Here is a 70,090-nt window from a genome sequence, read left to right on the forward strand (position 1 = left end):
TGTCACGCAATGTGTCAAGTTCATTCTACCCATTATTTAATAGTCCACGTTCCAGAATACTAAACTGAGGCTCAGAAAGGGTGATTTGCCAAAGGTCTCAAAGCTAGTAAACGAATGAAAGGATCAGGATTTGAACCTGGGTCCTCTGCCTCCAGAGCCCACACTGTGGCGTGGAGGGTATGAAGTCATCACAGCTCTTCCGAGTGGTGAATCAAGTGAAATGTATGCCTGGGAGTAAAATAGGACTTTTCATGGCAAAAACCGCAATTACTTTTGCACTAAACTTAATAGCAGTCAAAAGCTCTCTGCATCCGGTTAGGTTTAGGCCAAAGTGAACTCTGCGAACCACCGCAGCTCCATCTCCAGGCCTGCCCCGGTGAGCTTCACAACGTGCAGAGGGCAGGGGCAGAGCAGAGGGTGCATGCTCGCGGAGAATGCGAGGCACTCTCTCACCTACGGCCAGCAGGGCTCCCACAATCGCAGACCGTTATCCCCAGAGGTCAGCCCCTGGGAGAGCCAAGGAGGGGCGCAGCTCCACGTGCCCAACAGCCCCCTGCCCACTTCCTGAGCCAGGGAAGTCGGTCCTCCTTCTGAGAAGGCGAAGACCCACCTCCTACGGAGAGATGAAGAGCGGTTTCTACGAACAGCCCCGGCTCCGGGCAATGTGGGACCATCACGACCATCGCAGATGTGTCACACTGGCTAAGGTCGCAAACAGTCTGAACCACCGATAGCGCTGAGACACAGTGGTGTCCAAGAGATACTCCTGAGGGAGAAGAAATTACAGGTCCCTCAGGACGTTCCGCAGGGCGCAGTCCCATTTGTATCAAAGAAGGGTGGCCACAGGCAGAGGAGGCCCCCAGCAGAGGCCAACTTGGTCATCGCGAAGCCTCCGCCCGCCGAGCTCTGGGGGAACAGCGCCCCCTTGTGGCCAGAGCGCTGTCACTGCACCCCGCCCCTCCGGATCGCACGTGGCTGGAGGGCCGAGGCCCCCTTGGAGGGCGGCTGCTTCATCTCACCGACCCCTGGTAAGGACGCTAAGAAATGGTGGTGCTCTGAAAGAAGCCTCTTCGGCTGTTTCGTTGATCCCATCGCAAAAGAACAGAGGTTCAAATCCTGCTATCACCATGTTGCCTCTTCACCAGGATTAGCCACAGCACAAGCTACTGAGAAGCCGCTTGGCCCAAAATCCTGACCCCAAGAGGATTGTGTCCTGTGCGTTTCAGAAACAATCTCTGCCCAAGGAGAACCTGCAGTGTAGGATGAGAAAACAATGACAGAGAGTAGATGGAGAAAAAGATATAAGTAGTTACGAATCCACAATGTAGGGTTAGGCATAAATTACTAGAACCAATACGAACTGATTTGTTACTTACATCTTAGTTCTTTCCAAAAGCGATCGTCAGTTACAATATGAAAATGCAGAGGATGCCAAATCATTTAGGGACAGGGAGAGCACGAGGCTTGCAGAAGGAAGGCCAGAATTCCATCCCCGGTCCTCTCACTTCACACGTGGTGTGACTCTTTACCGCCCTTTTACCTGGAGTTTTGGGGGCACCAAACTCTAGGTGAAAACCTTTCTATGACATCAAGTGAAACCTCTTGGTATGATACTCAAGATTAATATTAAAACTGACATGAACCATCCTCCAGGAACTCACAACCAAGTGGGGTAAGTCAGGAGGCCAGATGTTTATGGAATTATCTCTAGAACAAGAATGACTAGAAAAGATTTAAGACCTGGGCGATGAGATAATCTGTACAACAAACCCCTGTGACACAGGTTTACTTGTGTGACAAACCTGCACTTGTACCCCTGAAATTAAAAGTTAAAAAAAAAGAAGGTAAATGAGAACAGAGCCCTTTAAAATCTGAATATGATTTTTTAAATATTAAATACTTTGAGAATTTTACTTAGATTTTTCACTTAATCCAAGCACATTTTTCTCCAGACAGTAGCACATAAAACATCATAGTAAAATAGATGAAAGAAAAGTGACAGTTCTCTAGAAGAGAAACATTATAAAGAAAATTTGGGCCAGGTGCGGTGGCTCACACCTGTAATCCCAGCACTTTGGGAGGCCAAGGTGGGCAGATCACCTTAGGTCAGGAGTTCTGAGCCTAGTGGCTCACACCTGTAATCCCAGCACTTTGGAGGTTGAGGTGGGCAGATCACAAGGTCTTAAACTCCTGTTTAAGACCAGCCTGACCAACATGGTGAAATCCTGTCTCTACTGAAAATACAAAAGTTAGCCAGGCATGGTGGTACCCACCTGTAATCCCAGCTACTTGGGAGGCTGAGGCAGGAGAATCACTTGAACCCGGGAAGTGGAGGTTGCAGTGAGTCAAGATTGTGCCACTGTACTCCAGCCTGGGTGACAGAGCACGACTCTGTGAAGACAAAAAATAAAAAAGGAAGAAGGGAAGAAGGAAGGAAGGAGGGAGGGAGGGAAGAAGGAAGGGAGGGAGGGAAGGAAGGAGGGAGGGAGAGAAAAAAAGAAAGAGCAAGCTAAAGAAAACACTAAAGAAACTACTGATTTTGACTCGGTAGGAATTGGGTTAGGTGTCTCGGAACAGATGAACTATGATCTAGGGAAAAATTGTTTCCCAGCAAAGAAGAAGCCATGCATAGTCCCTCAGAAGAATGGATGCCAAACTAGTGTGGCAAGAACATAAAATACACAGAGGGGAGAGGGAGGGAATTGAAGGAAAGTATGGAAAAATAATTAAGTCCAAACACCCCTCCTGTTTTATATGACTTTTATTCTATAGATAGTCAGAAATCATAGAAAGCTTTTGAACAAAATTAGCACATGCTCAGGCATGTGCCAAAGCACAGAACAATGATTCTCTTACAGAGTCACTTGAGTGCAGGGGCAAATGCGCCAGCAAAATGACAAAGTAAATCAACAATGTAAGATTCATGTGTTACTCAGGGTTCCCAGAGACACACAACCAACAGGATACATACATAGATACATAAGAGATTGATTATGGGAATTGGCTCATGTGATTGTGGAAGCGGAGAGATCCCTCAATACGCCCTCTCCAAGCAGGAGAACAAATCTAGAAGGTGCTGAATCCAACTCTTAAACGAGGAGAGGTCTTCAGGAGAGAGTAGTCAACAGACCTGGGGAACAGTCAATATATATGAACGTGGGAAGAAAAGCGGAGGAATTCAAGGAAAGGGGAGGACCCTGGGCATTTTCTACTACAATTGGGAACTGCAACAAATTAAAGATCTGCTTTGGAAGGCCAACACAGGCGGATTGCTTTGAGCTCACGAGTTCAAGATCAGCCCGGGCAACATGTCGAAACTCCATCTCTACAAAAAACACAAAAATTAGTTGGGTGTAATGGTGTGCACCTGTAGTCGCAGCTACTGGGGAGGCTGGGTTGGGAGAATGGCTTGAACCCAGGAGGCGGAGGTTACAGTGAGCCGAGATCATGCCACTGTGCTCCAGCCTGGGCGACAGAGCCAAACCTCGTCTCAAAAAACAAAAAAATTAAAGATCTGATAAGGCAGGTAATGAAAAAAGAAAAGAAACATTGCACGCTTACAAAGAACCAGGTGAAAATAAAGTCTTTAACAAAGAATAAAAACGAACAAAAACTCCAGGGGCGGGGAAACACTACGCCAAACAAGAAATATCAGCCCCGGGCAGGACCTGGATCTGCAGTGAACACGGTTCACATAGTCCAATAGTGTGGATGCCAGTTACTCATCTCTGACTTCTAGAGTCAGTCTACCACCAAAGCACACGGAGTTCCATATTCACGGAGGAAAGAGATAAAGGGGAAAGAAATGCAGAGAAGGATATGGCACCAATATCCTGATCTTACAAAGTGGGAAGGCAAGAGATACTGTTTCTAGTTGATAGAGCTAGAAATTAAGAGTAAGTTTACTACTTACATTTATGATGCTAAAACTCAGTTTAAAAGAATAAAGCAGAGGGCAAGGAGCAGTGCCTCACACCTGTTATCCCAGCAGTTTGGGAGACTGAGGCGGGTGGATCACCTGAGGTCAGGAGTTTGAGACCAGCCTGGCCCACATGGTGAAACTCTGTCTCTATTAAAAATACAAAAATCAGTGGGGCATGGTGGCACACACCTGTAACTCCAGTTTCTCGGGAGGCTGAGGCAAGAGAATTGCCTGAACCCAGGAGGTGGAGGTTGCAGTGAGCTGAGATCGTGCCATTGTGCTCCAGCCTGGGTGACAGACTGAGATTCTGTGTCAAAAAAAAAAAAAAAAGAATAAAGCAGAAAAGGAGAACCTGTAAATGAGCCAAATCTGAATCTAGCCGAGCAAGAAGTCAGTCAGTAATGACTAATGTTAAGTCAGGGAGTTGCGCTGTTTACATTTATTAGTAAGAGACGTGGTGCAGCTTTTCCCTGGTGTGATTCTGTCCTGCGCGGCTGTTCCCTTGAGCAGTGGCCATTTATCTCCGTCCGCCTTCTCTCCCACCTACGTGCCTGCTGCCACCCGATGGAAGATTCGATGGACATGGACATGAGCCCCCCCAGGCCCCAGGACTATCTTTTCGGTCGTGAACTAAAGGCCGACAAAGAAGATGGCTTTAAGGTGGACAACCATGAAAATGAGCACCAGTTTTCTCTAAGAACGGTCAGCTTAGGGGCTGGTGCACAGGATCAATTGCACACTGCTGAAGCAGAGGCAATGAATTACGGAGGCAGTCCGATTAAAGTAACACTGGCAACTTTGAAAATGTCGGTGCAGACAATGGTTTCCTTGGGGGCTTTGAAACAACACCACCAGTGGTCCTATGGCTGAAATGTGGTTCGGGGCCAGTGATATTACAGCACTTAGTAGCTGTGAAGGAAGATGCAGAGTCAGAAGATGAAGAGGAGGAGGATGTGAAACTCTTAAGTATATCTGGAAAGCGATCTGCCTGCCCCTGGAGGTGGCAGCAAGTTTCCACAGAAAAAAGTAGAACTTGCTGCTGCTGAAGATGATGATGAAGATGATGATGATGATGAAGACGATGACGATCCTGATGATTTTGATGATGAGGAAACTGAAAAAAAGCGCCAGTGAAGAAATCTATATGAGAGACTCCAGCCATAAATGCACAAAAGTCAAATCAGAATGGAAAAGACTCGAAACCATCATCAACACCAAGATCAAAAGGACAAAGAGTCCTTCAAAAAAACAGGAAAAAAATCCTAAAACATTAAAAGGACCTAGATCTGTAGAAGACATTAAAGCAAAAATTCAATAAGTATGGGAAAAGGTGGTTCTCTTCCCAAAGCGGAAGCCAACTTTATTAATTATGCCAGGAGTTACTTCTGGATGACTGACCAGGAAGCTATTCAAGATCTCTGGCAGTGAAGGAAGTCTCTAAGAAAACAGTTTAGGCCGGGCGCCATGGCTCACGCCTGTTAACCCAGCACTTTGGGAGGCCGAAGTAGGCAGATCACCCGAGGCCAGGAGTTCAAGACCAGCTTGGCTAACATGGTGAACCCTCATCTCTTCTAAAAATACAAACAATTAGCTGGGCATGGTGGCAGGCACCTGTAGTCCCAGCTACTCAAGGCAGGAGAATCGCTTGAACCCGGGAGCCATTGGTTGCAGTGAGCCAAGATCGCGCCATTGCCCTCTAGCCTGAGCATTAAGAGCAAAACTCCATCTCAAAAAAAAGAAAGAAAGAAAGTAGTTTAAGCAATTTATTTAAAATTTTCCCTCTTACTTCATTTCTGCAACAGCTGCTATCTGGCTGTCCTTTTTATAATGCAGAGTGAGAACTTTCCCTGTGTTTGATAAACGTTGTCCAGGTTCCATGGCCAAGAATGTGTTGACCAAAATGCCTGTTTCATTTTTAAAGATGGAACCCCACCCTTTGCTTGGTTCGAAGTGTGTATGGAATGTTATGATACGACACAGTAGTAGCGGTGGTCAGACATGGAAATGGTGGAGACAAAAATACAAATGTGAAATAAACTCAGTATTTTAATGAAGTGAAAAAAGAGAGATGTGGTGCAATCTCCCAGAAGATACAACCAAACAGTTGTAAAGCGGCTGCCCCGGGTGGTAATCTGAGAGTTGGGAGGTGGAGAACAGGGGGTTGTGGAGCAGGGAGAAGAGGACTATACCTTTCATTTTAAATTATTTTGTGCCATTTCATTTTTACACTATATGCAATGGAATAAAATAGTGCTTTTCCTCTCTCCTGCATTTCTCTTCATATCGTGACTCTCCTTCCAATGAGACTTCCAGACTTCAGTTTTGTTTTGTTTCTTTAGAAGGGGGTCTCACTGTCACCCAGGTTGGAGTGCAGTGGTGTGACTGCAGCTCACTGCAACCTCTGCCTCCCAGGCTCAAGCAATCCTCCCACACAGCCTCCTGAATAGCTGGAATTACAGGCATGCACCTTCATATCTGGCCAATTTTTTGTATTTTTGGTAGAGATGGGGTTTTGCCATGTTGCCCAAGCTGGTCTTAAACTTCTGAGCTCAGGAAATCCACCTGCCTCAGCTTCCCAAAGTGCTGGGATTACAGGTGTGAACCACTATGCCCAGCCATTGATTTTGAGTTTAAAAGAGAGAGCCCAGATATAAATCAAAATATGTATAGGAATCCAAATTCCAGCACCCATACATGTACCATCCTCATGCAATGGGAAAAGTTCCTAATCCCCCTCTCAGGGAGAGCAACAGCGGGAGGGGCTCGCTTCTTCCATGCCTGCTGCTCAAACCTCCATGGGGAGCATGCAGATGGGCAGGTTGTGGGGCTCCCACCCCAAGGCAGCGTCTAGGGGTGAATGCTTCCAGCTCCTGAAGCCCCGGTGGGCGTGAGTTATAGGGTGCTTTCTCAGTCTTGCCTTCCGCAGGCAGCTTGTGTGAATCAGCTCTATTAGACCTCTGCCTTATCACAAGGACAGGGGGCTTTCTGTATCCTGAGGTTCTTGCCTTGGAGTACCAGAAGAATCGGATCACACCTGGGCTTGGAGAATGAGTGCAAGGTTTTTTACTGAGCAGTAGGTCTCGTCGAGGTGGATGGGGAGACCAGAAGGGGGATGGAGTGGGAGGGTGGTTTCTCCCCAGAGCCGGGCCGCCCCTAGCCAGGCTCTCTTGGGACTACCTCAGCCAAACTCCGCATTGCTCCTCTGGTCGATGGCCTGCCAGCATCTGCTGGTGCCTGTCAGTGCGCTCTTCTACCACTCCGTTCCTTTCAATGTCCAGCCACTGGTGCTCCTGCCCCCTAGGGTCTTCGGGTTTTTATAAGCACAGGATGGAGGCGTGGTGGGCCGGGGCGGTCTTGCAAAATGCAACATTTGGGCCTGAAGGCAGGAGTGCCTGTCCTCACCTAGGTCCATGGGCACAGGCCCGGGGGTGGAGCCCTAGCCAGGGACCATGCCTTTCTCTACCCGGCACTTCCCTGCCCCTATCCCATATCACTAAGTGAATTACAACTCTCTGGTCAGCGGGGAGGAGAAGAAAGTTAGAAAGAAGGGCTAGTGCACAAAATGTTTATGTGGGCCTCCTAAAAACAGCCTCGTGCCCTATTGCTGAACAAATTCGAGGGTCCTAGATCTCCTAAATAAGTTCAGGGATCTCAGAGTTGAAAGGTATGTGTCCTGCTTCTTGTTTGAAAGCCCTGGAAGACAGCAAGCTCAAGCCACTTTGACACATTCTAGAATTCAGAGGGAGCCTCACAGATTCCCATCCTGCCCCCAGTGGGGTCGGCCAAAAGCCTCTTCCTCATGTAGCTGAGACTGGCAGGGATGGGAAGTTGGTAGGGAGTAAGAAAGTAGTAAAGGCAGCCTGCTGGTTCCCCAGTGGACCTTCAGAAAATGTTAGTTGTGGCCAGGTGTAGTGGCTCACACCTGTAATCCCAGCACTTTGGGAGGCCAAGGTGGGCAAATCACTTGAGGTCAAGAGTTTGAGACCAGCCTGGCCAAGATGTGGAAACCCCATCTCTACTAAAAATACAAAAATTATCTGGTTGTGGTGGTGTATGCCTGTAATCCCAGATACTCAGGTGGCTGAGGTAGGAGAATCATGCCTGAACCTCAGGAGGTAGAGACTGCAGTGAGCCAAGATGGCGCCACTGTACTCCAGCCTGGGCAACCAAGCAAGACTCTGTCTCAAAAAGAAAAAAAGAAGTAAGAAAATGTTAGCTCCTTCTTTCTTTTCTTCTTCTCTTCCTCCTCTGCTCCCCGCCACCCCCATTCCTTCTTCCTCAATCTCTCTCACGCCTCCTTCATTTCTGACTCAGACCCTCCCTGCCCAGTCCCTCTTTTTCTGGTCCCACCTCCTCTCCCATCTCTGGCATTCCACACCCCAAGCCCCCTCCTCCTAGATCACCCAGTGCCACTGTGGTTAGAATCACCTCCTTGGGGCTCTAGTCAACCTCCCTAGTCAACCTCACAGAAATGGGTTACCCCTCCCTTCTAAACTCCTCTAAAATGATAGTAAACAATCTTAGAAAGAATACTACCCACAAAGACAGGAAGAATGAGAAAGATGACAATGGAAGGTAAAAGAGGTCACTTTGGAAGATGAATAACAAATGGCAGATTAAAGGAAGTGATCATCTACTTGAGAGGTGAATCCATTTGTTCTGGAGAATCCTTCAGAGACTCAGTGCTTAGACACACAGGAACATCAAAGGTGGGGAGGCAGGCATGGCAGATGTTCCCAGTTGTCTACCCAATATCCTGTCACCCTTCCTTCTTGCCAAGAGATCTTGATTTTATCCAAGGCCATAATGTGTCCTGCTAAAATAAAAACTTACTCCCCAGACTTTCTTGCCACTAAAGGGAAGAAAGCTAGAGAGCTTTCCTGAATTAAAGGAGCAAAGGGGAGCTGGTGAGGGCCTTCTCACCTCTGCCCTTCCCCATTCCTCCTGCCCCGATAGTGATCAAAGTGCCTAGGAATGCCATGCGTGTGAAAGCCACGTGCCGAGAGCAGCAGAAGGGAAAGAGAAGGAGATGGGACGTCTGTGTCACTTTGGAGCTGCTGCACCAGCCTGGGCAACAACCACTAGATTTGTTGTTGTTGTTGTTGTTGTTGATGTTGTTGTTGTTGTTGTCGTTGTTGTTTTCAAATCAACAGTTATCTGATTAAACCCCTGTGGTCAAGTTTTGTCAGGGACAGTTGAACACAATCCTTATTCCATAAAACTGTTGTTGATGGAACATTGTCTGCAGAGGAGTTAGCCAGATTCCTTCTCCTAGCCCAGAGTCAGACAAAAAGATGCTTCCTCCTTCCTCCTCAAAGACCAGAAGTAAGTAAGTTAGTTAGTTAGTTAGTTAGAGACGGAGTTTCGCTCTTGTTGCTCAGGCTGGAGTGCAATGGTGCAATCTTAACTCACCACAGCCTCCACCTCCCAAATTCAAGCAATTTTCCTGCCTCAGCCTCGCAGATAGCTGGGATTACAGGCATGCACCACCATACCCAGCTGATTTTGTGTTTTTAGTAGAGATGGGGTTTCTCCATGTTGGTCAGGCTGGTCTCAAACTCCTGACCTCAGCTAATCTGCCCACCTCAGCCTCCCAAAATGCTGGGATTACAGGCGTGAGCCACTGCACCCAGCTCAGAAGTTTATTTTCTAGAGAATTTATCTAAGAGACTTGGGATTAGGACAAGAATATGAAGCCCATCGGAGGAGTGGACAAAGACATGAAGCTGAGATGGAAAGATCAAATGGAAACCATTCTAACCCCTTGGGCCACCAGTCACCTTTCCCAGCCTCGGCCAGGAATCAACCTGGACTCCATGAGAAATATGAAGGCCAGCTTGGAGAACAGCCTGAGGGAGGTGGAGGCCCACTACACCCTGCATATGGAGCAGCTCAAGGGGATCCTGCTGCACCTGGAGTCAGAGTGGGCACAGACCCGGGCAGAGGGGCAATGCCAGGCCCAAGAGTACCAGGCCCTGCTGAACATCAAGGTCAAGCTAGAGGCTGAGATCACCACCTACCCTCGACTGCTGGAAGATGGTGAGGACTTCAATCTTGGTTATCCCCTGGATGGCAGCAACTCCATGCAAACCATCCAAAAGAACACCACCCACCAGATAGTTGATGGCAAGGTGGTGTCTGAGACCAAAGACACCAAAGTTCTGAGACATTAAGCCAGCAGAAGCAGGCGACCCTTTGGGGAGCAGGAGGCCAATAAAAAGTTCAGAGGTCAAAAGCAAAAGGAGGCAGGAGAGACAGAGTCAGAGAAGTAAATGGTGATGATGGTGGCAGAGAGAGAAGAGACGTAGCAGCAGAAACAGAGGCCAGAGAGAGAGAGTTGAAGATGCTTGGCTGCTGGCTTTGGCAATGGAAGATGAGGCCATGAGCCAAGGACACAGGCAGCTTGTAGAAGCAGGTAAAGATATGGATTCTCTTCTGGAGCTTCCTGAAGGAACTCAGCCCCTGCAGACCCAGTTTGAATTGCTGACCACCAGAACTGTCGGATGATGTGTGTTGTTTGAAGCCAATAAATGTGTGAGAATCACTCACAATAAGTCACTAGAAGGGGAATGACTGATCCTTAGTGAGGTTCTGAGGGGAAGGCTTTGCAGAAGGGGTTAATTTAAACTGGGCCTTAAGGCAGGAAAGGAAGGTAAACCAGGAGCAAAGGGAATTCCCAAGAGTGGTAAAACATGTTATTAGTTGTGGGTTAACAAGAAGGGAAGGGATTCTCCTATCCACGGAAATCAATCAGTTTGCCTGGATCTGTCCCTGCTTGTGCCTATTGCCCAGTATAATTTTTTTTTTTTGGTGTTTTTTTGTTTTGTTTTGTTTTTTTGAGAAAGTTTTGCTCTGGTTCCCCAGGCTGGACTGCAATGGTGCGACATCAGCTCACCACAACCTCTGCCTCCCAGGTTCAAGCGACTCTCCTGCCTCAGCCTCCCGATTCGCTAGGGTTACAGGCATGCGGCACCATGCTGTGCTAATTTTGTATTTTTAGTAGAGATGGGGTTTCTCCATGTTGGTCAGGCTGGTCTGAAACTCCTGATCTCAGGTATCTGCCCAACTCGGCCTCCCAAAGTGCTGGGTTTACAGGCATGAGCCACCGCGCTTGGCCCGTCCCAGTATAATTTTTTAGTGTGCTTCCTTTCACACTCAAGTATGCTGGTTGGGACAACAAACGCTATGGCCATCCTCCCACTCTACATCTTTGCCCATGCAGTCTCCCCCAGGAAAGTGCCTCCTCTGCCTTCTTCTCGTCTCCCAATTCAGATCCTTTCTTTCCTGCCCACCACATTCAAGACCTTTCTATTCCAAGTCATCTGTGTCAAATCACTGGTCACAAGTTCCTTTCCATTCTCTGAAATCCCCTAAGACTCAAATAACTTATGCCACAAAAGCTCACCTTTGACTGTGTTGCTGTTTTTAAGCAGAGTTTTCTTACACTGGATAGCAAATATTTACATTTGTGGCCACCGACTTCTTTTCAGCACTGTCCCTACACTTCAGTAATATTTCTACATTATAAATCCTACCTTCTCACAGTAGAAGCCCCAAAATTTGCATTCTCACCTTAACGGCATTACTTCCTTGCAACTAAGATGGGGCGTGTAGCTGGGTTTCACCTGGGATTCAGAGGTGAGCAATGGGAATAAATGATATAGGGGACCGATCTTCCAGGAAGCAGAGTAGCATAGATGCCTCACAGTCCGGGGAAGCAAGGGTGGAGCATCAGGCAGCTAATCCCAAGGAAAGATGCCCAGCAAAAGTGCCCAGTGAAGGCGGTGACAGTATGCTCTCTAGAGACTAGAGCAAGCCCATGGCATGGCTGTGGATTATTGCTGTCTGCGTGGATTTAAAGCCATTTAGAAATTCTATGGGCTTCTTAATATTCTCTATAAATCCTTTTGCATTTCAATCTAGCCAGATAGTTTTGTTGTTTGCAACCAGAAACACAGACTGACAGATGCGACTGGTCTTGTCAAGACAGTTAGTTGATAAACTCCCTACTGGCAGTTTGGATTCTTAAGAGCTTTTTATATTCCTCTAAGCACCTTCCCAGCACAGGCCATACAGACTCTGCTGTCTCAAATATGACGGGTGGAATTAGGGAAAGCATAATCAGAGGAGAGGGTGGGGTTGTGGGGCCCACAGTGAGCCAGGCTGCTTACCAGGCACAGAACAAAACAGTCCAATGGAAGATGCCCACCACACCCCGGCTGAATTCCAGTGAGTCAAGGTAGGTGGCAAGCAAGCAATGGAGACAAACGTCAGCAGTACAGCTTGGCCCTGATGCTCTGATGTCCATGACTAGAGACGGCCAGTCCCTCCTCCAGGGTCCTTTCAGCACAAATACAAGTGTCACTCAAGCAGACACTTGTATTTCTGGAATGTGGAAATAAATGGAAACCACCCAAATAGGAACAAGCAAAGGCTATTTATTTAGAGCTTGCCATTGCAAGGGAGTCACTCATATCACTTGTCTTAGGCAGAGATTCAGGGGCAGGCAGGAGAGTGGAAAGCTTTCATAATGGCAAAAAGGGAAGGCTCAGGTTATGCTCTGTTTGGAGGCAGTTTCATTGGGGAAGCCGGATGGACTAACAAAAAGCATCATCCTATGTGACCAGTTAGAGGAGAAGATTTAGCTTTCTCTAATTGAGACTAAGTTGGAAGCAAGGACAAAAATTAGGGAAGCTGGCACTTATTGACCAAGTCCTAACCATTTAGAATGCATTGCTGATGGCCAGGCGCGGTGGCTTACACCTGTAATCCCAGCACTTTGGGAGGCTAAGGCGGGTGAATCACGAGGTCAGGAGTTCAAGACCAGCCTGGCCAATATGGTGAAACCCTGTCTCTACTAAAAATACAAAAAATTAGCTGGGCATTGTGGCAGCCACCTGTCATCCCAGCTACTCGGGAGGCTGAGGCAGGAGAATCCAGGAAGCAGAGGTTGCAGTGAGCTGAGATTGTGCCACTGCATTGCAGTCCGGGTGACAGTGTGAGACTCCATCTCAAAAAAATAAATAAGTAAAATAAAATAAAATTTTTTAAAACTCAAAAAAAAAAAAAAGAGAGCCAGGCACAGTGGCTGATGCCTGTAATACCAGCACTTTGGGAGCCCAAAATGGGTGGATCACTTGAGGTCAGGAGTTCGAGACCAGCTTGGTCAACATGGTAAAACCCATCTCTACTAAAAATACAAAAATTAGCTAGGCATGGTGTTGGACAAGTGTAATCCCAACTACCCAGGAGGCTGAGGCAGGAGAATCACCTGAACCCAGGAGTTGGAGGTTGCAGTGAGCCAAGATCGCACCATTGCACTCCAGCCTGGGCAGCAGGAGTGAAAATCTGTCTCAAAAAAAAAAAAAAAATAGAATGCATTGCTGTTAAGGTTGTGGTTTGGTGTCCTGGACCACCTGCTACAAGGGTTCTGGTTCAGAGTTTATTTTTGCATAAGTTCTGGCCATTGTCCCTTTGTACATGTGGGTATCTCAGGAATGAATCAACCCCTGTGCCATCAGTACCTTCAGTGCATGGAGTGGGTTGGGGAAAGGTGGCATTTGTTGAACAAAGTGAAAGCCTATCTTTGACATTGGCTCATCCAGCCAATAAACAATTTAGAGCAAATTAATAAAAACAAAATAATTTTGCTGTGAGCCTAAACTGCCCTAAAAAATAAGAATAACATCATAATTCAAAAAGGTACTTTCGTAATAAGAGTAAGGTATCTTTCAGGTCATAGCGCTAACCCAGTTGTCTTCCTGGGTACAAATGTAAACGCCTTACATCCACCTCGACTTCTGGAAGGACGAAACAGGAATCTAGGACAGCCATGGGTGAATACGGTTTTGTCCAGTCACCAGGGGTGGCAAGCCTTTAGGGAACACACAGAGGGCAAGGAGGAGCTGAAGTATCTACGAAAAATAAGGACTCTTCGTAAGCGCTTACGCTGTAATAATCCCAGCACTTTGGGAGGCCGAGGTGAAAAGATTGCTTGAGCTCCGGAGTTCAAGACCAGATAAAGAAACCCCATCTCAAAAATAAATAAATAAAATAAGGACTTCTGCGGGTGATGAAGTTTAAACCTGGGGGTTTTCAGATTCTCCGGGCACCCGAAGTAAAGGTATAGAATCAGACCAGGTGGACATTTCTACAGTTTATCTTTCTGTTCTTCGCAAATGGTTGAGGGAAGAGACACTTCAAGGGGAGGGATTTTATCTCAAAATAATAACTAGCGAGTCTGCTAAACATCTCTGGCAAAGGAAGGATTTTAGGGCTCACAGCGTTGCTTTTCAATTTGTAATTACAAAACCGTGGCACGCCACTTCCCGCTTCTCGCCACCAACCCAACCACCCCGCCCCCAGCCTTGTCCGGAGAAGGAGGGTCCCCACCTGCCTCTAGGAAGCTCGCGCGAGCCAGGAGCTGAGACTGCGATGAGCTGTGAGACCGGTGCGCGCCGGCCGGGCGTCGGGGCTTTACGGTAACTGGGCCGTGCGGCGGCGCTGCCTTCGTGCGCCTGCGCAGAGCCGTTGCGGCCCGAGCGCTTGCAGGTTGAGCGGTTTCTAGCCGGCTCCGCTGAGCGGCCGGCGGCTCGACCCAGCCTGTGGCCTCGGCGTCCGCCTCCCGCGGTGCCCTCGGTAACTCGGCGGCCCTCCTGGAGCAGGCGCCCAAGACGTGGGAGGGCGAACGAAATAAACGAAAATAGAGATTTTCCGGAAGGCGAAATACACATCCTCCCTCTGCGCCTGAGCTTGGAGGCGGGCGGCGGTGGGCGCGGGGCACCGTCCCCGGGGAAACTGAGGCTCCGGCAGGTCCGGGCCGGGGGCGGAGAGGAATGTGGGAGGGCGCGGGGCGCCCTTTGCTCTTCGTACCAAGCTCGACCGAGCCGCCCCTTCCCACCCCCCGCTGTCAACCAGGCCTCCCAAAATAGAGACTGGGCGCTGTCCCCACAGGATCTCCGAGGACCTTGTCCCCGCGGCTTCCTTGGGCTGGCTTTGGACGACGCTTTCGCCTTCCTAGTGCCTGGGATCCGCCGACATGAATCCCATCGTGGTGGTCCACGGCGGCGGGGCCGGCCCCATCTCCAAGGATCGGAGGGAGCGAGTGCGCCAGGGTGTCGTCAGAGCCGCCACCGTGGGCTACTGCATCCTCCGGGAGGGCGGGAGCGCCGTGGACGCCGTGGAAGGAGCTGTGGTTGCCCTGGAGGACGATCCTGAGTTCAACGCAGGTAAATATGCCTTTCAGCTAGCAAATAATGTGAGTCAAGTCAAGCTCCTCCTTCAGAATAAATAGAACCTATGTACAGTGTCAGGGAATCTAATGAGCTTTAGAGTAAAACTAAATATGTAAAAAAAAAAAAGAAATAAGACGTCAGTCAATAAATATAAAATGTACATTGGTTCCCTCTGGAAAGGTAGGACTACTGTGGGGGGCGGTTCCAGGTCATAGGTAGATTCAAAGATTTCTGACAGACAGTTGGTTTAAAGCTTTGTGTAAAGACCTAGACTCCACAGAAGGGAATGTCTGGATTATATAAGGACTTGTGGCTGCAGATGGAATTACTAGAAAGCGGTTGAGCACGGTGGCTCACGCCTGTAATCCCCGCACTTTGGGAGGCCAAGGCGAGCAGATCACCTGAGGTTAGGCGTTTGAGGCCAGCCTGGCTGGAACCTGTAATCCCAGGTACTCGGAAGGCCAAGGCAGGAGAAGCACTTGAACCTGGGAGGCAGAGGTTGCAGTGAGCCGAGATCAAGCCACTGCACTCCAGCCTAGACAACAGAGCAAGACTCCATCTCAAAAGAAAAATTAAAAATAGAAGGGAATGTCTGTGGTTAAAATAAGGGGTGGGGAGATCACGACTCCCCTCCCCCTATGCAGAGGAACTCCCCATGTAGCAGGCTATTAAGAAAATAAATTGTAAATGTTTCTTATCAAAGTTGATTCTCTCCTGAATCAGGAAAAGAGCCTAGAAAAGGATAGCTTTGCAGGACTATTTCACAGTATGGCAAAGAAACATAATTTGGGCTAAAATAGTTCACTTTCAGGCCTTACTTTGTGTCATGTCATGTCATACTGGAGTCCTGCTGGAATTTGGTATCTTATTGCTACAATCAAAGTCAGTTTTGTCAGTCTTAAGTTCTGTTTTAATGTTAATGCTGGTCAGCTGGGCCTGAATTCCAAAAGGAAGGAGGGAATAATGAGGAGGCATATTTTACCTCCCCCTGACAAGTTTCCAAAGGTTTCAGGTTAACTTTGGAATGCAGAGTATATTCTTTTGTGTTTCTCTTCTTTCACTCAGTCCACCCTTTTTTAGAATATTAATCATTATAGCATGTATCAGGCAGTGGTCTAAGAAATTTACTTGATTTATTTAATCTGAACATTAAATGAGTTGATCATTTAACTCAAGTTGGTTAACTTGAGTTAGTTCAACTCAAGTTGGTTAAACTAACTCAACTTAACTCATAATGAACATTAAATGATTGAGTTAGGCAAAATTATTATCCTCATATCTTAAGGCACAAAAAGATTAACTTGCTGGAAGACATTCATCTCTTTTTTTTTTTTAAATGGAAAACCTGACATCTAGGCTAGGGATTAAAATATTTCTTGGAATTATACCACCCACCCAACATCTGTGAGGGAAAAGAATTTCAGGAAATCTTAATCTTTGTTCTGTCCCCTTTACAAAGCACTCTGTAACACTCTTTAAATTGTGTAAGTCTACCTGAGACCGGCACACAGTGGCTCATGCCTGTAGTCCCAGCACTTTGGAAAGCTGAGGTGAGCGGATGGCTTGAGCTCAGGAATTCAATGCCATCCTGAGCAACATGGCAAAACCCCACCTCCAAAGAAAATATAAAAAACAGTGTGGTGGCACGAGCCTGTAGCCCCAGCTTCTCAGGAGGCTGAGGTGGGAAGATTGCTTAAGCCCAGGAGATCAAGGCTGCAATGAGCCAAGACTGTGCCACTGCACTCCAGCCTGGGCGACAGAGTGAGACCCTGTCTCTAAAAATAAAAATAAGTAAATCTGAATTTAAAATGAGACCTCTAACAGTATGCTTACATGGCTCAATTTGTGGAACCAGAATTTACCAGATAGGGACTGACTTTGCCAGCAGAGGGAGCAGCCAGCTCTTTCTGTGGGTGACTTGTTAAACCATTGCCTCTTAGCACTCAGAACCCCCTGGGCTGACAAACCCTCACTTATTTACACAGGACCTTTATTTGAAATGGGTCATTTTGGTTTCCCGTCTCTTATTCTAACAATTCCTCATCTGCATGAATTGGGAAGTACGGATTAGGGAATTGGAGCAGCTAGTTCTCATTTTTTTTGCTCTCTATCCAGAGGCCTTCCTTCTCAATGTCTCCCCTCTCATCTTTCAAATGTCTGCTATTCAGCACATTGAGGAAGAAAAGAGTAGAGCTGAAAAGAAGGAAAAAAAGGATTCTGAGGGGAAAGGTGGGACTTTGAACAGCATACTGCGAACCTTTCCGTACAGGCAAACAATATTCCCAGCAGTCTCTGCCATAATCCTCTAGAATAAATAACTGTTTGGGAACTTCATACACAAAGCTGATCCCAGTAGGTATTGAGTTCAGTGGCAATAATTAGCATTCATGACACAACTTGCCTGAACATTTGTAAAAAACATTATGTTTACATTCTATTCCTGTTTCGATATGGATTTTACTTTATGTTTAAAGCTAGTTTCATAATAGTTTATTAAAAAGTGGTTGATTTTTAGATACCAACACTGTAAAGATTGAACTTGCAAATCTGAATGCTAGAAATATTCTTTAAAAACTTCCTTAGATTGGCAGCCAAATAATGACTATTTGCTTTCACTAGAGCTCGGTTGTATTTACACAGCACTTTAGATATTAATTCTCTCTACAATTCAGTGTTATAAACTGCTAGAGAATCTTTGAGAGAACAGGATTTTTTTCATTTATCTACTCTCTTTCTGGACTTACAGAATCAATAAGGTAAAGATCTGTGGTGGAGTCTAGGAATTGTTACTTCTTTGTTTTGAAGATTCCCAGGTGATTCTGAGATACAACCAGGTTTAGAATCTACAAACCTAATACCACCATACAATTTTAATGGGTTTGGTGGCTGGTTTTTGGTATAATTTGCACATAGTAAAATTCTCTTTCCAGTATACAGTTCCCCGACACTGACAGATACATGGAGTCATGTAACTACCACGGCAATCAAGATATAAAACAGTTCCGTTACTCTCCCACGTGCCTGTGAGTCCACGGCTCCATTCACTCCCAGCTCCTGGCAACAACTCATCTGTTCTCTATCCCGGTAGTTTTGCCATTTCCGAATGTCATAAATGGCAGCACTTTGGGAGGCTGAGGCAGGTGGATCACTTGAGGCCAGGAGTTCAAGAACAGCCTGGCCAACATGGCGAAACACTGTCTCTACTAAAAATACAAAACATAGCCCATCGTGGTGTCACATACCTGCAGTCCCAGCTACTCAGGAGGCTAAGGCACAAGAATCACTTGAACCTGGGAGGTGAAGGTTACAGTGCTGCCACTGCAATCCAGCCTGGGCAACAAAGGGAGACTCAAAAAAAAAAAAAAAATGAATGTCATAAATAGAATCATGCAATATGTAACCTTAGTCTGTATTCTTCAGTTAGCTAATGCATTAGAGTGTTACCTGTGTAGACATGAGTATCAGTCATTTTTCCCTTTCAATTGAGTAGTAATTCATTGTATGAATATACCACAGTTGATTTAACCATGTAACAGCTAAAGGACATGTTCCATTTGGGGCCATTATAAATAAAATCACTGTAAATATTTGCATACAGGTTTTTATGTGAACATAAGTTTTTATCTCCCTTAAGAGTGAATATGTAGGAGTGAGACTGCTGGCTTGTGGCAAGAATTTAACTTCATTATAAACTGCCAAACTTTTACTTTTCCCACTATCAATGTGTGGAAGTTCCACTTAGAAGTCAGGCACGGTGGCTCACACCTATAATCTCAGCACGTTGGGAGGCCAAAGCAGGTGGATCACGAGGTCAAGAGTTTGAGACCAGTCTGGCCAACATAGTGAAATCCCATCTCTACTAAAAGTACAAAAATTAGTTGCGTGTGGTGGCGGGTACTTGTAGTCCCAGCTACTTGGGAGACTGAGGCAGAAGAATCACTTGAACCCGGGAGGTGGAGGTTGTGGTCAGCCAAGATCCCACCACTGGACTCCAGCCTGGGTGACAAGAGTAAGACTCTGTCTCAAAAAAATAAAAATAAAATTATCCACTCTGCCTATACATGTCTTTTAATTAGTGTATTTAGAAGATTTGCATTTTATATAATCACTGATACATTGAGGTGTAAACCTGCTATTGTGTGTCTAGTATTCTGTTTGCTGGTTTTGCTTTCTTTTTCTTGCCTCCCTATGAGTTACTTGAGCATTTTTTAGAATTTCGTTCTGTTTTACCTGTAGTATTATTGAGTGTATTTCTCTGTCTAGATGCTGTAGGTGTTTGCTCTAGAATTTATGCTGTAGATGGATAAACACATGTAACTTATCACAGTCTAAAAAGTTAACACTTTACCAGGTTATGCAGCCTATAGAAGACTTACCTTTCTTTATAGTCCCTTTACCCTCCCCTGCTGATCATATAATTGTCTGAGATATTTCCGCTATGTACATTGAGAACCACTTCAGACAGTGTTACCATTTTTGCTTTAAACGGCAAATGTAATTTGGAAAATTCAAGAGGAGAAGGAAAGTCTATCATATTTACCCTTTTTTTTAACTCCTTCCTTTATTCTTCCTTCCTCATGTTCCAGGATGCCTTTTTGGCCAAGCATGGTGGCTCACACATGTAAACCCAGCACTTTGGGAGGCCAAAAACACTACTGTTTGCCTACACATGCTAGACATTGTTCTGAGTGTTTAATATGCAATATCTACCTCATTGGTGGTTGTAAGGATTAAATGAGTTGATGTTCTTACTCATTTTACAGATGAGGAAACAGGCACAAAGAGGTTGAGAAGCACAGCTAGGTTTGTAGGCATTATCTGGGCAGAGAAATACAGAGAGAGGGTGCTAGTGGTAAAAACAACAGCATGTGCAAAGGCACAGTGACACGCGGGCTCCTGGTATATAGTAGTCCTCCCTTATCTATGGGGGATGTGTTCCAAACCGCCTGTGGGTACCTGAAACCAACCAATGGTACTCAACCTTCCATGCATACTTACATACATATGATAAAGTTTAGTATCTTAATTCAGCACAGTAAGAGATTAATAACAGTAACTGATAATAAAATAGAACAATTGTGACAGTATGCCAGCATCACTACTCTTGCACTTTAAGAACATTATTAAGTAGAATAAGGTTTCTCGAGCACAAACACTGTGGTACTACTCAATAATCAAGATGGCTGCTAAGTGACTAACAGCAGGGAACCTATACAGTGTGGATGTGCTGGACAAAGGGAGGAATCGGAGCTGGGCGCTCTGGCTCATGCCTGTAATTCCAGCACTTTGGGAGGCTGAGGCAGGTGAATCATGAGGTCAGGAGTTCAAGACCAGCATGGCCAATATGGTGTAACCTCGTCTTTACTAAAAATACAAAAATTAGCCAGGTGTGGTGCCACACGCCCGTGGTCCCAGCTACTCGGGAGGCTGAGGCAGAAGAATCACTTGAACCTGGGAGACGGAGGTTGCAGAGATCACGCCACTGCACTTCAGCACTTCAGCCGGGGCAATAGAGCGAGACTCTGTCTCAAAAACAATAATAATAAAAATGAAGGAATCACATTGTTTATTACTGGAATTTTCCATTTAAAAATTTGGGGCCAAGGTTGACCAAGGGTTAACTGAAACCTCAGAAGCAAGGCTGTAGATAAAGGGGACTACTGTATTCAGGGAAACCTAATATTTCAGGAAAATATAGCCAAGGAGAGAAAATGAAGCTGGAAAAGCAGGTCAGAGGTCAGGTTGGGAAGGGCTTTGTACTTTTTATTTTGTAGGTCATGAAATGCCAAGTCAGACTTCTTTTTTTTTTTTTTTTTTTAGATGAAATCTTACTCTGTCACTCTTGGCTCATGGCAAACTCCACCTCTCGTGTTCAGGTGATTCTCCTGCCTCAGCCTCCTGAGTAGCTGAGATTATAACCACGTACCACCACATCAGGCTAATTTTTATATTTTTAGTAGAGACAGGGTTTCACCATGTTGGCCAAGCTGGTCTCAAACTCCTGACTGCAAGTGATACACCCACCTTGATTTCCCAAAGTTCTGGGATTACAGGCATGAGCCACTGCAACCAGCCTCCAAGTCAAGATTTCTCTCATTAAAAAAAAAAAAAAAAAAAAAAAATGTTCCTCTGGCAATGGAATAGAGGATGAATTAAATAATTAAATGGGGCAAATTTGAGGAAAATCTGGAGCTGTTTCTTTTTTTTTTTTTTTTTTTTTTTGAGACAGAGTTTCGCTCTTGTTACCCAGGCTGGAGTGCAATGGCGCGATCTCAGCTCACCGCAACCTCCGCCTCCTGGGTTCAGGTAATTCTCCTGCCTCAGCCTCCTGAGTAGCTGGGATTACAGGCATACGCCACCACGCCCAGCTAGTTTTTTGTATTTTTAGTAGAGACGGGGTTTCACCATGTTGACCAGGATGGTCTTGATCTCTTGACCTTGTGATATACCCGCCTCGGCCTCCCAAAGTGCTGGGATTATAGGCTTGAGCCACCGCGCCCGGCCGAAAATCTGGAGCTGTTTCTAAATTCTTAATTCTCGCTTTTCAACTTGTTTCTGGTTTTAGGTTGTGGGTCTGTCTTGAACACAAATGGTGAGGTTGAAATGGACGCCAGTATCATGGATGGAAAAGACCTGTCTACAGGAGCAGTGTCCGCAGTCCGGGGTATAGCAAATCCCATTAAACTTGCTCGGCTTGTCATGGAAAAGGTATATTTGACTAAAGCATCATTTTCCTAATTAATTGTTATTGCTGTACTTCAGTGATAAAGGCTCCAACTGTGCAGAAATACTTGAGATCACTGTTCTCATAAAATATATTAAAAAACGGAAGTCATGTATTTGAGTTTCTCAAATCAGCCAAGATTCTTGATTAGTAATCACTGGACAAGTGAGTGATTACTTTATCTTTCTGTATTTTCTTCACAGCACATACAAACTGACCAGACCAGCTATTTAATAGCATTTGTTAAAGATGGATTGAGTTCTCTAAATTTAACATAATATGTAAATCGCACCTCTAGTAACATTCCATCAAGGTCTTTTTTTTTTTTTTTTTTTTTTTTTTGAGACAGAGTTTTGCTCTTGTCCAAGCTGGAATGCAATGACACCATCTCAGCTCACTGCAACCTCCACCTCCCAGGTTCAAGCAATTCTCTTGCCTCAGCCTCCCAAGTAGCTGGGATTACAGGCATGCACCACCACACCTGGCTAATTTTGTATTTTTAATGGAGACGAGGTCTCTCCATGTTGGTCAGGCTGGTCTCAAACTCCAGACCTCAGGTGATCCCCCAGCCTCGGCCTCCCAAAGTGCTGGAATTACAGGTATGAGCCACCATGCTTGGCTGGGGTCTTTTTTTAATGCAAAAACTCAGAAGAGAGCCGGGCTTTGTTCAATATACAGAAAAGCAAAGTACTGGAATTTGTATTTTTGAGCCTTTTCGCTCAAAGAGAAGTGATTATTTCAACACAGTTGGAACCAGTTTAAAAGAGTTAAAATTTTCCAAAAACCAATCCTTTTCTCTCTTCTTTCTGGCGCAGACACCCCATTGCTTTCTGACTCACCACGGTGCAGCGCAATTTGCAGCAGCTATGGGAGTTCCAGAGATTCCGGCAGAAAAACTGATAACAGAGAGAAACAAAAAGCGTCTGGAAAAAGAGAAGCATGAAAAAGATGCTCAGAAAACAGATTGTCAAAAGTAGGTCTTACCTGTAGCTCACATTATTTGAGAGTTATTAAAATATGAAAGTTTGGCAAATACCTGATTATCTACATTTTTTAAATTTTTTTTTTTTTTTTGAGACGGAGTTTTGCTTTTGTTACCCAGGCTGGAGTGCAATGGCGTGATCTCGGCTCACCGCAACTTTTGCCTCCTGGGTTCAGGCAATTTTCCTGCCTCAGCCTCCTGAGTAGCTGGGATTACAGGCACGCGCCACCATGCCCAGCTCATTTTTTGCACCTTAGTAGAGATGGGGTTTCACCATGTTGACCAGGATGGTCTCGAACTCTTGACCTCATGATCCACCCGCCTCGGCCTCCCAAAGTGCTGGGATTACAAGCTGGAGCCCGGCCCCTCTTTTTTTTTTTTTTGAGACAGAGTCTTCTGTTGCCCAGGCTGGAGTGCAGTGGTGCGATCTTAGCTCACTGCAACCTCCACCTTCCGGGTTCAAGCAATTCTTCTTCCTCAGCCTCCTGAGTAGCTGGGACTACAGGCATGTGCCACCATGCCTGGCTAATTTTTTTTTTTTTTTTTAGTAGAGACAGGGTTTATTTAAAAGATTTAGTTAATTTCAAAAAAAAGTAGTGTTAAAATTTTTAGCTTCTATGTAATTTTCGCCTTGATGTGTTATATTTAGTAATTACAATTCATGTTTTATCTTTTTTTTTAATCTTTTTGCACTGGCATCTTGGTATTGCTGGTATTCGGTACAATTCATGATTTACTGTTAAGGTTAATAAAAATTAACCAGGTATGGTGGCTCATGCCTATAATCCCAGCACCTTGGGAGTCTGAGGCGGGCTAGTCACCTGAGGTCAGGAGTTCGAGACCAGCCTGACCAACATGGAGAAACCTCGTCTCTACTAAAAATACAAAATTAGCTGGGCATGGTGGTACATGCTGGTAATCCCAGATACTCAGGAGTCTGAGGCAGGAGAATCTCTTGAACCCAGGAGGCGAAGGTTGTGGTGAGCCAAGGTCTCATCAGTGCACTCCAGCCTGGGAAACAAGAACAAAACTCCGTCTTTAAAAAAACAAACAAAAAAAATTAATAAAAATTTTGTATATTTTACAATTACTTTGATAACTTTTTGGAAATTATACCTGCAAAATACTTTTTTTTTTTAGACAGAGTCACACTCTGTTGCCCAGGCTGGAGTGCAGTGGTGTGATCTCAGCTAACTGCAACCTCTGCCTCCCATGTTCAAGCAATTCTCCTGCCTCAGCCTCCCCAGTATCTGGGATTACAAGTGTGTGCCACCACACTTCGCTAATTTTTGTGTTTTTAGAAGAGACAGGGTTTCACCATGTTGGCCAGACTGGTCTCAAACTCCTGACCTCAGGTGATCTACCCACCTCAGCCTCCCAAAGTGCTGGAATTATACAAGCATGCCTGACCAATTTTTTTTTTTTTATTAGCTCTTTATTTTTTGATGAAAATACATTCTCTACTTGGGAGGCCAAGGCAGGAGAATCACTAGAACTCGGGAGGTGGAGGTTGTGGTGAGCCGAGATCGCGCCATTGCACTCCAGCCTGGGCAACAAGAGTGAAACTCCGTCTCAAAAAAAAAAAAAAAAGAAAAGAAAATACATTCTCATTTTTTACACTTTGGATGTAATTACGTTTCACTTTTAATCCCTTAGATTATTGAAAATGAGTATAAGTCAAGACTTTGATAGAATAAGAATGCTAAAGTGGAGCTCGCAAAAAAAAAAAAAAAAGAAAGAAAAAGGAAGTAAAACTCTTCAAAGAAGCAGGCTGCTTGCATTTGCCAACTCTGGAAACAGTAAAAATAAGCAATCTTCTTCCAGAGTGACCCACATAAAATTCACAAACAAGGCATTACAAAGGTTTTGTTAAATGAAGATCTACTTATTAATCAAAACAATGAAAATTAGTAAGAAAATTATTTTCACCAAATCCACAGTTTGAACAAGTCAGATAAAATCCTTGCAACTTCTTATTCTTTACTAAAGGAAGATTTAATTGCTAATCACAAAGAATCACAGACAAAAAAGCATACAGGCAGTTACAGGAATCGAGGGAAAGAGGCCAAATAAACAGACGATTGATGTTACCGGAAACAGAAAACTATTTATAAAACAGTTTTATAAAGCAGTATATAAAACACAGATGGGATTGATGTTCTTGAAAGAATAATACAATGTGTCCAATACTTAGCCACGCCTAATCTTTTCATGACACTATCAGTACAGTGAGTGCAAAAAACAATGGAAATTTTCTAGGTTTAGTAAAAGAGATTTCAAAATTTGGTAAAACGCTAAACATGTAATGAAAACAATACTATTTTTCTTTTCTGTGAATTTGCCTATTTTTGTCCTATACTCATTTTTTCCTTTGAATTCTTTTTTCTCTTATCAGTCTTTCTTTCTTTCTTTCTTTCTTTATTTTACTTTTTTTTAACATTCTTTATAGATAGATGAGATTTCTCTATGTCGATCAGGCTGGCCTTGATTTCCTGGGTTCAAGTGGTCCTCCTGCTTCAGCCTCTTGAGTAGCAGGAATTATAGGCACAAGCCACTGTGTCTGGCTCTTTCTTATCAGCCTTAAGGTTATACTCTGCTGTAATTTTTTTTTTTAAATTAAAAATACCAAATCTGTTGTTTTTATTTTGCTTTGGCTCTGGTATTTTTGCCATATAAAAGATTTTAGGGCCAGGGACGGTGACTCACGCCTATAATCCCAGCATTTTGGGAGGCCAAACTGGGCAGATCACCTGAGGTCAGGAGTTCGAGACCAGCCTGGCCGACATGGTAAAACCTCGTCTCTACTAAAAATACAACAATTAGCTGGGCATGGTGGCGTGTGCCTGTTGTCTCAGCTACTCAGGAGGCTGAGGCAGGAGAATCACTTGAACCTGAGAGGCAGAGGTTGCAGTGAGCTGAGATGGTGCCATTGCACTCCAGCCTGGGCAACAAGAGCAAGACTCCATCTCAAAAAACAAAATAAAATAACTGGTCTCAAACTCCTGACCTCAGATGATCCGCCTTGGCTTCCCAAAGTACTGGGATAGATTTAATTTTTGGTAATCAAATATGCCTTCCCCTTCTTTTATAGTCATAAGACTTGAAACTCGTAATGTAGTCCCCTAGCCTGACACATGAAGTCACCTAGATTTTCTTGAAAAAATTTGTTTTGTGTTTTATATTTAGATGTTTAGCCATCTGGAGTTAGTTTTTATGATGATGGAAAGTGGGATTCCTATTTGCTTTTCTTCTAGCAAGGATGCCAAATTTCTCTCAAGCCCCTCGAATACCAGACTCTATCCGGCTGCTATTCATTCTCCACGTTACTGCCTAACCTCAAGCTTAAATCCAAAACTGAATTTATTTCTCCACCCTGCTCTACACACACACACACACAGAGACACACACACACACACACCAGCAAGAAAACAGAAAACCTATTCCTAATAGTCTTCTACATTTCAATAATTGTTCTTATATCCTTTCAGCTGCTAAAGCCAAAAGGCTTAATGTCTGTCATGATTTCCAGTCCTCCTGGAAATTCTATCAGCTCTACCTTCAAAATTCCCCAACTCCAGCCTACGTCTTACCTCTCCGCTGAAACCATCCTGACCCAAACCACTGCCTCCTCAAGCCTCCTAACCGGTCTCTGTTTCTACTCTGGTCCTCAGTGAATACCACATTTCAGCCAGAATAATTATTTTAAGATAGGCTGGGCACAGCGTCAGCCAGAATAATTATTTTAAGATAGGCTGGGCATGGTGGCTCACGCCTATAATCCCAGCACTTTGGGAGGCCGAGAAGGATGGATCACTCGAGGCCAGGAGTTCAAGACCAGTGAGCTGAGATCACACCAGTGCACTCCAGCCTGGGCAACAGAACCAGATTCCATCTCAAAAAATATATTTTTTAAGATAAAAATATTATCGATGTATAGCATACATACGGAAGTACACAAATCCCGCGTATGCACATTGATGAATGTTCAGAGGGAAAACACCCGTGTGATCAGCATCTGGTTGAAGAAGGATGTTGCCAGGCTCCCCTCACTCCCCTTTCCACTCACTACCCTGCCCCCAAGGTGACCACTTTGGTAACTTCTACGTAGATGAGTGTTGCCTGTCTTTTACCTTTATTTTCAGTGAAATCGTATAGTATATCCTTTTTTGGCCTCAAGATGATACTTCTGAGATTCATCTGTTTGTTGCAATTGTTCATTCTCATCACAGTGTAGTATTCCAGTTCATTAACACACCACAGCTTATCTGCTCGACCTGTGGTGGACATTTGTGTTTTCAGTTTAGGGTGACAGTAGCTCCCCCTTATCTGCGGTTTTGCTTTCTGTGCTTTCAGTTGCCCACACTCAACTGCGTTCTGATGTTTTGAGAGACTACATTCACATAACTTTTAGTACAGTGTATTGTTATAATCGTATTATTGTATTATTGTTAATCTTTTACTGTACCTAATTTATCAATTAAACTTTATGATAGGTATGTACATACAGTACGTCAGAAAACATAGTATTTATAGAGGTCAGTCATAGCTGAGGTTTCAGGCACCCACTAAGGGTCTTGGAACGTATCCCCTGCAGATAAGCGGGGACTAGTATATTATACCTACTGCTGCTGTGAACACTAATATATGCTTTTTCGGTGAACACCTGCCACATTTCTGATGGACAGATACACAGGTGAATAATTGCTGAGTCATGGAATGTACATATGATCAGTTTTAGTAGATATTGTGAAACGATTTTCCAAAGATGTTGGTACAGTTGGCACTAACAGCAGGATTGAATGAGTGTTCCAGTTCCTGCACACGCTTGCCAGGTTTGATATGTCTCTTTCATTTTAGCCATTCTGCTGCAGGGCGGATAGAGTGGAAAGAATGATTTTTGGTTTTTTTTCCCTGAGACAGAGTCTCGCTCTGTCGCCCAGGCTGGAATGCAGTGGCGCCACCTCGGCTCACTGCAACCTCCGCCTCCTGGGTTCAAGCAATTCTCCTGCCTCAGCTTCCTAAATAGCTGGGATTACAGGCACCCACCACCACACTCAGCTAATTTTTTTGTATATTTAGTAAAGATGGGGTTTCACCATGTTAGCCAGGCTGGTCTCAAACTCCTGACCTCAGGTGATCCACCTGCCTCAGCCTCCCGAAGTGCTGGAATTACAGACCTGAGCCACCACACCTGGTCCAGAGTGATTATTTTTAAGATTAAACTTAGATTGTGGCACTTCTTAACTCAGACTCCCCAGTGTCCTCTCATTTCACTCAGAATAAAAGCCTTTGCAATGGCCTAAAAGTAGGATGATTATATTATTTGCTGTTTAAACTGGAACTCTTATCTTGAGAGTAAAAGTGCCACTATTAATATTTAAGCCATGATAGCAGGCATAAACTTAAACTGTCCTGGGTAACTAGTACATATAGTCACCCCAGTTGTCAGAGACGTTGTGATCTGGCCTTGGCTGTCCCTGTGATCATTCGCCTACCATGCGCTCCCCCATTTTATTCTCCCCAACCATGCTGGCCTCCTTCAAATTCCATGTACATGGCAGGCATGTTTGTGCATTAGAAACATTCCTCCCCAGCAGTTGATATGGCATGTTGCCCCTCTGTCCTGCAGAGACACCCTGTATAAAACAGCGTCTCCCCACCATCACTCTTCCCTGATGCTGCAGTATTATTCTTTGTTTTTTATTTGGGTTTTGGGGGGAGAGAAGGGAGGAGGGTTGGTTTTGTGTGTGTGTGGTGGGGGGGGGGTTCTTGTTCTCCTGACACACTATGGCCCTGTTACTACCACCCTCTACCCCAAATGCATGCTCCATGGAAGAAGGGACTTTGTTTAGCTTACCACTGTGTCCCAACACTTAAAACAGTTCCTCGAGGCCGAGCACAGTGGCTTACACCTATAATCCCACACTTTGGGAGGCCGAGGCAGGTGAATCACCTGAGGTCAGGAATTCAAGACCAGTCTGACAAACATAGAGAAACCCTGTCTCTACTACAAATACAAAATTAGACAGGCATGGTGGCACATGCCTGTAATCCCAGCTACTCGGGAGAATCACTTGAACCCGGGAGGCGGAGGTTGCAGTGATCCAAGATCACACCATTGCATTCCAGCCTGGGCAATAAGAGGAAACTCCATCTCAAAAAAAAAAAAAACAGTGCCTTATATACAATTTATTATAGAATTTTGCTGGTGGGTATTGGGTATTAGTGGACAATTTCTTCAACTTTGTTACAGTCATGTACGGCATGACAGGATGAGAAATGCATAGTTGGGCAATTTCATGGCTGTGCAAACATCATGGGGTGCGCTCACACCCAGAGATGTGCAGAGCCTACTGCACATCCAGGCTGCGCAGCTCAACCTGTTGTCTCCAGGCTACAAACCTGAGCAGCACGTGACTTTGCTGAATACTGTAGGCAGTTGTAACACAATGGTAAGTATTTGTGTATTGAAACATAGAAAAGGTACAGTAAAAATAGAGTCTTACAATCTCATGGGACCACCTTCATATATGTAGATGCAGTCTGTTGTTGATCCAAACATCATGGCACATGACTGTATTTAACAATTCATAATAAAATGTTAAGGGAAATTAACTGATTTGATCTTTACGACAACTGCATGACACAGGGTCCATAGGCAGGCAGCATCAGCAACACCCGGGAGGTTGTCAGAAATGCAGGATCGGCCAGGCACAATGACTCACACCTGTAATCCTAACATTTTGGAAGGCCAAGGCGGGCAGATCACCTGAGGTCATAGATTCGAGACCAGCCTGGCCAACACGGTGAAACCCCATCTTTACAAAAAATTTAAAAATTAGCCAGGTGTGGTGGCACATCCCTGTAATCCCAGCTACTCAGGAGGCTAAAGCAGGAGAATCACTTGAACCTGGGAGGCAGAGGTTGCAGTGAGCCAAGATTGTGCCACTGCACTCCAGTCTGGGTGACAGAGTGAGACTCTGTCTCACACACACACACACACACACACAGGATATTGGGTCCCACCCTGTATCTACCAACTCACTTTTTCCTTTCCTTTCTTCTCTTGGTGGCAGCTTCAAAATCTCTGTGGGCTCAAGGATCCGAGGGATTCTTACAGACACTAAAGTTTGAGATGCACCTTTTTTTTTTCCCTATTTTATGATAGGGACAATGACACAAAAGAAAACTTAAGGGCACAGCTAGCAAACGGTGGTGCTGGGATTGGATGTGCTCTTAAAGCTGAGGTGTAGAGGAGTGTCCAGCAATCCACCTGTAACTTACATGTAGAATGAGAAGCAGGCAGGTTCTCTCTAGAATGTTGGAGTTAAAGGGTGAAGCTACATTGTTGGTTATGGGGTTCATTCTCATTTTCAGCCTGTCCCTTTTTTCTGTTTACTTTTGGCAGAAACTTGGGAACTGTGGGTGCTGTTGCCTTGGACTGCAAAGGGAATGTGGCCTACGCAACCTCTACAGGGGGTCTCGTTAATAAAATGGTCGGCCGCGTCGGGGACTCGCCGTGTGTAGGTAGGACCAAGGGATGGCTCCTGCCCCTTCTCGTTTCCTCCATCCTCAGGCTCTCCTCGTTCCCTATTCCCGGCCCCCGCTCCCTTTCTTGCTGCGTTCCCTTTCTGCTCTTGGTGCAGCTCCAAGATGTCTGGGAGTGAAATGGGGTTGGAAGGGGCTGTTCGGGGCCCTGCTTTGGGAGGGTGTTTGTATCGGCGGCACTGTTTTCCTAGAACGCGTGCCTTTTCGGAACAACGTGGGGAGAGAAGTGGAGACAGGGACGCTAAAGTTGCCCCCCATTTACCCAATAGAGATTCTGCCTTCTCCTTAGCCTCAGTTTCAGGATCTGCAGACTTACTTGAGTGAGGCTTGCTCCCCAGACATGGGCTCTAATTAGCAATCTGAGAAATCTGAGAGTTTAAGACTGCGGTTATTAGATTTGAGCAGCATGAAAGCGACAGACTTCTACAGGCATAGTACAGATTGAGATGTTGTTTGCAATAACGGGGAAGCGTATCAGCTCATTCCCGTGAGCGGGTGAGAAGCACTTAACGTGTTGTTCTAGTCTTTAGTAATAATCTACACTCTTGAGAATTATTGATACCCTTTTTCTGTCATGAACCTCAGAGACACTGGAGGCTTCCTTAAAGAGTAGAGGCTTGGTAATGCCTCTCCTCCTTCATAAATCACCCAAGAGATAGGAAGTAGTCTACCTTTCTTTCTCCTTAGCAAAAATCCTACCAAACTGTCCCTAGTCAGTAGTGCAGCTTGCTTCAGCTGGGTTCAGACCAGACCACGGGGTCACTCCAGGTTAGATCCTAGAAATTAATTCTTTTTTCAAGACAGAGTCTCGCTCTGGAGGGCAGTGGAGCGATCTTGGCTCACTGCAACCTCCACCTCCCAGGTTCAAGTGATTCTCCTGTCTCAGCCTCCTGAGTAGCTGGGATTACAGGTGCACACCACCACGCCCAGCTAATATTTTTTGTATTTTTAGTAGAGACAGGGTTTCACCATCTTGGCCAGGATGGTCTCAATCTCTTGACCTCGTGATCTGCCCGCCTCGCAGATCCCAAAGTGCTGGGATTACAGGCATGCACCACCGTGCCCAGCCTAGAAATTAACTTTAAACTTCAGTTACAGTGGTAAATCTAGACAAGAAGAGGCATAGCTAAATTCTCAGAAGTCCTTGTCCAGCTATGAGCACAAGGTGTGCTTTGCCTGGCCTTCTGAGCAGCCTAGGCCCCTGGGTGGACAGTCAGGAGGGACAGTGCTAGGCACAGCAGTGGTCACTCAGGCAATCCACTTGTCCTGAGAAGTGCATGTGGTGGGGAGGACAGCTTCACAGACCCGATGCCTGTGCTAGGACCACCCTTGGAGGCACCTGGCCTTCTGTGGTCCTAGAGTAACTGAAAAGCAAGCAAAGACTTGGCTGCTTCCAAATATTAGGGCAGATTGACACCATGGGACCTGGCCAGTTTATTCCGTAGCAGAAGCTTACAGGAAAAAGGAAGGCCATGCGCAGTTGCTCATGCCTGTAATCCCAGCACTGTGGGAGGCCAAGGCAGGTGGATCACAGGTCAAGAGTTCAAGACCAGCCTGGACAGCATGGTGAAACCCTATCTCTACTAAAAATACAAAAATTAGCTGGGTATGGTGGTGCACACCTATAGTCCCAGCTACTCGGGAGGCTGAGTCAGGAGAATCGCTTAAACCCAGGAGGCAGAAGTTGCAGTGAGCCGAGATTGTGCCACTGCCCTCCAGCCAGGTGACAGATGGAGACTCCATCTCAAAAAAAAAAGAAAAAGAAAAAGAGCCGGGCGCGGTGGCTCAAGCCTGTAATCCCAGCACTTTGGGAGGCCGAGGCGGGTGGATCACGAGGTCGAGAGATCGAGACCATCCTGGTCAACATGGTGAAACCCCATCTGTACTAAAAATACAAAAAATTAGCTGGGCATGGTGGCGCGTGCCTGTAATCCCAGCTACTCAGGAGGCTGAGGCAGGAGAATTGCCTGAACCCAGGAGGCGGAGGTTGCGGTGAGCCGATATCGCGCCATCGCACTCCAGCCTGGGTAACAAGAGCGAAACTCCGTCTCAAAAAAAAAGAAAGAAAAAGAAAAAGAAAAAGAAAGGTTCCTCCTCCCACTGCAGCAGCTCACTCACTGCCCAGTGTCATCTCCCTCCAGAACCAGAGCCAGGGATGATCTGCCTTTGAGAACCTCTGGGGCCTTGTGACAATTCAGTGCAACATCTCAAATCCTGAGTCCTTGCCCCATGTCCAGCATCCGTAAGTAAGGCAAATGTCAGTCATCTCTGCTTCTGTATCAACTGCAGGAGAGTAAAAGTGAGTCCTTCCAAAGCTAAAGGACTCAGGCTGGTAGCTGTGTGTGAACAGATAGAGGAATGATTTAGAGAAGGCTGTAAGGTTGCTTGATCCCAGAACAAAATAAGGAAGAATCTTATCAAAGTAGCTTTTGCTGCAGACCCCTGCTTAAGTGGATAGCCCAGAATAGTTCCCTTAGGTCCAGTCATGCCCACCCTCAACGCATAGAGCTGCCCTCCACTGGACAGTGTGCACGGATGTTAGGTTGTGGGTATCCGTTTTCCCAGAATCACTGGAACCTGATGGCCTTGCTAGAGATCCATGTAATGCAGTCACGCTGTTTCTCCTCCATAGTGTGTGGGGCCTGAGGAGGAGGCAGGGAGGGGGGGCTTCATTGAGCAGAAAGGAATGGCTATGCTTCGGGGCCAAGGAGACGCTGTCCTGCTGTAGCTGCTTGTGAAGGTCAGGCCTGCCCTCCTGAGGCTCCCTTTATGCTCCTCCATTCTCGGGCATCTACATGGCGCTTTCTAGTCTAGACCCGCAGCATGCAGACACTGTGGGCTGAAAGGTGGGGAGGGAGGCTCCGGCAGAGTTGGAGGCGTCTGGAAATGAGACAAGAGCCACAGACACACTGATGGGCAAAGTCCAGGTGACCCTCAGAATGTTGCACAAGAACATCAGGGAAAAGAACCAAAATCCTTTAATGGAAATTTTCTCCATATATGCGAGACTAACCTGATTTTCCTAAGAAAGTCTGTGGATCATGGCTGCTAACCTGACCTTCGTCTATACTTGAGCGCCCTTCGTGATTTAACTTTCACATAGCGTCCGACTTCAGATATGGATTTGAATTCCTCAACTGTGAATGCTCAGAACAATCACTCTTTTTGAGCAGGATCCGGAGGTTATGCTGACAATGACATCGGAGCCATCTCAACCACAGGGCACGGGGAAAGCATCCTGAAGGTGAACCTGGCCAGACTCACTCTGTTCCACATGGAACAAGGTACACAGACCACAGGACAAGTCAAATAATTTGTGAAGACAAATGCTTAGAAGGTATTTGATAAGTAAATGCATGGAGACGTGTAGGAAATCCTTTCCTGTTGGCTACAGATGTTGCTTTCAGGTCCTTAATGCTGTCTTGACTCTCCACCTTCCCTTAGGTCTGGAATGGGAGAGCATTGAGTACTGTTATCTTCCACATCTCAGGAGAAGGGGGCAGTGGAGAGACATAGAGCCTGAGAGAGGGAGGGAAGACCCCTCTGCTTGGGCTGATGCTAGGGCGCTGTCTCAGGGCAAGGAGGGGAGGACCCTCCTTTTAAGCATTCAGGTGTTCATTTACCACAAATCCTTCCTAGTTCACTTTGGCGTTTCTAACTGCAAGTGATTTTCCCAGGAGATTCCATTTAGTAACGTGTTTTTTCTCAACCCTTCCTTATTTTCAGGAAAGACACTAGAAGAGGCTGCGGACCTATCGTTGGGTTATATGAAGTCAAGAGTCAAAGGTTTAGGTGGCCTCATCTTGGTTAGCAAGACAGGAGACTGGGTGGCAAAGTGGACCTCTGCCTCCATGCCCTGGGCAGCCGCCAAGGACGGCAAGCTGCACTTTGGAATTGATCCTGGTGAAACTACTATCACAGACCTGGCCTAAGCCCCTGGAAGACTGTGTTCCAGATGCTAGCTTAGAGGAAGAGTACAGTCTCCTCATGAGACATAGCCTAATCAACTAGATCCAGAAACGGGAAAAAAATTGTGCAGTCTGTCACTTGTTTTGTTGCCTTAATAAACATCTGAATGTTTGGTTGAGGGGCAGGTTCTAAAGTCACGAGAGACATGCCCGTGAGCCATAATTACTCTACCGCACTCCAGCCTGGGCAACAGAGCAAGATATCCAAAAAAAAAAAAAAAAGAGAGAGAGAAAAAGCAGCAGCATGATCCTGACACGACAGATTTGGGAGACCCGCAGCATGCAGACACTGTGGGCTGAAAGGTGGGGAGGGAGGCTCCGGCAGAGTTGGAGGCATCTGGAAGTGAGACAAGAGCCACAGACACACTGATGGGCAAAGTCCAGGTGACCCTCAGAATGTTGCACAAGAACATCAGGGAAAAGAACCAAAATCCTTTAAGGGAAATACTCTATGTATGAGAGACTAAACTGATTTTCCTAAGAAAGTTCAGGTCTTCCCTGACTTATCTGGATGTTTCCAGATATTTCCAAAGGACCCAGATACTCCCAAAGAAACCATAGCTCCCTAACCTGCAGATGGAAAGGTCATAATGGAGATGCTGTGGGATTCCGTGAAGTTTCTTGGGTTCAGAGATGAGCCTCCCTCAGTGTTCTCCCATGAGCCAGACTCCACCTGCTGAACACCCTCTGGTCCTCGTATAGTGAGTGACAGAACTCACAGCCTCTCCAACAACAGACAGGAGCCGACCGCTGTAGGGCTGACTCCATGACTTCCTGCGTCCTCATCCTGTTTTGTGCTTTGAGATTCTTCCCACCTCCCCACCTCCAGCAGCTGGATCGGGCGCTGTGCAGTGTGGTCAGCATGCTGAAGAAAGTCATTTCCTTGGGGACAATATTCCCCTTTATCTCCTGTTACACTGGAAATGCGACATGTAATGTAATTCCGCTGTAATATCCATGCTCAGGTTTTTAGTGTCTCAGAGCTCACCTTCTCTCTGGAAAGAAATTGCCTAACTTTACATTCCATGTGCTGCTAATAAAATGTATTTTGAAAGAGTAAGAGTGTGGTTGGGAGTCACTGTTGACAAAGACCAGAAGGCACACGAGCTGTCCCCTTGGTCTCAAGTCCGACGTACCAAAGAAACCTTGAGATGGGGGTGGTGTGGGGGGTGGTACCTGCCCCCTTGTAGAGGACATGTCAGTTTTTCCCAAGAACTGAACTGAGTGGCTTAAGGAAGAAGCCAAACCATGTTAGGGTTGATGGCTCAGTCCTCCTGCAGTTTGCCAATATTCACCCCAGACAGAGGTGCGCAGTTCTGGCTCCTGTCCCCAAACCCTCCTTGGGGCTGTGTCAGCTGCTCCAAACCAGAGAGAAAGAAATGGCACTTAGGGGCAGAACTGAGTTTGAATCCTGCTTCTCACTACCTGGGTGACCCTGCGCAAATTAACTTTTAAGAATGTTTCATCTATAAAGTGGATTACTGTGATGATGAAAGGAAGGTAAAGAAAAACTGCAGTTCTCGGTGTTTTGCTTTAAGGATGTTATGGACAAATACAGAAACTGTGGCTAGGCCCCGATGGAGTTTCTGTCCTTAAAAACCTCGACATGCAACAACTGCCCCTTTAGGAACAAGGATTTTGTTAGCAGGTGTATTCGCTGGGGATTGCCACAACATGAGTCCGCAGACGAAGTGGCTTAACCAACAGAAATGTATTAATACTTTCTCCGTTCTGGAGGCTGAAAGTCTGAGATCAAGGAGCAGCCGCGTTGGTGTCTCCCGAGGCCTCTCCGTGGCTTGTGTAATAGCTGGCCATCTTCCTGCTGGGTCCTCATGTGGTCTGTCCTCTGTACATGCACAGCCCTGCCGCCTGTCTCTATACGTCCTAACCTCCTCTTCTTATGAGGACACCTGTCATATTGGACTAGAGTGGACCCCAATGACCTCATTTAACTTTAATCACCTCTTCTTTAAAGGTCCCGTCTCCACATACACGCACATGCTGAGGTCCTGGGGGTTAGGGTTTCAGCTTGTGAATTTGGGAGGGGACAGAATTCAGCCCATAATAGGAGGCAAAACAGAATCGTCCTGGTGTTTGGAAAAGGGAGGCCTTTTGGAAAAGACAACAAATGGCTAACAGATAGAAAAAAGGAAGGAGGCCAAACGTGGCGGCTCACACCTGTAATTCCAGCACCTTGGGAGGCTGAGGCGGGCAGATCAGGAGGTCAGGAGTTTGAGACCAGCCTGACCAACATGGTGAAACCTCATCTCTACTAAAAGATATAAAAATTAGCTGGGTGTGGTGGTACATGCCTGTAATCCCAGCTACTCGGGAGACTGAGGCAGGAGAATTGCTTGAACCCAGGAGGTAGAGGTTGCAGTGAGCCGAGATTGCACCACTGCACTCCAGCCTGGGTAATAGAACGAGACTCCCTCTCAAAAAAAGAAAAAAGAAAAAAAGAAGGAGCTGGGGGGATAGGGAGGCCAGTTGAAAATGATTTTGAGCTTGTCTCATCAGTTCTCCAGTTCAGGAGGAAATTGACTAGTTATTAAAGACTGCTGTAGGCTCGGCTTGTGGCCACTTGACCTCTTCAGCAGGGCAGCCCAGGTACTGGGATACGTATGGGGTCGTCACCCGCTCTGTGCAAAGCTAAAGTGTGTATTTTTGCCCTCAGACATGAGTTGTACCAAAAGCCACCTCCACCAGCCTGGGAATTCTGTCAGTGGAGACCACGTACAGTTCTTGCTTTTGCCCCACACCTTGTCCATGCGCTGCTCACTCACTGTCAAACAGAGAAATGAGCCTGATCTCTGAAAGAGGAAGACAATCTTTTTATCACTTCTGTGCCACAAGAGGGCAGCAAACTACGAACTCTCCACGCCTTCAGACGCCCAAAGGGAAGGTACTCTGGATCAGAGCAGCCTGCTTAGAAAATTTGGAACCAAAAGAACGTTCCTCCTCCTGACCTTCATTTTCATCCAAATTCTACAAATTATTTTAGAGCAGAATTGTCCAAAACACAAACACTGGCAAATGCCCCGAATAACCCATCCAGATCAACAATGGAAGCTCGCTCGGCCCTAGGCTCTGCCAGAGGCCAGATGATGTGGGATCCCAGTGAGCCAGCTCCAGCAGCCTGGCCCTGCCCCCACTTGCCCCTTCGAGGTAGGAAGACAGATAAATCATCAGGTAGCTACACCCACCAAAGTGATGGGATAATAAGGAGCACAAGATGGGCCCACAGCCAAGGGCAAGTGTCCCCTGCTGCAGTCAGGACTTGGCCCCACTACTGGGCTACAGAGAAGAGGCCTGGGTAAGGAATGGCCTTGACCTTGTAGCTGTTGCATAATCCACATTCTTCTCAAATAATACGCATCCTAGACTTCTTCCTCTCTAGCTTGAGGGATTATAAACTCTGAGAGCAAAGGAAGGTGGAGTGGGGAGCACATCAGTCCTCTCCAATGTCCTGTTGTCAGAGGTGATGGTGTGTGGGGAGGGCTGGGAAGGGACACTCATTCTTCCAGCCCCGCATCTGCTCCTCTGCAGTCCTCCCATCAGCCTTTATCTTTACACAAAACCATCACTGCATTTGGATTTTGTAGCTGTTTTTTATAATTATTTATTTTTAGGATTTTTTTTTTTTTTTTAGACAGTCTCAATCTGTCGCCAGGCTAGAGTGCAGTGGGTGCCATCTGAACTCACTGCAACCTCTGCCTCCTGGGTTCAAGCAATTCCCCTGCCTCAACCTCCCGAGTAGCTGGGACTGCAGGCACGCACCACCATATCCAGCTAAGTTTTGTATTTTCAGTAGACAGGATTTCACCGTGTCGGCCAGGATAGTCTTGATCTCTTGACCTCATAATCTGCCCACCTTGGCCCCCCAAAGTGGCCTCCCAAAGGGATTATGGGATTATAGGCATGAGCTACCGCTCCTGGCTTTTTTTTTTTTTTTTTGAGACAGTTTCTCTGTCGCTCAGGCTGGAGTGCAGTGGCATGATCTCAGCTCACTGCAACCTCCACATCCCAGATTCAAGCAATTCTCCTGCCTCAGCCTCCCGAGTAGCTGGGATTACAGGCGCACGCCACCATGCCTGGCTAATTTTTTTATATTTTTAGTAGAGACAGTGTTTCACCATATTGGACAGGCTGGTCTCGAACTCCTGATCTCAAGTGATCCGCTCACCTCGGCCTCCCAAAGTGCTGGGATCACAAGCATGAGCCACAGTGCCCAGCTTCGTAGCTGTTTCAAGCGAACAAGGAAGTGGCCCCATCAAGCTTGTCTGGCTAAGAAAAATGCAGATGTCCTCTTCCTTCTGCACAGGTGTAAGCCTGACCCAGAGAGGGATGGGGATGGGCAGAAGGATAGAGGCAGAACCAGGCCTAGGAATGGGGGTGGGAGTATGAGCCTGGAACACAGTGGGGGTTGGGGGAAGTGGTGCCCATTAGTGGCTGCATCCAGAGTGTAAATGCCATTAAACAGAAAAGCAGCCTTTCCACCTCACCCCACCCCACATCGACACCCCCACAAAGAACTGAGCCACAGCCAACCATAGCATGTCTCTTCTGAGAAGCTAAAATATGGAGGGGGAGGCATAGGGATTATTCTACCCTTTTGGAAGATAAGAAAATAAGGCTCAGAGAAGTTGGAGTTTCCCCAGGCCCTCATCCCTCTCAGGTTAAAGTGAAGTTTAATTCAGCCTCCCCTATTTCCAAATCCTCCGGCTCTCACCCCTGAGATGCTCCTCCTAGATCTAGGGGCAGCCCCAATAGGGCCCCAGGTGAAAAGCAGGAACGACCGGTCCACATGGACAACTCTAGCTTTCAAATTCTGGGTTTCTTACAAACCATTTAAATGAAGTTAGATTTTCAGTGAAAGAGGTAGGGGGCCAGCCATGGACTCTGCTGAGGGGAAACCGGCCTGGGGTAAGTTTTTTTCTTTTTTTAATCACTGATCATCTCCAGAGTTGACTTTTTTTGCTATGCACTTATCAGGACTTTCTGGATCATGTGCGGAACTCAGATAAGAAAGTTCTTATCCACAGCAGGGAGCCAAGGAGAAAAGAGGCTGGGTCTTCCTGTCCTGTCCCTGTAAGACTGAGGCTCCTCTCCTCAGTGGCCACCACCTCATGCCTGTCCCCTGCGGCCCCGGATTGTCACCTTGAAGGGTGGCAGTTTCTTATTAAACATTTTTAAGTTAAAAATAACTTTCTGCCTGCGCGCGGTGGCTCACGCCTGTAATCCCAGCACTTTGGGAGACCGAGGCAGACTGATCATGAGGTCAGGAGCTTGAGACCAGCCTAGCCAACATGGAGAAACCCCATTTCTACAAAAAACACAAAAATTAGACGGGCATGGTGCTGTGCACCTGCACTCCCAGCTACTCAGGAGGCTGAGGCAGGAGAATTGCTCGAACTTGGAAGCAGAGGTTGCAGTGAGCCGAGATGGCATCACTGTACTCCAGCCTGGGCAACAGAGCAAGACTCCGTCTCAAATGGTAATAATAATAATAACTTTCTTTTCTTTTTTTTTTTTTTTTTAAAGAGTAAAGAAGAGGAAGAAAGAGAAAGAGGAAGAGGGAGAGAGAATGGGGGTATTGCTTTGCTGCCCGGGCTAGAATGCAGTCTAAATATGGGTATGCCTATAATTGTCCTTAATAATGGAGACATGAAAGAAAATGAGGGAAGAGAGTAACAAACAAGGAGCCAACCAACATTTCGTTTAAACTTCTAAGTTGATATGATGTGGTACTGATAAGAGTGTATATTTTGTGTAAAGTGGAGAGTTCTATAAATGTTAATTACGTTTACTTGTTCCAGATCTGAGTTCAAGTCCTGGATATCGTTGTTAATTTTCTGTCTCATTGATCTGTCTAATATTATTGTTGAAGTCTCCCACTATTATTGTGTGGGAGTCTAAGTCTCTTTATAAGTCTTGTATGTCTGGGTATTCCTGTATTGGGTGCGTGTATATTTAGGACCTTTAACTCTTCTTGTTGTTGCATTAATTCTTTTATCGTTATATAATGTCCTTCTTTGCTTCTTTTGATCTTTGTTGCTTTAAATACTATTTTATCAGAGGCAAAAATTGTAACTTCTGCTTTTTATTTATTTATTTTTGCTCTCTGGTTGGTTGGTAAGTCTCTCTCCATCCTTTGTTTTGAGTCTTTGTGTATCCTTGAATGTGAGATGGGTCTGGATGCAGCATACAGTTTTAGTTTTTTGTCCAAATTGGCTGTCTTTGAATTGAGGAATTTAGTCAATTTAAATTTAGAATTGATAATGATATATGTGAGTTTAATACTGTCATTTAATATTAGCTGGCTATTTTGCCCATTAGTTGATGTAAATTCTTCATTATATTGATGTTTTTTACTTTTTGGTATTTTTTAGAAAGGCTGATACTGTTTGTTCCTTTCTATGTATAGTGGTTCTTTCAGAAGCTCTTGTAAAGCAGGCCTGGTGGTGATGAATTCTCTGAGTGCTTGCTTGTTCACAAAAAACTTTATTTTTCCTTCACTTATGAAGCTTAGTTTGGCTGGATGTAAAATTCTTGGTTGAAAGTTCTTTTCTTTAAGGATGTTGAATATTGGTCCCCACTCTCTTCTGGCTTGTAGGGTTTCTGCTGAGAGATCTACTGTGAGTCTGATAGGCTTCCCTTTGTGGGTAACCTGACCTTTCTCTCTGGCTGCCCTTAGTATTTTCTCCTTCATTTCAACCCTGGTGAATCTGACAATTATGTGCCTTGGAGTTGCTTTCTTGAGGAATATCTTTGTGGTGTTCTCTGTATTACCTGGAGTTGAATATTATCCTGCCTTACTAGGCTGGGAAAATTTTCCTGAATAATGTCCTGAAGCGTATTTTCCAGCTTGGATTCATTCTCTTCGTCACATTCAGGTACACCTATCAAGCGTAGATTAGGTCTTTTCACATAGTCCCATATTTCTTGGAGACTTTGCTCATTCCTTTTTATCCTTTTTTCTCTAATCTTGTCTTCTTGTTTTATTTCATTGAGTTGGTCTTCGACCTCTGATATCCTTTCTTCTGCTTGATCAGTTCGGCTGTTAAAACTTGTGCATACTTCACGTAGTTCTCGTATTGTGTTTTTCAGTTCCATCAATTCACTTATTTTCCTCTCTAAATTTTGTATTCTTGTTGACATTTCGTCAAACCTTTTTTCAAAGTTCTTAGTTTCTTTAGATTGTGTTAGCATAAGTTCTTTTAATTCACAGGAGTTTCTTATTATCCATGTTTTGAAGCCTGCTTCTGTAATTGGAACCCACTCGTTCTCCATCAAGCCTTGTTTTGTTGCTGATGAGGAACTGGGATCCCCTGCTGAGGGAGAGGCGTTCTGATCTTGGGCATTCTCAGCCTTTTTTGGCTGTTTTCTTCCCTTCGTTGTAGATTTATCCATCTGTGGTCTTTATAATTACCGTCTTTGTAATTGGGTTTCTGAGTGGACGTCCAACTTCTTGATTCTCAGCGCCGAAATCTGAGCAACCCACTGCGCCGACCAAATCGGTGGCGTTAAGATGGATGGTGCTTTTCTGACTCTGCACCAAGAACCGACGCTCCGAGGCGCCGGCAAAACCGCCTCGCCGGTCACAAGAGTCGCGCTGGCGACCCGTGGGGCTCCTCCGCTGGGAATCTCCTGGTGCGTGAGCAACAAGAATTCATGTGAAGGTGTGGCGTCCTCTCGTTCTTTGCGTTTTCAGTGGGAGCTACAATCCCGAGCTGCTAGTGATCAGCCATCTTGGATCTCTCTCCCCCAATAATAATAACTTTCTACTACAACAGGAGCAATATAAGAATTGTAGAAATTGGGGAAAAAATAAGAAAATTAAGAATAATAAATTTTTTTTTTTTTTTGAGATAGAGTCTCACTCTGTCACCAGAACTGGAGTGTGGTGGCACGATCTCAGCTCATTGCAACCTCCGCCTCCCGGGTTCAAGCGATTCTCCCGCCTGAGCCTCCTGAGTAGCTGGGACTACAGGCTCACCACCATGCCTGGCTGATTTTTGTATTTTTAGTAGAGATGGGGTTTCACCATGTTGGCCAGGATGGTCTCGATCTCTCGACCTCGTGATCTGCCTGCCTTGGCTTCCCAAAGTGCTGGGGTTACAGGCGTGAGCCACTGCGTTCAGCCAAGAATAATGAAAAATTTAAAACACATGTGAGAAAACATCAACAATAAAAAAGGGGAAATTTTTCTATCAGCTGATGAATATCTCTTAAGACCTTACTGTGTATTCTTCCAGATCTTTTTTTGAGTGTATGTATGCATAATTATTTTTTCAAAAGTGAGACCATACCGTGCATGCTATGTGTAAGCTTCTGTTAACATTCTCCACCTGTCCTTGCCAAGAAATGTTCACCTTACCTAATATTTGGTCAATAGTCAAATTTCCCCAGTTTTCTCAAAAATCGTCATTTTAGCAGAACTGTTCAAACCCCATGCCTCTCTTACTGGCACTGTTTGCTGGGTAGATAGGGCCCCAGGCCCTGCAGTGTCACACCTTCTGGTTGGTCCGGTTGCCCGCCCCCCCTCCCCCGAGAGTGAGGGGAGCACCTGGCTATACACGCCACAGGGCCACAGGCGCTGGGGGCAGGCTCATCATTTCAAACAGAAAACGTCAACACCCTGCAGCCACGCTGGCCTGTGGGCTGGGGAAGGTTTGGAAAGGGAAATACGGGTTGTGCCAAAGCACCAGGCCCCACCCAGAAGTTTGGCAAAGGGCGACTTGGAGTGAGAAGAGCAGGTGGGGAGCGAGTCCACCCTGTGCTGCCACCAGGAAAGCACCTGCCCCCGCCCTTCCTCAGCCGGCTCTTCCCAGGTCACTTCCCCTCATACAAAGAGTGTGTGCTCTCCCTTCCCAGCTCCCCTCACCTCTTTCCTACACAGCTCCCAGCTGGGGCTCCCCCAAGTGCTTGTGGGCCAAAGGGCCACTTTCAGGAGTGTTTACAAATCAGCCCAGTTGGAGGCCACTCATACCAAATCCAGGAATATTTACCTTGGGCTCAGGATCCCATGGTTCCCATCTTCCAGAAGCACATTCCCCGGGCTACCCAGTGAAGATTCCCAGGGGCTCGGACTCCCAAACTCTCCCAACATTCTATTCAGACACCAAGTATTTCATCTTTTTTAAAAGCAAGAAAGACCAAGGCCAGTTTCCTTCCTCCTCCCATGTGTTCCCCGCCCCTCTCCTGGGCCCACTCCGCCCCGGCCTCCTCGTTGGCTCACTGCAGGCCGCAGGCCTCCCTCGTGACCTAACCGTGGATCTGGCCTTTCTGTGTCAGGCCTCCCAATCTTCTGGGGCGTCTTTGTTATCTTATCTCTGGCTCTGGTGCAAATATCACACCCTGGATGCCTCATGACTAAAAACTCTCCACTTTCCCCAAGCCCTTTCCCTGTCTTCCTTAGAAATTCCAGCATATGGCCGGGTGCCATGACTCACACCTGTATTCTCAGCACTTTGAGAGGCCAAGGCCAGCGGATCACCTGAGGTTAGGAGTTCAAGACTAGCCTGGCCAACATGGTGAAACCTCGTGTCTACTAAAAATACAAAATTAGCTTGGCACGATGGCACATGCCTGTAGTTCCAGCTAGTCATGAGGCTGAGGCAGGAGAATTGCTTAAATCCAGGAGGTAGAGGTTGCAGTGAGCCTGGATCATGCCACTGCACTCCAGCCTGGGCAACAATAACAAAACTCTGTCTCAAAAAAAAAAAAAAAAAAATTCCTACATTATTGTTTACTGCTCTCAAGTAGAAAAGGTCAGAACTCACAGCAAGGCACCCTGCAGAGCTGAGAGTTCTCCCACACTCGCCTCCTCAGCATTCCCAGCCCAGAGTTCTCACTTGAATTCATGCAGAGAACAGGCAGCCAGTTCATGTGGGTGCACATCCTCTACTGTTGTTCTTCTGGGTCCCCCACCGGTGTATCAGCACCAGCTCCTTCAGATGGGAAGCCTCCATCATGCCAGCTCTACAGTGGCCTCCCTAGCAAGGGGCTTCATTTTTTTTTTTTTTTTTTTTTTGGAGGCAGAGTCTCACTCTGTCACCACACTGTAGTGCAATGTTACCATCTTGGTTCACTGCAACCTCCACCTCCCGGTTCAAGCGATTCTCCTGCCTCAGCCTCCCAACTAGCTGGGATTACAGGCACATGCCACCACACCCAGATAGATTTTGTAACTTTAGTAAAGATGGGGTTTCACCATGTTGGCCAGGGTGGTCTCGATCCCTTGACCTCATGATCCACCCACCCTGGCCCCCCAGAGTGCTGGGATTACAGGTGTGAGCCACTGCGACCTGCCAGGCTTTATTTTATTTGAGAGAAAGAGTACCAATATTGCTCCTGTCTCTTACCACCATGACTACAGCCCTCCTGCCCACTCCCCAACTCAGCCAGCCCCTGGCCAGGCTGTGCCTGCAGCCGGCTCAGACAGGGAAGGCAGGAGTGTCCTGCTGGTGTGAGCAAGATGTTCCAGGCACCTCTGAGACCCAGTAGACAGCACTGCCCTGACCTTCTTGGGGTCAGCTCCCAGGATGGGGTGCAGTTGGCCACTGGAGAGCTACCTGTGAGGGCTGACACAGCAGCATCAGGACCAGGCTGCAGGCCATTTGGCTGCCACCCTGGCCCTGCCAGGGTTCTGAGACCCCATACCACACACAACCTGGCTTTTGAGCCCATCTCAGCATCAAGACTTCCAGTGGGGGTCACTAGGGTGGCAACGGGGCCTGTGCTCAAGGATGAAGACCCAAGGATGAGGAAATCCCACCTCCTTCCATGAACTCTACACCCACGCCGGTCCATCACGGCCCCTCCCAGAAGCCCTATCCCACCCACCCACCAGAATGAAGTCACGAAGGAGGCTCTGGGGGTTCCCCCTGCTGCCTGGATCCAGTCTAAACCCCTTGGCTGCCTTTCAAGGCCCCATAGGCCAGCCCTTCTGGCTGCAGGTCAGGTGCCCCACTGCCCCCCAGGATATGAGGAGCTCCCAGGCCTTTGTACACCCAATTCCCTCTTCAGAAATGCCTTTCCGCCCTCAAAGGTGCTCACAGCGGGGACAATAGTAGCCTCTCTGAGTGGGTTGTTGTGAGGCTCAATTAACAACTGGAAAATTCTCAGAAGCGGGCCTGCCCCTTTTGTAAGCAAATGTCAGCTATTATTTTATTAACCACACCAACCAGAGGGAGCTCTTCCTTTTCTGAGCCCTGGCCCTCCTCGTGGTCACCAGCCAGGAGCTTCTGAAATGCGCCTCTGTTCCATGGACTCCAAGTTTGCTTTGACCATTTCGGACACGTGAACCAGCAGGGGCACAGCTGCTTGTGCAGAGCCCCACCCTCTATGCCATGAACACGAAAGAGAGGCCCGGCTTCATATTTTATGCTTTATTTATTTATTTATTTTTTAGAGACGAAGTTTCACCATGTTGGCCAGGCTGGTTTCCAACTCCTGACGTCAAGTGATCTGCCCGCCTCGGCCTCCCAAAGTGCTGGGATTACAGGCATGAGCCACCACGCCTGGCCTATATTCTATGCTTTATGAAACACGTTCGCACCTATTTCTATTTTGTGGATTAGCCAGGGCAGAAATCATCATTGCCATTTTCTAATCGGGGCCCCTGACACTCAGAGCCGTGGAGTGCCGTACCCGGGCCACACAGCCGGTGAGTGGCCAAGGCAGCCTTCAAGTCCAGCTCTGCTTTGATCCCAGGCCCAGGCCCTCTTTCTCAGCACCATGCTGGGTCACAACCAGTTAAGTGCGTCTCCCTCTTTCTGAAAAGCAGCTTAGATGCCAGAGGAATGAGAGACAGCCGCACAATGAAAACCAGACGCCCTGCCCCTCGTCTCTGGACCAGCTCCCAGGAAAGGGAGGACAGCTGGCTGATATGTGGCCTCTGCGGCCCGCCCTGCCCATGAGCTCAGCTCTGGCAGAAAGAGCTCCTCACTAGGGAAGGCCTGGTGAGCCCCTCAGCCTGGGAAAACCTCTCCACAGAGCCAGGGCCAGACCACAGGGCAGCCGAACGCCAGAGGTCAGAACAAGGAGTGCCCAAGGCTGACGGCATTGCCATTAACCCTCTGTACTTTCACAGTTCTGCAAACTAGGGGCTGTGCTGGCTTTTCAGACGAGAAAACCGAGGTTTGGAGAAATGTAATGTTCAGGCTAGCAAGTGGGGATGCCAGGGTGTGTATGTATCGTTACAGCTGCACCTTCAGGCCAGTGCTGGGAAGCTCATACTGGGGGGTTCAGGTGGCTCTCCCTGTAGCTGCCTTGAGGGCAGAGACCACCTCTGCCTTGCTCACAGCCATTCTCCGGCACCATGCCCTATAAATATCTGTGAAATGAAGGAACTAATCCCTAGGTGCATCCTTCACTTATCCCGAGGAAGGCGGGATTACAGGTGCTTCGACCCCGGTCGCAAAGGTGCCTGGTTGGGACAAGCCCACCCTGAAGCCTGGGAAACACAGGCAGCCTACACCACCCCTCCTAACCCCACAGCCTACAGGGCAACCCCATCCACGCCAGCCACTTCAGGGGGTTGGGGTCACCTTGCCCTCGCTCCCTCCCTTGCCTTTGAGGACAAGAGCTCAGTCACTGGTGAAGCTCCCAGGGCTGCAGGAAGAGAGAGGGCAGGGCTTCACGAGGAGAGCTGGGGTGGAAGGAGCAAATGTGGGGGTGGCGAGAAGCTGAGAACAGAACAGGGGGATACAGGAGGACACACCTGGGGGCCCTTAGTCACTGGCCGAGTGCATAAGGTGCTGCTGCCTTTAGGAAAGCCTGTGGGGCTGAGGGCAGAGCCAGGCTGTGCGGAGCAAGCGGAGGCTGTGGCAGGGCTCAGGCCTGTGTGGGTGCGATCCAAGTCCATGAGCCCAGGCAGAAGGATCATTCACATTCATTTAACAAACATAACAACAGCCATGGCCACAAAGCAGAAATCACAATGAAACCGAACTCCACCCAATCCCAACCCGCCAGCTGCTGGCCGGGAGAGCTCAGCACGCAGAGCTCAAAAAGACCCGGAATTGAATGGTGGCCCCGGCCGCCTGGCTTTGCCGGCCTCCCTCCTACCCCCCAACAAACCCCATTCTCCAGTCCCTGGTCGCTCTTCCTCCTCCCATGACCGTCGCCCTCACTGCCCCAGCCCTGCCTCCTTTGACCCCACTTTCATGCCTTTTGTAGTATCCCATGGACTCCCAAGTGAAACCCCAACACCTGGCCCTGCCCTGGGGTCCCAGGCTTGTGAGCGCTCAGCCTCGGTGCCACGTGCCCGCTTCTACCACCAAGCTGTACCCTCTTCCCTCTGCCCACAGCTCTTCCTCCCCGCTTCAGTCACTGACAAAGCTCACTCAGGGCCACCTTCTCTGACCCCCTCACCCGGTGATCCCTCCAACACCCCCTGAATCCATCCTTCCTGGAAACTGTCACCATTGCAATGAGCATCTGTCTCCCCCACTAGGCAGTGTCCCAGCACTAACACCAGGCATGGCACATACTAAGGCCTTCTTACGTGGAAGAACAGTGGACAGGCTGGGCCCGGTGGCTGTAATCCCAGCACTTCCGGCGGCGGAGGCAGGCAGATCATGAGGTCAGGAGATCCAGATCATCCTGGCCAACATGGTGAAACTCCATCTCTACTAAAACACAAAAAATTAGCTGTGCCTGTTGGTGGGCTCCCGTAGTCCCAGCTACTCAGGTGGCAGAGGCAGGAAAATCGCTTGAACTCTGGAGGCAGAGGTTGTGGTGAGCTGAGATTGTGTCACTGCACTCCAGCCTAGGCAACAAGAGCAAAACTCCACCTGAAAAAAAAAAAAAAAAGGATCGGGCACAGTGGCTCATGCCTGTAATCCCAGCACTTTGGGAGGTCAAGGCAGGTGGATCACGAGGTCAAGAGATCGAGACCATCCTGGCCCACATGGTGAAACCCCTGTCTCTACTAAAAAATACAAAAATTAGCTGGGTGTGGTGGCACGTGCCTGTAGTTCCAGCTACTCGGGAGGCTGAGGCAGGAGAATTACTTGAACCTTGGAGCCGAGATCACGCCACTGCACTCCAGCCTGGCGTCTGGCAACAAAGCGAGACTCTGTCAAAAACGGGGGGAAAAAAAGGAAAGAGAGAGAGAGGAAGAAAGGAAGGAAGGAAGGAAGGAAGGAAGGGAGGGAGGGAGGGCGGGAGGAGTGGACAGAGGCTCCTGGCCTCTCCCAGCTCTGACCTTGCTTCCTCCCATGAGGTCTATCCCAGCCCTCAGCAGACCGAGCCCAAAGACACTCCTCCAGGAAGCCTTCTGCACCCACTCAGAAGTGGCGTTTTTTCCCTCTGAGCAGTGCTTACGGGACTTCCCATGAACTGTGGTCAGATTTGTCTGTCTGTCTCCCCATTCAACTGTGAGACCCTTGAGGCAGAACCAAGCCCCTGGCCCGACCCACAGCAGTGTCCTCCCACGCCAGCCCCTCGGCAGCACCAGCCCACGCCCTCTGGGGAGCTTTGATTCCTCCCATCACTTAACAAGTTCTGACAGCCCCTCTGACGTGGAGGCTGATGGCCTCCGTCAGCCCCAATATACAGATAAGACCTCTGAGGCTTAGAGAAGAAAAGCGGGAAGTTCGGCACCCTTCCACATGTCCACATTCTCGGCGCTGTGTAGACTCGGGGACAGAGTCCCAGAAGTGCCCACCTTAGGGCCTGAATTTTTCACGTGAAGGTCCCACCCTGCGGAGGAAAGAAACAGAGACAAAAGGACTTCGTGACTTTAATCCAAGTCCACGGACTCCAGGATCTGGTCTACCAGATTCTCCGGGCTGGAGCCGAGCAGGGAGATAAGGGTGGGATTCAGGCCCTGCTCAGGGGGGTGGGGCTGGGTTGTGGGGTACAGTCTGCTGGGGCAGGGCCCTGAGTGGGGCACCAGAGAGGACCTGAAGGCTCTAATGGGACCCTGGCCGGGCGAGAGACCCTGTCTCTTTAAAAAAAAAAAAAAAAAAAAAAAAAAGATTGGGAGGCCGAGGTGGGCAGATCACAAAGTCAGGAGATCAAAGCCATCCTGGCTAACATGGTGAAACTCCGTCTCTATCAAAAATACAAAAAATTAGCGGGGCATCGTGGTAGGCACCTGTAATCCCAGGTACTTGGGAGGCTGAGACAGGAGAATTGCTTGAACCCAGGAGGCAGAGGTGGCAGTGAGCCAAGATTGTGCCACTGCATTCCAGCCTGAGCAACAAAGAGCGAAATTACATCTCAAAAAAAAAAAAAAAAAAAAGAGGCCAGGCACAGTGGCTTTACACCTGTAATCCCAGCACTTTGGGAGGCCAAGGTGGGCAGCTCACAAGGTCAGGAGATCTAGACCATCCTGGCTAACACAGTGAAAACCTGTCTCTACTAAAAATACAAAAATTAGCTGGGCGTGCTGGCAGGCACCTGTAGTCCCAGCTACCGGGGAGGCTGAGGCAGGAGAACAGCTTGAACCTGGGAGGTGGAGGTTGCAATGAGCCAAACTCGTGCCACTGCACTCCAGCCTGGCAACAGAGCAAGACTCTGTCAAAGAAAGAAAGAAAGACAGAAAGAGAGAGAGAGAAAGAGGGAGGGAGGGAGGAAACGAAGGGGACTAAATGGAAGGAGCTTCAGGTCGGGGGAAGAAGGATCAGAATTAAATTCCATTTCACCCAGCAACAGTTGTTGAGACTCAGGGTATACCAAGATTCCATGACCAGCAAGGAGGACTCAGCCTCAAGATGAGGACACTTGATGGAGGCAGCCAGCAGGGACCGGGCTGCAAGCAAGGGGAGAAACAAGGTGGGGCTGGAGGATGATGGACTCAGCAGGGTGGGTGTAGACAGTGGGTTTGGGTGTAGACAGGGGACTTGGGCAACTTGGAGACATCTTTAAAATGGAGACAGGAGCAGTGCCTACCTCCGAGGATCATAGCAAAGGTTAAATGAGATACTGCATTTAGCATGGGGCCTGGAAGAACGGAGGTGTTGTTATCGCTGTTGTTGTCAGGGTGGGACGCTGAGTATTTAGTAAACGCCACACACGGCTCTGAGCCCTGGATACATCCTCCCCACTGATGTTCCCAGAACACCCAGAAGTGCGGTTGGAGGGTGAAAGGTTCAGAGCCCATCATCCATTCAGTAAATATTTCATAAGCACCTACTGAGTAGCTGGGGCCTGGAGAATCGAAGGTGAGCATGCAGCTTACATTCCAGAGGGAGTGACAGATAATACACAAGGAAACACATAAGCAAAATCATTTCAGACGGTGACCAAGGCGATGAAGGGAAGAAAGCCAGACCCCAAGATCCCGAGGCGTGGGAGAGGGTGACCCTCAGTGATCAGAGAAGACTCAGCTATGATGAGAAGAAAGTGCAATCAGGAAACAACCTGGAGGAGGGGGTGCAGGCAACAGGAGTGAAAACCGGAGCTGTTGCAAGGTGTTCCATGCACGCTGGAGGTAGAGGCCAGTGTGGCCACAGGGTGCTAGAGGGGTACCGTGACAGTGACACAAGATGAGGCTGAAGAGACAGGTGGGAACAGGTCACATGAGGTCTGGAGTTTTATTCTAAGTGTTATGGGGAGCCAAGAAGAGTTTACACAAAGAAGTGGCATGACCTGATTTACTTTTTTTTTTTCTTGAGGTGAAGTCTCACTCTGTCGCCCAGGTTGGAGTACAGTGGTGCCATCTCTGCTCACTGCAACCTCCACCTCCCAGGTTCAAGCGATTCTCCTACCTCAGCCTCCTGAGTAGCTGGGATTATGGGCACCTGCCACCACACCCAGCTAATTTTTTTGTATTTTTAGTAGAGTCGGGGTTTCACCATGTTGGTCAGGATGGTCTCGATCTCTTGACCTTGTGATCTGCCCTCCTCGGCCTCCCAAAGTGCTGGGATTACAGGGGCAAGCCACCGTATCCCACCCTGATTTACATTTTTAAAAGATCACTGTGAGCCGGACGCGGTGGCTCATGCCTGTAATCCTAGCACTTTGGGAGGCCAAGGTAGGTGGATCACCTGAGGTCAGGAGTTCAAGGCCAGCCTGGCCATCATGGTCAAACCCCACCTTTAAAAAAAAAAAAAATGATCGGCTGGGCACGGTGGCTCACGCCTGTAATCCCAGCACTTTGGGAGGCCGAGGCGGGTGGATCACGAGGTCAAGATATCGAAACCATCCTGCTCAACATGGTGAAACCCCATCTCTACTAAAAATACAAAAAATTAGCTGGGCATGGTGGCGCGTGCCTGTAATCCCAGCTACTCAGGAGGCTGAGGCAGGAGAATTGCCTGAACCCAGGAGGCGGAGGTTGCGGTGAGCCGAGATCACGCCATTGCACTCCAGCCTGGGTAACAAGAGCAAAACTCTGCCTCAAAAAAAAAAAAAAAAAAAAAAAAGATCACTGTGAGGAGAACAGACTTCATGGGGGCACTGTGGATGGCAACCTTGACCTCAGACATGAATCCCTTGCTGAGCCAGAGGTAGCCCCTCACCCAGGCCCTGCCCCCTGCCAGGCCCCTGGGGAACAGGTTGCTTACACCTGTCCCCTGCCTGACCAGGGCGTCTCCATTTCCATCCTCTGGGGCTGGGGGATGCGTATTCTCCAGCTATCATATTTTCTGGTATTACGAATCCACCCAGGAAAGACCCACAAGTGATTTTAGAGGAAAGCTAATAGCGGCCAGCAGTGCTTGTTTTTCAGCTTTTATAAGCCCCACAGCTGCATCAAGTTCAGAGCATAAGTGCATTGAACTGTGTTTGCTGCTAAGATGTTGCGCGCATTTACAGCTGAGCAATAAACCGCCGGGACAGAGCGACGCTCTGCAGCTCAGAACAGCAGGAAGACTCCTAGACTGAGTACCCCAGGACCTGGAACCAGTCCCTAACTCTCTATGCAACCTCCGATCAATTATAGCTCCCCTCTAGGCCTGAGATATCTTCTCCAGAGCAGAGGATGGAGTGAGTAGCTCTTCCCTACCTCCCTTCCACTTCCTTCCAGGGCGGAGACTAGAGTCTAGAATTCCCAGGAGTTCAGATCTGGGGCAAGGCAGAGGCAGCTGCTGAGACTATCCAAGCCATCCTCTTGCACTGGGAAATTTTTGAAACATTAACCCATATTGTCTTTTCTCTTATGTTCCTGTCTTCTCTTAGTGCTTCCCCTGATTTTGGAGGCCAAGGCAGCCCCAGGGAAAGGCTGTGATAGAGGAATGGGGAGTCTTTTCGTGGCTGTACAGTTGAAAAGCCCAGGCCTTTGGAGGAATGGAAAGGCCTGCGGGTGCTGGTTTTGTGTAAGAGCCAGGTTTCTGGAGCCCCCACCACACCTCCAGACAAGAAAAGGATTCCCAGGGCAGCCAGGAGGTAAAGAGCAAGAGTTACTGAATGTTGCTCCCTGCTGATACCAGTGACTGGCTATAAAAGGCTTTAAAAACAATGATAAGTCCGGGATGGTGGCTCATGCCTATAATCCTAACACTTGGGGAAGCTGAGGTGGGCGGATCACCTGAAGCCACGAATTCAAGACCAGCCTGGCCAACATGATGAAACTCCACCTCTACTAAAAATGCAAAAATTCACTGGATGTGATGGCATTCGCCTATAATCTCAGCTGCTAGGGAGGCTGAGACAGGAGAATCACTTGAACCCAGGAAGAGTGGTTGTACAAGATCGTGTCACCACACTCCAGCCTGGGTTTCAGAACAAGACTCCGTCTTAAAAAAAAAAACGATGATAAATAAGACTCACTACATGTTGGTCTCCTTTTTATTAACACCACGCACCAGCAATTCTAAACAATGTCCGTGACAAAACACTGCTACCTGAAAAATTTCCCTAAGTTCTGAGTCATTTGCTGCAGTTACTGTTTGTTAAGTTTTAATAACACATATGCAGCCAAGCACAGTGGTCACTTGAGGTCAGCGGTTCAAGACCAGCCTGACCAACATGGGAAAACCCCGTCTCTACTAAAATTACAAAAATTAGCTGGGTAGAGTGGCTCATACCTGTAATCCCAGCACTTTGGGAGGCTGAAACAGAATTGCTGAGCCCAGGAGTTTGAGACTAGCCTGGGTACCATGGTAAAACCCTGTCTCTATCAAAATTTTTTAAAAACCACACATGGTGGCACACACCCATAGTGGCACACACCCTGGGGAGGCTGAGGCAGGAGACTTGCTTGAACCCAGGAGGCGGAGGTTGCAGTGAGCCGAGATCCTGCCGTTGCATTCCAGCTTGGGTGACAAGAGCGAAACTCCATCTCAAAAAAAAAAAGAAAAACTGAAAATGATGACTGTCTGCATTTCTTTTATGGCCTTTATTCTTACTCATTTCATTTCACCATTATTACTGAGAATGGTGGTTTTTTGTTTGTTTGTTTGTTTGTTTGAAACTTTTTTTTTTTAAATTTTTGAGATGGAGTTTCACCTTGTTGCCCAGGCTGGAGTGCAGTGGCCCAATTTCGGCTTACCTCAACCTCCGCCTCCCAGGTTCAAGCGATTCTCCTGCCTCATCCTTCTGAATAGCTGGTATTGCAGGCGTGCACCACCATACCCGGCTAATGTTTTGTATTTTTAGTAGAGATCAGGTTTCTCCATGTTGGTCAGGCTGGTCTCAAACACCCGACCTCAAATGATCTGCCCGCCCCAGCCTCCCAAAGTGCTGATATAACAGGCGTAAGCCACCATGCCTGGCAATAATCCTGGTTTTCTAGAGTAAGGGACTATTAAAAAATGATCCTCCCCAGTTGTCCAGCTCTCCAGGTAAGCTACTAGAGAATCCTTAGTGAGGTGGCAGAGTCCCCGAGTGGGTTTGAAGAGTCTGAGAAAAGAGAGAAGAGCCCTCCAAGAACAGGCTGGGCACAGTGGCTCAGCCTGCAATCCCAGCACTTTGGGAGGCTGAGGTGGGCAGATCACCTGAGGTCAAGAGTTAAGACCATCCTGGCCAACATGGTGAGACCCTGTCTCTACTAAAAATACAAAAATTAGCTGGGCATGGTGGTGGGCACCTGTAATACCAGTTACTCAGGAGGCTGAAGCAGGAGAATCCCTTGAACCAGAGAGGCGGAGGTTGTGGTGAGCCAAGATCATGCCATTGCACTCCAGCCTGGGCAACAAGAGCAAAACTCCGTCTCAAAAAAATAAAAAATAAAATAAAACTATTTATATTGTTATGAAAATAAAAAGAAACACAGGGATAAAGGGAAGTTCTGTTTCATTTTGTGAACACCTGCATTTGAGACCCTAAATCACCCTGTACACCCTTATGAACCAAAATGACAAGGTGCCCAGATAAAACAGCATCAGGCCATTGGCCGAGGGAGCAGACCAGGGGCTTGCCAGGCTCCCCTGGGCAGAGCCTCCCCAGGCCACAAACCACTCAGGACTAAAGGAGCCCCTGGTTGCCTTCTCTACCCCTCTCTGGGTGCACAGGGCAACTGCAGCCCCGAAAAGCTCCCTCAGCATTCAGCAGCCGAGCCCACCCTGATCCGAGTCTACTGACCACACCAGCTCCGCTCCATACAGCCTACGCTTAGGGCACTGGCCACGGTGGCGGCAGATGGGCCTCGGCCGTGACCTGCCAAATCTACAAGTGGGAACAGGCTCAGGGCAGGGAAAGAGGAAGAGGGCAGCCAGGCACAGAGGGCAGGACCTGGGTGACTCACCCACAGAACAAAGAATGTGCAGAAGTAAGCGAGAAAGTGAGCTGGCGTCCTGGCCAAGGTCACCCAGCGAGCAATCGTGTCATTCTGCTGTCAGCCCGAAATCTGCTGCCCAAATCCCTAGCATCGGCCTGTGAAATGGAGGAGAGCCAGTTTCCGTCCTGCAGGACAGGGACTTCTGTCCTGCTTCACTGTCCCCACCCCTCAGAGGGAGCTCATCCCAGAGCAAAGAGCTCGCCGGTTCTGCCGGTGGCCTTGGGAAGGCACATTCCTGCTCCGTCTATGACTTGCAGTTTAAGGAGCACGAGAAAGTGCCCAGATCCCCAACAGGTCCCAGCCTGCCCCTGCCCTCCCTGAAACCCTGGGCTCCATCTGCAGAAACAGGGAAAACCAGGTCCCTCTGTGCCAGGGCACAACTCACCGCTGGTTGTGGTGGGGGGTGCCCAGAGGATGCCACTTCGCAGCCCAGAAGGACACCCATATGCTGGGCAGACGCAAACAACTCTCCAGATTCTCAATATGCTGCTCACATCCTAGTTTGTGGGCAGAGTGACAAACTGGGAAAGGGACCAAGATCCCTGTGGAAAATCGGAACCGTTGACAGCCACACTCCCCCACCTCTCACACCTTCCCACTCCTGCTTCCCAGCCCTGGAGTATTACCACCAACAGCCACTCTGGAGTGGGAGCTGAAGGGCTTCCAGGCTCAGGAGAGTCATTTCAAATGAAGAGTGATCGCTCCTCTAAATCCAGGCACCTCTCCCACAGAAAGTCCCCAGGGTGGGAAGAGGAACACAAGTTGCTGTGTGGTTTGTAACGGCAGAAAAACTAGGGGGAAAAATGCAAACATCCATCAATAAGGCACTGGAAAATTAAATTATATTACATCCCTGCAAAGACGATATTACATCCCTGCAAAGGGATATCCCACAGCATGAAAATTATCAAAGGTGGCTGGGCGCAGTGGCTCACATCTGTAACCCCAGCACTTTGGGAGGCTGAGGCAGGTGGATCACCTGAGATCAGGAGTTCAAGACACACATAGTGAAATCCTGTCTCTACTAAAAACACAAAAAAGTAGTCGGGCATGGCGGCACGTGCCTGTAGTCCCAGCTACTTGGAAGGCTGAGGCAGGGGAATTGCTCGAACCCAGGGAGGTGGAGGTTGCAGAGAGCCAAGATCCTGCCTACACTGAAGCCTGGGTGACCAGACTGAAACTCCATCTCAAAAAAAAAAAAAAAAAAAGGGGCCAGGTACAGTGGCTCATACCTGTAATCCCAGCACTTTGGGAGGCCAAAACAGGCAGATCACCTGAAGTCAGGAGTTCAAGCCTAGCCTGACCAACATGGAGAAACCGCATCTCCTGGGCGTGGTGGCGCATGCCTGTAATTCCAGCTACTTGGGAGGCTAAGGCAGGAGAACTGCTTGAACCCAGGAGGTGGAGATTGCGGTGAGCCGAGATCATGTCATTGCACTCCAGCCTGGGCAACAAGAGCAAAACTCCATCTCAAAAAAAGGAAGAAAAAAGAAAAAGAAAATTAGTCAGCTGTGGTGGCACGCACCTGCAGTCCCAGCTACCCAGGAGGTGGAGGCAGGAGGATCCTTTGAGCCCAGAAGTTTGAGGCTGCAGTGAGCCGTGATTATGCCACTGCACTCCAGCCTAGATGGCAGAATGAGATCCTGTCTCAAAAAATAATAATATTAGGCCAGGTGAAGTGGCTCACCCCTATAATCCCAGCACTTTGGGAGGCCAAGGCAGGTGGATCACTTGAGGTCAGGAGTTCAAGACCAGCCTGGCCAACATGGCAAAACCCCATCTCTACTAAACATATAAAAAATTAGCCAGGCGTGATGGCGAATGCCTGTAGTCCCAGCTACTCAGGAGACTGAGGCACAAAAATCGCTTGAACCCAGGAAGCAGAGATTGCAGTAAGCCCAGATCATGCCACTACACTCCAGCCTGGGCAACAGAACGAGACTCTGCCTCAAAAAATAATAATTTTGACCCTAAAAACAGATTATGTATTTGGTTCACATAATTTAAACTTTATTACATTTGCATACAACTATATAATAGTTGAACTAAAATGCAGCTTACTAGTTGAAATTATGTTGTCAATATCCATTAATTACAATTTCGAGATTTTCTTTTTGTATTTTGGAGGCAGCAGATACATGACCATTTCTGAGGCCCTCTAAAGGCTCACAGGCCCTCGGCGTGTGGCTGGTGGACAGAAAGGATGGAATGTCCAGAGGTTGCCAGGCTCTTCCTGGAGGTCCCTGGGTCAATCAAAGCAGGGGTCAGCCCCAGGAGCCACCAAGACAGAAGAGAATGAATCAAACCCATAAGGAAAAGTCTGCTCTGCTAAGAGTGATTTCCTGAGCACTAGAAGAGCCGGTTGCTCAGGGAGGAGGGAGGAGGCTGACCTCTACGGCTTGCCCCGGGAGCTGACCCAAGCCCGTTACCCGACTAGTCTTCCCCCAGCAGCCCAGCTGGATGGATAGGCTCAGAACAGCCAGCCCAGGCCACCAACCTGTTTTCTGGGCCACGCTGGGACTTGCAGCCAGCCAGCTGCCAGCACACTGCACCCCAGCTTCCTGCTCATTAGAATACACCAAGCACTGAACCCAGGGACGAGCATCTGGCCTCAACCAGTGGCTTCTGGCAGTATGGGCTGGGGCTGCTGCTGGCCCACTCCCTCCCACCTGCCATTGTCACCAGACCTCTAGATGGGGACATGGGCAGGACTCCTCAAGGAGCACTGAAGATAGCTCAACAACCTGGCACCCACATGTGCACCCATGATACCCTGTACATGGGGGAGGGGCCAGCAGATCTAGGGTCTTGTAGTCCAAACACCCAGGAGAGGCTTCCAGGCCCCTTGGCACCCTCCCACCCTCTGGCTCTGGTGAGGCTCTTTCCCCTGCTCCATTCTCAAAGGCCAGAGCCAGGCACAAGGTGCTCACGTCATCCCAGCTGGAGTCTGGGCATGGGGTGAGCTCAGAGCAGGCTCCCCAGCCACTGCCCCAGCTGGAAGTTTCAGCCACCAAGGACCAGGGCTCCCCCAGAGCCAGGCACAGCCAACACAGGATCTGGGGTACAGGGTTTGGTAGGAGCTGTTCCGATTCACTGCCATCATCATGGTGCTAATAACCACGTGACTTGTCTTCCCCCTGAACAGTTTGTTTTTGCACAGTGACCAGGTAGGTAACTGACCACATGTGGCCAGACACAGCAGGTCCCAGCTCTTTCCACATGCTAAGTCAGGCTTGGGGGTTGGAACTCACAATGTATAGAGTTTAAGGATTTGAAGAGCAGGTGTTAGAGTTGAAGAAGCTCTGAGTTCTGGCTGGGCATGGTGGCTCACCCCTGTAATCCCAGCACTTGGGGAGGGTGAGGCAGGGGGATCACCTGAGGTCAGGAGTTCAAGGCCAGCCTGGCCAACATGGTGAAACCCTGTCTCTATTAATAATACAAAAATTAGCCAGGTGTGGTGGTGCACGCCTATAATCCCAGCTATTCGGGAGGCTGAGGCAGGAGAATCACCTGAACTCAGGAGGCAGAGGTTGCATTGAGCCAAGATCATGCCATCGCACTCCAGCCTGGGCAGCAAGAGCAAAATTCCCATCTCCAGGAAAAAAAAAAAAAAAAGCTCTGAGTTCCCACTAAGTTCCAAGCCTTGACTAACATACTTTTTGCCTATCTATCTCAAGTAGAGGGTCAGAGAAGCAGGGGCTTTGCAGGCTCCTGGGGCAGGGGAGAGAAACACCCACCGCCACCAGGCAGAGCGCTCTCAAGGGCCAAATGGAAGAGCCTGTCTGAGACACGTGGTGGTGGTAGTCAAGGCACCATCCAGATTCAGAGCATATCTCCAGCCTCGCACCTGAAAGGCTGGTGCCTGCTGGCACCCTGGGCTCCCTCTGTACCTGTGCTCTCATCTGTTCCATGCAAGTCAGACCATGGCCAGGTCCCCTCCTGAGCCTGGGACTCCTCCATGTGGCTTCCTCCTCCTGACACATCCCTCACTTCACCCCAGTCACCAGCACCAACCATCTACCACAGGCCAGCTCAAGTGCCAGCCCTCCACAAGTCCTCTCTCCTCTGCCCTGCTACCTTTCTTGGGGCAGCCGCGTTTTTTTGTTTGTTTGTTTGTTTGTTTTTGTTTGTTTTGTTTTGTTTTCTTTTCTTTTTAGGCAGAGTTTTGCTCTTGTAGCCCAGGCTGGGGTGCAACGGCACAATCTCAGCTCACTGCAACCTCTGCCTCCCAGGTTCAAGCGAGTCTCCTGCCTCAGCCTTCCAAGTAGCTGGGATTACAGGCATGTGCCACCACACCTGGCTAATTTTTGTATTTTTAGTAGAGATGGGGTTTCACCATGTTGGTCAGGCTGGTCTCAAACTCCCGACCTCAGGTGATCCGCCCGCTCCAGCCTCCCAAAGTGCTGGGATTACAGGTGTGAGCCACCGCGCTTGGCCTGGGGCAGCCCCATTTCAACTCCCAGAGCACCGCTTCCTTCTCTGACTTCCTCCATCTCCCCACAGAGCATTCCCATCAGTTGTGCCCATCCCTGTCTCTCCTGCTAGCTGTTACGTTCCTCAAAGACCAGCTCTCCTGTCCCCAGGACCTTGCACCATGAAGGTGGAATGTACAGAGCAAGAGTCTGTGACTATGGGTGATGTGACTCCTGCCTAAAACCTCTGCTGCTGTCACTGCTGCCCCGGCCAGACCAGCCACTGCCCACAGAGAGATCTACTGGTGATGGCATTGGATGGGCTTTGGGTGCCCCCAGTGGTCCAGCTCACCTTCCTTGCCTACTTCAGCTCCATCAGCCACACCTTTCAACAGTCCCCAAGAGGGGAAGAATGCAGGCACCTGAAGTCCTCAAGATGGGCTGGCCTCAGGAACCCAGGCGCTGGGACACAGAGGGAAACCCAAAAGGAAGAAGTCACTTCAGAGATGCTTTATGCAAATACAGGCAAATGCATACGTGGATTCTTTTTCTATTTTTTTAAGACAGAGTCTCAGCTCTCTCACCCAAGGCTGGAGCGCAGTGGCGCAATCTCGGCTCACTGCAACCTCTGCCTCCCAGGTTCAAGCAATTCTCCTGCCTCAGCCTCCCAAGTAGCTGGGACTGCAGGCACGTGCCGCCACATCCAGCTAGTTTTTTACAGTTTTAGTACAGACAGGGTTTCATCCTGTTAGCCAGGATGGTCTCGATCTCCTGACCTCGTGATCCGCCCATGTCGGCCTACCAAAGTGATGGGATTACAGGCGTGAGCCACCGTGCCTGGCCACATACATGGATTCTTTTTGTTCCTTTTTACCCTCTTCCATGCCTGTGTCTCCCCTTTTCTGTTGGCCTTGGAGATCATTTCACTATCAGATCAGAAGATCTTATTTCTCTGTGTTTTCAGCCACACAGCGTTTCATTGTAAGAACACACTGTAATGTACTTGACGAGCCTTTGTTGGTTGTTAGTTTAGAACGTGTGCTCTTACCCGTGTTAAGGCATCTCTGAGTGGGATGGTTCAGGCGTCACCACAGCCTTGAACTGTCACATGGCACAAAGGCCTCATGCATGGATTCATTCCAAGGATTCCTGTTTAGCAAGCGTTGCGTTCCTTGGCTTACAGCGGCCTCGGCCCTAAAGGAGGTCAGTTAAGTAAAGGAGTCATACAAGAAAATAAAGAATAGCAAAGTTAAAATATTGTATGATGGGCTTTCTAAGCAGAGGGTGGCAGAGAGGCACATGGGGAGAGTCTCACTCATCAGAACCGCCTCTCGGGAAAGGCTTCACTCCCTGTTTTCACCCCCAACCCTATTTTCTCCAAGTCTTCTCTATGTCAGGAAATAACACCCCATTCCCCCAGTTGGCCCGAGTCAGGGTCATTTCATCAGGAAAGGAATATCAGACCATGTCATTCCCTGTTGAAACCCATCAAGAGCTTCCCACTCTGAGCATAAAGCCCTTAGAAGAAGCCTTGCGTGCTCTGCCCCTAAACAGTCCCCAATGCAGGCACAGCAACCCTTGGGCACAACGGCGACCTTCTTTTTCTTGTTGTTTTTTTCTGAGATGGAGTTTCGCTCTTGCTGCCCAGGCTGGAGTGCAATGGCACAATGTCGGCTCACTGCAACCTCTACCTCCCAGGTTCAAGCGATTCTCCTGCCTCAGCCTCCTGAGTAGCTAGGATTACAGGCACGTGCCACCACACCCAGCTAATTTTTGTATTTTTAGTAGAAACAGGGTTTCACCATGTTGGCCAGGCTGGTCTTAAACTCCTGAGCTTAGGTGATCCGCCCACCTTAGCCTCCCAAAGTGCTGGGGTTACAGGTGTGAGCCACCACGCCCAGCAGGGGTCCTTCTTATCTTAGGGCCTCAGTGGTGGGTGTCCCCTCTACCCAGAACCCTCTTTGCCTGAGGGTCTCAGCATCAAGCCACCTGCTGAGAAAAGCACCCAATTCCCCCATCTAAATAGTTCTCAATCATCTTTTTTCTCTCCAACTCCCTGTTTAGTTCCTTGCCAGCATGGATCGCAATGTGTAATTATTTCATTTGTTTAATTGTCTACTTGTCTGTCTCCCCTACTGAAGTAAAGCCCCACCGTGGCAGGGATTTCAGTCTGGTTCATTCATTGCAGTCCCTCTGTCATGAGTTGATGCTATCAAGAAAGCAGACGCCGAGCTGGATTTGGGGGTGCCAGATGGCTATTAGGGAGCAATACCTGTGAAGGAAAGCGGGCGAAGTAGGACTGGGCAGAGGGAGAAGCTGACCTGTGGCGCAGGCCCGGTAAGGTCTCCACCAGCCAGGCGGAGCTCCGGAGTGTTCCCACTGGGGTCGCCTCCGTGGTGCGGAGACGCCCAGGCCTCTACATCCCCTTCTTGTTTGGTCACCATAGGTGAGCAACCCCGGGAAGGGTGTAACCTTGAGCAAGGCAGGTCTCTGCAACGAGGGCAGAGCCTGGTGTTACCAGCTCTCTGCCAACCACACGCCTCAAACCTGGGCACTGAGTTCTTCTTTTATTAATTAATTAATTAATTTTTTTTGAGACAGAGTTTCACTCTTGTTGCCCAGGCTGGAGTGCAATGGCACAATCTTGGCTCACTGCAACCTCTGTCTCCCAGGTTCAAGCGATTCTCATGCCTCAGCCTCCTGAGTAGCTGGGATTATAGGTGTGTGCTACCACGCCCTGCTAATTTTTGTATTTTCAGTAGAGATGGGGTTTCTCCATGTTGGTTAAGCTAGTCTCAAACTCCTGACCTCAGGTGATCCGCCCACCTCAGCCTCCCAAAGTGCTGGATTTACAGGCATGAGCCACTGTGCCTGGGCTTTTATTATTGATTTATTTATTTTGAGTTCTTGAAGTGGCACACAATGCCACTCCGTGTCTATCTACCCCAATTCCCAACTCCTGGCACCACATCTGGCACATCATAGGTGGTCAGCATTTATTGGATAAATAAGTGAATTAACATTTGATTGAGTCTGGAAGTACGAATAGAATTTGGAGAAGTGGGGCTGAGCGCGGTGGCTCATGCCTGTAATCCCAGCACTTTGGGAAGCCGAGGAGGGTAGACAGACTGAGGTCAGGAGTTCGAGACCAGCCTGGCCAGTGTGGTGAAACCCTGTCTCTACTAAAAAAAATACAAAAATCAGGTGGGCATGGTGGCAGTTGCCTGCAATCCCAGCTACTCGGGAAGCTGGGGCAAGAGAATTGCTTGAACCCCAGAGGTGGAGGTGGGGGTTGCAGTGAGCCGAGATCATACCATTGCACTCCAGCCTGGGCAACAGAGTGAGACTCCGTCTCGGAAAAAAAAAAAAAAAAAGACAGAATTTGGAGAAGAGGACAAGGTAAGAAATGTGTGTTCAGGCATGAGGCTTAGCTTGAGCACAGGTAGAAAGGCATGAAGAAGCATGGAACATTCCCGAATCCACAAATAGCAAGAGACGACGAAGTCGCTGTGTAGGGGAGTGGAGAAATGCTTAGACGGGGTGGGCACAGGCCAGTGGGCAAGGGCCTTGTAAATTGCACTTGAATTTTATTCTACGAGCAAAAGGAAGAGCTTCAGGGTTTCAAGAAAGAGAAGGACATGAGCAGTGGGTTTTAGGAAGCTCATTCTGATGGCCTCTCAGAGGATGGCTGAGGACAGCCAGCTGGGAGGCAGGGAGGTCGAGTCGGGGGACTTTGACCAGGCCAGGCTGGGTGCTATAAGGCCTGGGCTTTGGAGAAGAAGCAGGAAATGGCAATGAGGGCAAGAAAGGCGAGAAGGCCAAAGCCTGGGAACCACCACCACTTAAGAACAGTAAAGAATAAACATCTAAAGAGACCAAGAAGGAATGGGCAGAGCAGGAAAACAGGAAAGAACTGAGCCGTGGGAGCGCAAGAGAGAGAATGGTTCGAGAAGGAAGCAGTCACAAGTGTCAAGGCCGTTGAGAGGTCAGTGAGATAAGGACGGAAGGTACCCCCAGTAGGGCCATCGGGAGCGTGGGACTTGAGGGCACTTCTGGGTGGGAACAGACCCAGCCTGGGGCAGGGCTCGGGTTTCTGATGGGAGTTCTGGAAGGGTCCATGGTGGCCAACATGCTTGAGTCCAGGATGCCCTCAAGTCTGACCACAGCGATGCTTCGAACCAAGTCACCTTCCTGGCTTAAGGGGCAGCCGCCCTCTTCAGAGGGAAGCCTGGGGAAAAGCCCAATGGAGTGTCAGGGTCCTGAGTCCTAGTCCTGGCCCTGCCACTTGTGAGGGATCTTGGGCCTTGGTTTCTCAGGGGTGATGGGTCCAGGTGGGCTCCACAATTGCTTCTCTTGATCTGGACTGCCCCAGTGCCCAGGTTCAGACAGTGACACAGGCAGCGGGGTTTCCATGTCCTCTCACTTGGGTTCCCTTCACTGGCTCCAGGCAGGACTCGGCCCTTCACCGCCAAGTGGCCCATTGTGTGAGCTCAGTTTCAATGGGGACAGAAACTGGGTTGAGAAAAGAGAATGTTTACCTATTCCACCGAGTCAATGCCCAAGTAAACAGCACGGCATCATACGTGGAGCCCTTGCCCTGCCCTTCCCCATCTGGGCGCTGCTGCCTAGAGCATATAAAAGGCACCTTGCTGGGCTCGTCTCATACTAGCCCACCAGACCCAGAGACGGAACCAGAGACAGGCCAAAGCATCGCCCGCCTCCACCATGAAGCTCGCCGTCACCCTCACCCTGGTCATGCTGGCTCTCTGCTGCAGCTCTGGTAAGTGTCCAGAGTCCCTTCCCTCCCTCTTGGACTCAGGAACCCTCCGGACCACCCAGTTCTGCTCAGAAGAAGGGGCGAGCTGCCCATGCCTGCTCTGGAGCTACTGGGTGGACCTCGGCATGCCAAGTCTCAGAAAACTGGGTCTGGTGAGCAAGTTAGTCTTGGGAACTTGGCGAGAGTCCTAGGCTGTAAGGAAGCCTAAAAAGGGTCCCATCTTCTGTATCCAACAACCTCAGAATCCCAGGGAATGGAATCACCTGGAGGGAGGAGTGGAGAAGACCCCGTAGGGATAGTGCATCCAGCACAGGAAGGATGAGGCCCTCAAGCCCAGACTTGAACAGATCCCAAGATGCTGAGATCTTGGTGCAGCCTCCAAGTCTGGGGTCTCCTCTCCATGCTGGCAGCTGAAGTCGCTGGAAGGGGAGCTGTAGGGACTCATGACCCCGAAAGAAACCCAACCCAAGACAAAGTCTCTCATTCTGGGCACAGAGGAATATTCCAGAAAGAGATCTTCCCTTTGGGGAACTGCCAACCCAGAGTGGAGTTTTCTAAACATTTTTGTCCTCTGCAAAGGGAATTAGGAGTCTCCGAGTTGTTGCTGCTGTCATTAAAAGGAAAAGAATGTAGGGGGAACAGGGGCAGGAGAGAGGGAGAGAGGAAGAGAAAGGAAGGAAGAATCACACCTCTCTCCGAGATCCCCGTCTTTGGGGAACTAGAACTCTGTTTTTCACTCTGCATCAGTCTCTTTCATTCTCATCTGAAAAGGCTGTTGCTGTTTTTTAATAAACAAATTCCAATTAATTCACTTGGAAAGTTTCACAACACCCATGGAAATAAGTTTTATGACCCTGGGGGGTTAGAAAACCCAAACCAAGAAGCAGTAGGAACAACTATGTTGCAGAGAGGTGTATTTGTTTCCCAGAGAAAATGACATCATTTTGGACTGAAATGTGTATTAATTAGAAGATCTCAGTGCTGTCTGCATACAGAGGTGGGCGACTGAGCAAGATAGGACTGAAACATGTTAAGGGGTAGGTCAGAGATGCGTTTCTCTATTTGTGCGTGCACACGTGCAACATTCAACACTCACTTCACACAATGTGCCAATCACTGTTTGTCACCCTTTCACTTATTATCTCTTTTCATTCTTACAACCTTATGAAGTAGGGATGTTGGGCCGGGCACAGTGGCTCACTCCTGTAATCCTAGCACTTTGGGAGGCCAAGGTGGGTAGATCACTTGAGATCAGGAGTTATAGACCAGCCTGGCCAACATGGTGAAACCCTGTCTCTACTGAAAATACAAAAATTAGCTGGGCATGGTGGCGGGCACCTGTAGTCCCAGCTACTTGAGAGGCTGAGGCAGGAGAATCACTTGAACCTGGAAACAGAGGTTGCAGTGAGGCCAGATGGCATTACTACACTCCAGCCTGAGCAACAGAGCGAGACTGTATCTCAAAAATAATAATAATAAAGTAAAAAAAAAATCTTTTGGCCGGGCGCGGTGGCTCAAGCCTGTAATCCCAGCACTTTGGGAGGCCGAGGCGGGTGGATCACGAGGTTGAGAGATCAAGACCATCCTGGTCAACATGGTGAAACCCCGTCTCTACTAAAAATACAAAAAATTAGCTGGGCATGGTGGCACGTGCCTGTAATCCCAGCTACTCAGGAGGCTGAGGCAGGAGAATTGCCTGAACCCAGGAGGCGGAGGTTGCGGTGAGCCGAGATCGCGCCATTGCACTCCAGCCTGGGTAACAAGAGCGAAACTCTGCTTAAAAAAAAAAAAAAAAAAAAAAAAAAATTTTTGAGATGGAATCTCACTCTGTCATCCAGACTGGAATGCAGTGATATGATCTTGGCTCACTGCAGCCTCCACTTCCTGGGTTCAAGAGATTCTCCTGCGTCAGCCTCCTAAGGAACTGCAATTACAGGCACAAGCCATCATGCCTAGCTAATTTTTGTATTTTTAGTGGAAATGGGGTTTCACCATGTTGGTCAGGCTGGTCTCAAACTCCTGACCTCAAGATCCACCCACCTGGGCCTCCCACAGTGCTGGGATTACAGGTGTGAGCCATACCATGTGGCCAATAAAATATTTTTTCAAAATAAAATGAAGTAGGGATATTGTTCCCATTTTACAGATAAGAAAACTGCGGTACAGAAAGAGTGACTTGCCTGGTGGCATTGTAAGGTACAAAGCAAGGACCTAAACTCTGGAGAGGGTCTGACTTAGAGTGGCCATTTCTAGTTAGACCTCAGAGTTAGAGGAGGGAAGTCAAATTTGTACACAAGGCAGAAAATTCAAGGGCAAGGGATTTGAGACTCACTGGGAAGATGGAGGCAAGCAGGGGTAAAAAATCGTGAGTTTCAGCCGGGTATGGTGGCTCACACCTGTAATCCCAGCACTTTGGGAGGCCGAGGTGGGTGGATCATCTGAGGTCGGGAGTTCAAGACCAGCCTGACCAACATGGTGAAACCCCATCTCTACTAAAAATACAAAGTTAGCCGGGCGTGGTGACACAAGCCTATAATCCCAGCTACCCGGGAGGCTGAGGCAGGAGAATCGCTTGAACCCAGGAGGTGGAGGTTACGGTGAGCTGAGATCATGCCACTGCACTCCAGCCTGTGCAACAAGAGTGAAACTCCATCTCAAAAAAAAAAAAAAAGTCCGGGCTCGGTGGCTCAAGTCTGTAATCCCAGCACTTTGGGAGGCCGAGGCAGGTGGATCACGAGGTCAAGAGATCGAGACCATCCCGGTCAACATGGTGAAACCCCGTCTCTACTAAAAATACAAAAAAAAAAAAAAAAACATTAGCTGGGCATGGTGGCCCATGCCTGTAATCCCAGCTACTCAGGAGGCTGAGGCAGGAGAATTGCCTGAGTGTCCAGGAGGCGGAGGTTGCGGTGAGCCGAGATCGTGCCATTGCACTCCAGCCTGGGTAACAAGAGTGAAACTCCGTCTAAAAAAAAAAAAAAAAAAAAAAAAAAAAGAAATGGTGAGTTTCCTCCCTGTCCCTGGTTGCAAGGAGCTGAGAAGGGAACACAGCCTGGCAGCTCTGTGTTGAAGGGAATGCAGTGGGACAGGTGGCTGCTCTGCCCATGAGTGTCCTGAGCATGCCACAGGGCCCAGTGCCCACATGCACACACCTCTCCCCGGCACACACCGGCCAGGTCTGGGGCCCCATGTTTGGCTGATACAATCGCGTCTTCCTGCCAGAACCTGAATTTGTCACATGCCCCCAGTGACACATGGCTCAGGGCACCCCTAACCACTGGTGAGAGGCAAGTTTCCGGTGGAAACAAAACCCTCTGTGGCTTCTTCCCAGCCTCCACACTGCATTAAAAATTCAGGCCAGTGGCTTCTATGATCAATACTCTGCCTTGATCTGTAACAGAAAGGAACATGGCATCTTGCTCACCTCAAAGCAAGAAGTCCAGGGAAGACTGGGCAATCCACAAAAAGCTGGCTGTAACCCAGAAAGTATTCACGCAGCGCCAAATAGAGCACCAGCAGATTTTATAGTCTGATCCATGGATGAAAAGGCTGCTATCTCCAGCTGATGGGCCTGGCTGTTTGCACCTGGGCAGACCCAGCCAGAGAGCTGGCCGGCTTGGAAAGGGGCCTGGAGACATGAGCCTTCTCTTCTCCATGTTGCAGCTTCTGCAGAGATCTGCCCCAGTTTTCTGGAGGTCATCAAAACCCTCTTCATGGGCACACCCTCCAGTTATGAGGCTGCCATGGAACCTTTCAGCCCTGATCAAGAAATGAGTGAGGCAGGGGCTCAGCTGAAGACGATGGTGGACATCCTCCCCCAGAAGACCAGAGACAGCATCATGAAGCTCCTGGTAACCAGCACCCTTCACTTCCCACTGTTTTGAAGTGGCTTCCCCAAATGGAGCTGCAGAGTTGCCCCAGTGTTCAGATCCATTTTTAATCCAGAGAGGAGAGTCACAGTGCCACTGTCCCCAGACAAGCAGCACGGTGATCTTTCTAGGCATCTTCTCTTGCTTTTTTCCCTTTTTTTTTGAGACGGAGTCTCGCTTTGTTGCCCAGGCTGGAATGCAATGGCACGATCTCGGCTCACTGCAACCTCCACCTCCCGAGTTCAAGCCATTCTCCTGCCTCAACCTCCCAAATAGCTGGGATTACAGGCACCACCCCCCCATCATGCCCAGCTAATTTTTGTAATTTTGTAGAGACAGGGTTTCCCTAGGTTGGCCAGGCTGGTTTCAAACTCCTGATCTCAGGTGATTTGCCCTCCTCAGCCTCCCAAAGTGTAGGGATTACAGGCATGAGCCACCACTTCCAGCCACCTCTTACTATTTTTTTTTTTTTTTTTTTTTTTTTTGAGATGGAGTTTTGCTCTTGTTGCCCAAGCCAGAGAGCAATGGCACCATCTCAGCTCACTGCAACCTCCACCTCCTGGGTTCAAGTGACTCTCCTGCCTCAGCCTCCCAGGTAGCTGGGATTATAGGTGCACACCACCACACCCAGCTAATTTTTTTTTTTTTTTTTTTTTTTAGTAGACGGGTTTCACCATGTTAGCCAGGCTGGTCTCAAACTCCTGACCTCGTGATCTGTCTGCCTCGACCTCCCAAAGTGCTGGGATTACAGGTGTGAGCCACCGGGCCCTACCCCCTCGTGTTATTTTTCAAGAGGCTTTTAAGAAACAATCCAAGCCCTTACTACCTTAGCTCCTCCTAGAGCTGACTGCCCCTCTAGTTTGATGCTAACGTTTCTGTGGCTCGTCATCTCTGCTTAACTATGCAATTCATTCACAATTGCGTTAGATTTTTCTGTTTCTTTCTTTGTTTATTTCTTTTAGGAAAAAATAGTCAAAAGCTCACTGTGTAATTAGGCTTCAGAAGTCGAAGTTCCCCGACGTCTACCACCCCTGCCGCTGCCAGAGCTTCTCTGGCCCCGTGCCCACCAGCCTTGCTCTCTTCAGTAAACCACAAGCATCTCACTTTGTGCCCCTGCGTCTTTTGTCTCCCTGTTATGGTGGGGGTCTGCCCCTGTCTGGGTAAGTTGAGCCAGGACAAAAGGAAAGCAGTGGAGCTCTGTCCTTGGATACCAACAGAAATCTCCGTGCTCTTCCAAAGCTCCTTTCCTCTACGTTTCTGCCTCCATCAGAGCTCAAATCCCTCCCCTTATATCAGATCATCTGCTCGACATCGCAGACTCCACCTGTCCCACAGAACCAGTGACCCCGCCCCAGCCTGTTGCTATCTCAGTGAGTTCTGGCTCCATCCTCCTCACTGGGCTGCACCAGCCTGAGAAGCATCTCCGCTCCTTCCTTCTCCAGCCAATTCAGGCTACCTCTACGGCCTCTGGAATCCTTCACTGCAAGTCCACAGTCAACAGCCCCAGCCCTGCCTGTCCAGCTGCCAGGGCCTCCCCACTGCTCCCAGCCAGACTCCACAATCCCTTCTCCAGCAACCCAAAGGAATTCTTAACAACTGCAAAGTTCCACCCCATCCTTCAAAGCTTTGCAGGGTTCTTATTGTAAAATCCTAAATCCCAATGACAGTGGCCCCACACCAGTCTTTCCTGTCCCCTTTCTTCCCATGGCTCCCTCATTCTGCTCAGTCCCCACACACTCCCACCTTCCCTGCCCACAGTTTTTAAAAAGAGCCCAGCGCCTTCCAAACTTACAGGCTGGGAGCAGTGTCTCATGCCTGTAATCTCAGCACTTTGGGAGGCCGAGGCAGGTGGATCACCTGAGGTCAGGAGTTTGAGACCAGCTTTACCAACATGGAGAAAACCCATCTCTAATAAAAATACAAAATTAGCCAGGTATGGTGGCACATGCCTGTAGTCCCAGCTACTTGGGGGGCTGAGGCAGG

The 70,090-nt window shown here is 48.2% G+C and overlaps 2 protein-coding genes, 1 long non-coding RNA gene and 1 pseudogene across 5 annotated transcripts; 3 read left to right on the plus strand and 1 right to left on the minus strand.

The window, feature by feature from the left end:
* The first annotated feature begins 4,399 nt into the window (after window positions 1–4,399).
* Window positions 4,400–5,240, plus strand: LOC120364577 (nucleophosmin-like; annotated as a pseudogene).
* A 9,192-nt stretch (window positions 5,241–14,432) lies between these two features.
* ASRGL1 (asparaginase and isoaspartyl peptidase 1) lies at window positions 14,433–35,438 on the plus strand. 3 transcript variants are annotated; one of them, XM_039471407.2, is made up of 7 exons: window positions 14,434–14,734; window positions 14,876–15,150; window positions 21,722–21,864; window positions 22,696–22,853; window positions 30,271–30,389; window positions 33,584–33,694; window positions 34,137–35,438. In XM_039471407.2, the coding sequence occupies exons 2-7, from the start codon at window positions 14,961–14,963 to the stop codon at window positions 34,340–34,342; spliced, it is 927 nt and encodes a 308-aa protein (XP_039327341.2). In that variant the 5' UTR covers window positions 14,434–14,734; window positions 14,876–14,960; the 3' UTR covers window positions 34,343–35,438. The 3 variants fall into 3 exon arrangements, with proteins under 3 accessions (XP_074257697.1, XP_039327341.2, XP_039327342.2); XM_039471408.2 differs by having other exon boundaries at window positions 14,434–14,560; XM_074401596.1 differs by having other exon boundaries at window positions 14,433–15,150; window positions 33,584–33,747; window positions 34,137–34,225.
* A 10,334-nt stretch (window positions 35,439–45,772) lies between these two features.
* On the minus strand, window positions 45,773–55,613 carry LOC141584897 (uncharacterized). Its single transcript, XR_012518180.1, has 3 exons — window positions 55,435–55,613; window positions 55,017–55,144; window positions 45,773–49,087 (listed from the first exon to the last, which is right to left on the minus strand). It is a non-coding gene; the product is annotated as an uncharacterized LOC141584897 (long non-coding RNA).
* An 8,491-nt stretch (window positions 55,614–64,104) lies between these two features.
* On the plus strand, window positions 64,105–69,210 carry SCGB1A1 (secretoglobin family 1A member 1). Its single transcript, XM_003920227.3, has 3 exons — window positions 64,105–64,241; window positions 67,902–68,089; window positions 69,070–69,210. Exons 1-3 carry the CDS (start codon window positions 64,187–64,189, stop codon window positions 69,100–69,102), a joined length of 276 nt encoding a protein of 91 aa, XP_003920276.1. The 5' UTR covers window positions 64,105–64,186; the 3' UTR covers window positions 69,103–69,210.
* Window positions 69,211–70,090: the final 880 nt, after the last annotated feature.

This window comes from Saimiri boliviensis, chromosome 6 (genome assembly GCF_048565385.1).
Source record: "Saimiri boliviensis isolate mSaiBol1 chromosome 6, mSaiBol1.pri, whole genome shotgun sequence".
Classification (NCBI taxonomy): Eukaryota; Metazoa; Chordata; class Mammalia; order Primates; family Cebidae; genus Saimiri; species Saimiri boliviensis.

Excerpts from the sequence above, each read along its gene's own strand:
- ASRGL1 (XM_039471407.2), top strand. The coding sequence starts at position 14,961 with ATGAATCCCATCGTGGTGGTCCACGGCGGCGGGGCCGGCCCCATCTCC. Across the intron at positions 22,854-30,270 it reads CAGAAAACAGATTGTCAAAA|AAACTTGGGAACTGTGGGTG; the intron begins GTAGGTCTTACC and ends TACTTTTGGCAG. Across the intron at positions 33,695-34,136 it reads TCTGTTCCACATGGAACAAG|GAAAGACACTAGAAGAGGCT; the intron begins GTACACAGACCA and ends CCTTATTTTCAG.
- SCGB1A1 (XM_003920227.3), top strand. The coding sequence starts at position 64,187 with ATGAAGCTCGCCGTCACCCTCACCCTGGTCATGCTGGCTCTCTGCTGC. Across the intron at positions 64,242-67,901 it reads GGCTCTCTGCTGCAGCTCTG|CTTCTGCAGAGATCTGCCCC; the intron begins GTAAGTGTCCAG and ends TCCATGTTGCAG. Across the intron at positions 68,090-69,069 it reads ACAGCATCATGAAGCTCCTG|GAAAAAATAGTCAAAAGCTC; the intron begins GTAACCAGCACC and ends TATTTCTTTTAG.